Below are 72,089 nucleotides of genomic sequence, written 5' to 3'. Positions count from 1 at the left end.
TCATGTGATTGGAAGACACCTTGTAATTATGGTAATGTGTTTTTTTTTGGGTCTCAACATAATCTGGTTATAAATAAGCTTGTGGACCTCTTGCTTATCATTTTGGTATTGTTTGCCGGATCTGAACAAAAGAGGATTGTGTAGAGCAACTGGCATAAAACTGTCAAATTTTGACATTTAATAATGATTCAGTTGTCTTGATTCAAGATTGTTACTTTCCTGTAATGCACTTGGGAGATGTCATCAAAATGATCCTGTTCTTTATTGATATATTGAAAATATAATCATTTTATAAGAATCTAATTATATAATTTGATCCATGTAGCTTCATCTGATTGGATACTGCCTAGATTATTTTTCTTGCCTGCAATTGGACCCAAGAATCATTAGTTTCCCTGGTGTTCTATTGTGCTTGACTGATGTGTGAATATTTCTAGCAGGGTACTGTTAGGATATAGAATAAAGGGTAACTTGAGTAGTTAAGTGTTGCTAGAAGAGTTAGTTGGTTAGAGGAATATTTGAGAAGTTAGAGAATACAAGGTGAGAGATCACTATTCAGTTTTGTAAACATTGTCAATGATAGTAGAGTTCTTTCTGTTAAAAGTAAAAACCAATTAACCTTGTATTCTCTTATTTATACGAATATTCCCCTAACTTATTAACTTTTCTTAACAACTCTTTACCACTTTAACTACTCCAAGTACCCTTTATTCTATGTCATAACAAGATATTGAAACTTTGTGCACGAGTATTTTTTGTTTTGGTTTTTAAACTAGTTGGTTTTATCATTGACAAGTAAGCTTGTAACTGTATCACATTCAAGATTTTGTCCTGCTTGCAATTTTGCAAACTCTTGCTGATGTTAGATAGTAATTGTAGATATATGATATTGTTTTCTATAATAGCTAGTTTCTATTGTGAAGGGCTCCAAAGAATTTGGTGATCAAGAACGTGCTGGGCATGACATTCAAGGGCATCGCCTATCCAGGAAACACCAGGACGGCATTTCCTCTGATGATGAACAGCAAGATTCTTACAGAGGACGTTCTAAACTGGAGCGCTGGACAAGCCATAAGGAAAGAGATTTCAGTATCAACAAGTCATCTACTTCCTTGAAGTTCAAAGACATTGACAAGGATAACAATGGTGGGTCTTCTGAAGTTGGGAAACCTATGGATGAGTCTGCTAAAACAGTCGATGGTGATAACCAACAACTCTTGATGGCTGAAGCAAGGGATTCTGTAGACATGGAAAGCAGGGATGGTGATTCCAAGGAATCTGGGGATCGGAATCTGGACACAGTTGAGAGGCTGAAGAAACGGAGTGAGCGGTTCAAGCTCCCAATGCCAAGTGAAAAAGAAGCCCAGGTTATCAAGAAGCTAGAGAGTGAACCTCTGCCTTCTACCAAAACTGAAAATCCAGTGGAGTCAGAGGTCAAACAAGAGCGACCTGCCAGAAAAAGGAGATGGATCAGTAACTAAATGAAATCTGGTGCCCTAGTTTAATGACGAAAAATCTGATATTCTAGCCTTGGGAAAATTCCAATTTGCCAGATGCTTTAAAAATCTAGAACTAGAATCCTCCTTGCAAGCCAGCCATTTTATGTTGAAAATGGCATCTGTAGGGTTTGAGATATTTTGTGCTTTAATTATGTCATACTGTAACTACACTGCCTATAAATTTATTGTACAATGTATATACACGTAAAATGTAAAACATTAACTGGTTATTACAGGTGACACATATTTTGGGTGTCAAAATGTAGCTCTTACCTGGATGATATGGGTTATGAGCAGCAGCAACGCCACCAAGGCTAGAAACCATTGTCATGGTAATGGTTTTGCTGGTTGTGAGACTTTGAGCCTGATTGATACTGTCACCATCCTCAAGTTCTCTGTAAACAAGAAACATCTTGAAGGGCGATGATCCAAAGAAATGCGGCTTGTTCCCACTTGAGTGTTAATTTTGATGGAATTACAGATTCCATAGCTTAGTTTTCTTTGTTGTAGATTACAAGCAAGTACTGATTACTCATTTTCTATATCTTTTCTATTTTTGACTTATGCGGGAATCATGAAACTGAAGTTATGAGCCTTTGTTGTATCTAGATATCAAATGACATGTAGCGAGGTTAGGAATTACTAAAGTAATAAATGAAGTTTGAGGCATAATTTTTTTATTACCCTTCTTTTTTCTATCATCATTTTGTCTAGATATTACCGTTAACTAAGGTAAATTTTAAACTTAAATAGTGAAATGTACTGTATTTTAAACATCCGACAGGGATTTAGCTTTCTAAAAAAATATTGTCTTAAGTTGATTTCGGTTGAAGATTTTGAAAAAAAATACAAATAACTAGTTTTTAAAGTTAAAAAAAATTTTATGTTTTCAAAAAAATTACTTGGGTAATTAGGTTTGGGCACTACACATAGGAGTCACCCCATGGCGTTTAAGTGGTAAGTTGTATGAGTATGCGCCACCCCATGGTGCCAACATGTAAGTCCATTTAGGGTTGCCATGTGAGGTGGCGTCTATGTCCATTTTATTAATTAATTAATTTTTTATACAAAATTAAATATTTAATAAATAATTAAAAATACAGAAATATATATTAATGATAACACATGCATTATAATTTTTTTTAAAAATATAAATATTCTAATGATGATCGTCATCGTAACGGCCGTCAGTTTCACACCCAAGCGCTACCCATAACACATGCATTCTAATGATGCATTAACAGAGAAGAAGAAAATAACTATGGTAGAGAAAGTCCATAAATCCATCTTATTGAGCCTTGGTGATAAGGTTCTTCGACATGTTTTTAAAGAGACGACGGCGACAAGTTTGTTGTCTAAACTCGAAAGCTTGTACATGACTAAATCGTTGGTCAATCGCCTCTACCTGAAGCAAGTTCTGTATTCATTCAAGATGAGTGAAGAGAAAGTCTTGGCTGAGCAGTTGGATATGTTCAACAAGATGATTCTTGATCTTGAAAATATCGATGTCAAGATCGATGATGAAGATCAAGCCCTGTTGTTGTTATGTGCTTTCCCAAATCATATGCTCACTTTAAAGAAACTCTATTTTATAGAAGATAGTATCCGACCTTTGAAGAAGTTCAATCAACCTTGCATTATAAGGATTTGAACAAACGAAAGGAGCACAAGCCATCTTCGACTAGTGAAGGACTGTTTGTTAACGAGAAATTCACAAAGAGAGATGACAAGTTTGACAAGAAGAAGGGTAAAAGTCAACAAAAGTTTAATAGTGGTGATGCATCTGGTATTCGATGTTATCAATGTTAGAAGAAGGGTCATACGAGAAAAGTGTGTCCTGAACGCGTGAAAGATCATGAAGGTAAGGATAATCGCAACAGAGCCATTGTTCAAGATAATTTTGACTCATATGATGTTCTTGTGGTTTCCAACAGTGACTCGAGTAAGGAGTGGATTATGGATTCATGTTGCACTTGGCACATGAATCCAAACAAAGACTTGTTTGAGGAACTGTGTTATCAAAATGGTAGATCTGTATTGCTGAGAAACAACAAAGCATGCAAGATTGCAGGTGTTGGATCTGTGAGATTCAAGCTCCACGATGAGTCAATAATGTTGTTGACTAAAGTCAGGTATGTTCCTGATTTGAAGAGAAAGTTGATTTCTCTTGGTGAATTCGACAAGAAAGGATATGTTTTCCAAGGAGAGAAAAATATCCTAAGAGTCACGAAGGGGTCGAAGGAAGTCTTTAGAGGCATGAAGAAAAAAAGGCTTGTATACCCTTGAGGCCGAAGTTGTAAGTGGTTCTGCACATGTTGCATCCATGAAACGTTTGTCGAAGACAAAAATTTGGCACATGAGAATGGGCCGTGTAAATGAAAGGCGTCTAGTGGAATTGGGGAAACAAAATCTGCTTGGTGGAGACAAAGTCGAAAAGCTAAAGTTTTGTGAGCCCTGTGTACTTGAAAAAATTGAAGAGTGAAGTTAAGTAAAGGCAAACACAGAACACATAGATCCCTTGATTACACCTATACTGATCTTTGGGGGCTTGCAAGGTGTTGTTGAAAGTATTTTTGGGTAAATATTTTCGGTAATATATCGTATCCACAGGGATTGGTTAATATCACTGCCGTTCTATAGTTGTTTATTTTGAGTTAGGAAAATTGAGTTTGGTTTGTTTTATACTTCTAATATCAAAAGCAAATAATAAAATAAAAGCAATTAAAGGACTTTGTGTTAACAATTAAAGAAAGATGTTGAGCCTTTAGGGTTCATCAACCTAATCTTATACAATTATTAATTAATTCACAATAGAACAATCCTTTGAATCATTATCTTCACTTATCCTCAAATAAGATTCCATGTCTGCAAATCAAATTAGATAACTTTTACCGGTATGAGATTCGATCTCTCCAAATATCAATAACGATAATAGTAATTAAGAACGATAATTATGAAAACCCAATTACAACTCCATCTCTGCAAATTGCAATTGAATCAATATAGTAACCTAGGGCAAAAGTTAAATCCTTTCTTTCGATCAAAGATTCAACGATAATTTAAGAATAAAAACAAGGTTCCTTATTGATAATGAATTCAAATAATTGTTCACAGGAATTAATCAATGGTATTGTATATTCATAGGTTAACTACTACCTTAAACTCAACACGAGGGGTTTAGCTCTCCATAGACATGAAGAACACACAAAGATTAATGGAAGAATTCATCTTCATCCAAGGAATGTCTTCGCTTGATAGAGAATTGATCTTCAATTGATGATTGTGGTTGCACCTTCAGATTGCTCTCCTAATTTCTCTTTTCACCAAGTTCTCTAACCCACCCTTTTTCTCTTGGAAGCTAGGGCTTTTAAACAGAATTTTTGGGCTTTTAACGCCGAGGCCGCGGCGCGGCATCGGACTGGCGCGGCGCGCTCATAAACAGAAACTTTGGCGCGGCGCAAGGAAGAACTCTCGCGGCGCGACCTTTGCAGAAACCAACTTTTTCCTTTGCCTTTGAGACTTCAAGCTCTCTATCCTCCTCATGTTCTTCTTAAGTTCCAATTCAGCTCAAAACCTGCAACAATAACACCCACAAGTGATTCGATTTGCTTTATACATGAACTAAACTTATTCAGTTCACTTCTTCATAAAAACCTATGGATTCATCACATTTTGCATTGGTTTGGAGACTATATCACTTCTATTAACACATGAATTTACCATTAATTTACTCCTAACAAACTCTCCCCAACTTAGAGCTTTGTTTGTCCCTAAACAAAATTACTTACCTCCAGCAAAGTTTACCGACAATCATGCAACAAGTTTTTCAAAAAGTTTTTTTTTCCAAGTGGTTCAACACAGTAACTAAGTCAAATACTCCTCCTCTACCTGCAAACTCAGAACATCCACATGAAACAAACGTTGAAAGCAAATTACCTCCAGAAGTTCAAAACACTACACAATTGTAATTGAATCAGCACTAATCACTCTCATCAAAAAGTATGATGAATAAAAAGGGTTAAACACTCATCCAAACAATTAAATCAACAAAGATCCATATCATACGTTCACCAAATTGCTCGCATCAAGTCTTGTGGAATCTGAGAATCAGAAGGTCTTTCTAGGGTTGTAATGCGGTTTAGATTCAAAGAAAAGAAGATAATCAAGGGTTGTTCCTACTCTAGGGAAGCATCCAAATCATAACTCATTCCTTCTTCTCTATACTTTAATTCTCACCCATTCATCTCTTTTCATTCGTAGCTCAGTATTTCTTTTTCTTTGCTGCTTCCTTTTTTTTTCAACAACTGTTTAGATTCAAACGTTGTTACTTCTCTCTTTTTTTTTTCAAGCTACGACCTTTTTTATCTTTCACCGATTACCATAAGTACTTACTCTTCTTTTGAATGTGACTCTCCCCAACTTGGAGATCAACCTGTATTCAGATTATATGAATGCTCCCCTACTTTCTAAAAAGGTCAAAGAGAAAACACATCACCAAATTTTATGGTTGATGGTCCTGAACAAAACTTTTTATTGAGATCAATACTCACCAGGTATTTTCCTTGGTGCATAATATGATACTTACCTTGACCTCAGGCTCAAAGAATGGTTAGCAAAAGATCACACTCTCACAGAAGAAATTAAGTTTTACGTTAGAATAGGCTAAAAGAACTCTCAGATTCAAACAAGTGCCTAAATCACTTTCACAGATTTCCACAGACGATGCAACAACCGGTTTAGCATGATACAAACAAGTCAAAACAATTGATGGTCTCCTGCATATAGTAAACAATGGAAAGCTTTCCTCACAATGGTTAAGGCTAAGCTGATCCAATAAACAATGTACCATAAAGAACTTCTGACAGGTATTTACTAACAACCTAAATTTCATGCACACATTAGGAGTTTGAGTTCAAAAATTCATACCTGCTTTGTCACTTTATTGAAAAAGAAAGTGAAAACTTAATTTTTTTAAAAAAATTTCACTCACTACCACTTTCATGCATGTTGCTTCCTTGTTGATACTTCGCTTGAGATTCTTACTTTGTTATGGGACTACCTACTCTAACTGGGAGTACATAATTAAATAAAAACAGAAAATTTGAACAATTCAAAAAAAATAAATAGCTCTACCCCCAAACTTGAACTAAACATTGACCTCAATGTTTCGTAACAAATCCGAGAGGGTGACTTACAGAGAGTAACGCAATATCAATTGCTGCCTCCTAGCTTTCACCAGACGGGTTCCCTGATTATTTCCTGAAATAAAAACTAAACAAAATAAAACATTAGAAGTATGGGTTACCTCCCACGAAGTGCTTCGTTTAACGTCGCATGGCTCGACGGTTCATGGTTGAATCATCAACCAATGTCTCTTTTCCTTGGTACTTTTCTTACCAATGTGAAGCCCCAAAAGTATTTCATGTTTGCTTGTTTGGTTTCTTCATCCTTAATTCTTACCACTTCAACTCGCGATCTCTCTTCCTTCATTCGTTTTGTCCTCTCTTCAAGATAGATAACCTCCTTATCTGTTAATTTCTTCTTCTGTGAGAACCTATCCTTGCCAAATGTTGGCTTTAACTTTAAACCTTCTAAAAATGGGATGGTGGTTTGCAAACGGCTAAACATTTCCATTGGTCGAAAGCAATGAATCTCCTTCCCTTCTTTATTAGGAACTTGTGGAGGAAGTAATTCCAATGAGAGTTTATGCTCATTTGCATTACTACTCTTCTTCAACTCTAAGTCCATCATATTCTCTTTTGAAAAAGTTTCAGCTTTTGAAGTTTCTAACTCATTCACAACTTCTTTAATTATATCCTCCTTTTTTGTTCCTTCGACTAACACATCATCTACTCTTTTAGGAGGTCTTGGATAAGGTAGCTTCATTGAGAGCTCATACTCAACTTCTATATTTTTCTTGATGTTTCCATACTCTATGTTATCCTTTTCAACAACATCTTCTTTGTCATCAACTTCCTCCTCCAATCTCTTCTTTCCATCATCCTCACCAATCACTTTTACACTCCTTATAGAAGTAGCATTGCAAGTTTCTACATAAGTCGTAGGGTTTTGAAAAGTTGAGACTTGACTTACGTTTTGCTCGGTTAAGAATTTGGTAAGTTGAACATCTCGAATTTCTCGGTTCTGTTGAATGGTTAAAGAGAGTTGCATGAATTGATTCATGGTTTCCTCTAACTCAGAGGGTCCACTTTGATAACCTTGATTATAGTGTGAAAGCCCTTGTTGTTGATTTGTCATTGACATTTGTATAAACTGATTCATGGTCTCTTCCAACTTAGATTGTCCTCCTTGTTGTTGTGGTGACGGTTGAGTGTAAGGTTGAAAGGCTTGTTGTTGATAATTATGGTTAGCCATATGATACTCCATCGTATCTTCCGGTGTGCCCCATCCGCTATCTTGAGTATAGTGTGAAAACCCTTGTTGTTGGTATTCATGGTTAGCCATATGATACTCCATCGCATCTTCAGGTGTGCACCATCCGATATCATGAAACTCATTAACTTGAGGTGTGAACTGTGACACACTTTGAAGGAGATACTCCATTTGTTGAAAAAGGATCTCGTTATGAGCATGAATCCCGGCATTTATGTTTGGGTCAAACATTCTGAGAAAAAAACATCTACAAGACTAGCAAACAAGTGAAATAACAAGATAAAAAAAATTTATATACAAAAAATCAAAATTAAAATAAGAAAATAAAAATTAAAACTCAAAATAAGAACTATTGCAATGAGTGCAATATTGACACCAATCCCCGGCAACGGCGCCAATTTGTTGAAAGTATTTTTGGGTAAATATTTTCGGTAATATATCGTATCCACAGGGATTGGTTAATATCACTGCCGTTCTATAGTTGTTTATTTTGAGTTAGGAAAATTGAGTTTGGTTTGTTTTATACTTCTAATATCAAAAGCAAATAATAAAATAAAAGCAATTAAAGGACTTTGTGTTAACAATTAAAGAAAGATGTTGAGCCTTTAGGGTTCATCAACCTAATCTTATACAATTATTAATTAATTCACAATAGAACAATCCTTTGAATCATTATCTTCACTTATCCTCAAATAAGATTCCATGTCTGCAAATCAAATTAGATAACTTTTACCGGTATGAGATTCGATCTCTCCAAATATCAATAACGATAATAGTAATTAAGAACGATAATTATGAAAACCCAATTACAACTCCATCTCTGCAAATTGCAATTGAATCAATATAGTAACCTAGGGCAAAAGTTAAATCCTTTCTTTCGATCAAAGATTCAACGATAATTTAAGAATAAAAACAAGGTTCCTTATTGATAATGAATTCAAATAATTGTTCACAGGAATTAATCAATGGTATTGTATATTCATAGGTTAACTACTACCTTAAACTCAACGCGAGGGGTTTAGCTCTCCATAGACATGAAGAACACACAAAGATTAATGGAAGAATTCATCTTCATCCAAGGAATGTCTTCGCTTGATAGAGAATTGATCTTCAATTGATGATTGTGGCTGCACCTTCAGATTGCTCTCCTAATTTCGCTTTTCACCAAGTTCTCTAACCCACCCTTTTTCTCTTGGAAGCTAGGGCTTTTAAACAGAATTTTTGGGCTTTTAACGCCGAGGCCGCGGCGCGACATCGGACTGGCGCGACGCGCTCATAAACAGAAACTTTGGCGCGGCGCAAGGAAGAACTCTCGCGGCGCGACCTTTGCAGAAACCAACTTTTTCCTTTGCCTTTGAGACTTCAAGCTCTCTATCCTCCTCATGTTCTTCTTAAGTTCCAATTCAGCTCAAAACCTGCAACAATAACACCCACAAGTGATTCGATTTGCTTTATACATGAACTAAACTTATTCAGTTCACTTCTTCATAAAAACCTATGGATTCATCACATTTTGCATTGGTTTGGAGACTATATCACTTCTATTAACACATGAATTTACCATTAATTTACTCCTAACAGGTGTCCATCCCATTCAGGAGCAAGGTATTTTCTATCCATTGTTGATTATTATTCTAGAAAGTTATGTGGATTCATTCAGAAGACTAAGGATGAAACTTTTGAGAATTTCAAAAGTTGGAAGATTCTGGTGGAAAATCATACTGGCAGAAAGGTCAAGAGTTTCAGAACTGACAATGGCCTTGAATTTTGCAATGAGGCGTTCAACAATTTTTGTGCAGCCTCTACTATTGCAAGTCACAAAACTACTGCAAGTAGTCCCCAACCAAATGGTTTGGTTGAAATGTTTAATTGAACCATTTTGGAAAGAGTTAGTTGCATGTTGACTTATGCTGGGTTAAAGAAGGGGTTTTGGACGGAGGCTATTTCGAGAGCAACATATTTGATAAACAAATGTCCTTTGTAACACCCTTCTAAACCCCGCGGAAATTAACATTAAAATCAGAGTAAAACATGAAGAAGGGTATTACAACACTAACAAAATAAACAGTATTCATGTCATGCCATAAAGGAATGATAAACCAAAAATTATTCAGGTAGCATGTTAACACAGCGAAATATTCTTAACAACTGAATAATCAAACATCTGGAGTCGAAGACTCATAATTCAACCATAAACCAAAAACAGAAGTTTATCAGCCAATTCTAAAATAACGTTCCCGGTGTTACACGACCAGAGCATGACACAGACCCAACTGACTCTAACGAACTACTTGACGAGCTAATCCTCACCAAGTACACAAGCTACTCCTCAATCTGAAAAATAACAACAGTAAGGGTGAGTTTCATTCGCATTAACAAATGTTATAGATATATAAACAATACAACTTCATCCATACATTATTCACCCAAATCAATTATATTCAGATAGCATAGCAACATTTATCAAATACAGTCATTCATACCAAAATACACACAAATTATAACATTGGACGACTTCCATTCATGTTACAATTACACACAACAGCCTAATGCAATGCAACTAAACGCATGTGGTACCAATCATGGGATAACCCATCTCACCGATCCACCACCATAAAGATTCGGCTACTTCTCTCACCAATTCCACACAATGGGAATTAGCTACCGCTGTCCCACCACCATAAGGGATACAACCCACAACATGATTATGAAATGCATGCATCACATACCGCATGCTAATCATCAACACCAAACAACTGAATAATCATAATCATCAACCAATGCAATAACAATATAAACCACCACAACCAGTTAAATCAAGTGTTTAAATTAAATTCGAGTCACAACTCAAACACTATTTTATTGCATATATCACTGAATTAGTCTCACTATGTTCGAAACGGCACGTCAAACAGACTAACAGTTAAAAAGTTATACATCGTTAAACTTTAACAAAAATCCCAAACAGCACAGCACGCGGCGCCAACATCCACACGCGGCGCAAAGCGAGGAAAAAGTTACGCCTTCGCGGCGCCAACACCTACACGCGGCGCGAAGCGAGGAAAAAGTTACGCCTTTGCGGCGCCAACACAGGTACGCGGCGCGACCTGTGCGTATCAAAACATCCTGACATTCAGCCCACCTGTTCGCGGCGCCACCCTGTGCACGCGGCGCGAACCGGTGATTTCAGAACCCCAACCTGCAGAAAACAACATTCTATCCTTCCCAATTGCTCTCAAATCATACCAGTACGAATTTTCAGAAAAATAAACCACACATACGACATAAATAGCACGTTTACACATACTTCTAATCATGTTTAACATCATTATTCATCACCAATCATCAGTCACAACCTAATTGAATCAAAGTTCTATAAACCCCAAAACCCCAAACCGACATATAATCCAATTCGAAATCCTAACATACAAATTCCATCGAATCATTCATACAACCCATAATAGAGGTTAATGAGAAGAATCCCCCCTTACCTCGATGTCGAATTCTTGGATGCTCTTTCTCTTCGCACTTGCTCTTCTCCCAATTTCACGTTCAATCTTCTCTTCTCCCTTTTGGTTCTCTTTTCACAAAATACTCCTCTTTTCTATTTTTATGAAAATATAACTTTATTTTAGAAAAAAGGCTTTGCAACTGATACACCCCCCAACTGCTACTAGTAACACTGGCCCATTAGCCTTATTTCATCCATATTCTCAAATAATTCAATTTAATTCTAATATTTAAAAAAAATTAATTAAATTAAATAATGAATTTTATGGGGTGTTACAACCCTCCCCCACTAGAAATGTTTTCGTCCTCGAAAACATACCTTAGGCAAAGAGTTCCGGGTAGGAGTCCTTCATCTGGCTCTCCAATTCCCATGTAACATTCCCACCGGCTGGTCCTCCCCAAGCTACTCTGACCAACGCTATCTCCTTGCCACGCAATTGTTTCACCTTCCGATCCTCAATCCTCATAGGCAAAGCTTCAACTGTTAGATTATCCTTTACCTGTACATCATCCACTTGGATCACATGAGATGGATCAGCAATGTATTTCCTCAACTGCGACACATGGAATACATCATGCAGATTCGCAAGTGTCGGTGGCAATGCAATGCGATACGCCACTTCTCCCACTCTTTCTGAAATCTGAAATGGACCAATAAAACGCGGAGTCAACTTCCTTGACTTTAGAGCTCGTCCGATACCAGTCATAAGAGTAATTCTCATAAACACATGATCTCCTTCTTGAAACTCAAGTGTTCTCCGTCTCTTGTCATGATAGCTCTTCTGACGACTCTGAGAAGCCTTCATCTTCTCTTGAATCATCTTAATCTTTTCAGTCGTTTCTCGAACAATCTCTGGTCCAATCACCGCACTTTCGCCAGATTCGTACCAACATAAAGGCGTCCTACACCTCCGACCATACAAAGCTTCAAACGGAGCCATACCAATGCTCGAATGAAAACTATTATTGTAGGTAAATTCAATCAAAGGCAGATAACTATCCCAAGCACCTCCTTTTTCTAACACACAAGCACGTAACAAGTCTTCTAATGACTGAATTGTCCTTTCAGTTTGTCCATCCGTCTGTGGATGATAAGCAGAACTCAGTCTCAGCTTAGTACCCAAAGCCTTCTGTAACCCTTCCCAAAATTTGGATGTAAACCTTGGGTCTCTATCTGACACGATACTCGAAGGAATACCATGTAGACTAACTATCTTCTCAATATACAATTGAGCCAACTTCTCCATTGGATAATCCATTCTCATTGGTATAAAGTGAGCAGACTTAGTCAACCTATCCACAATAACTCAAATAGCTTCACAATTCTTCACCGTCCTCGGCAAACCTGAAACAAAATCCATAGATATACTATCCCACTTCCATTCCGGAATAAATAACGGTTGCATAGCTCCATATGGTTTCTGATGTTCAACCTTTGACTTCTGACAAGTCAAACAAGAATACACAAACTCGGCAATTTCTTTCTTCATTCCAGGCCACCAAAACAGCTTTTTCAAGTCATGATACATCTTGGTAGCACCAGGATGAATACTCAATCCACTACAGTGTCCTTCTTCGAGAATACTCTTCCTCAATTCGGAAACATTAGGAACACAAACACGATTACCAAACCTTATAACACCATTCTCGTCGATTCTGAATTCACCTCCCTTGCCTTGGTTAATCAGAGTCAACTTGTCCACCAATTCTACATCAGCTTTCTGACCTTCTCGAATTTCTTCCAGAATACCACTAGTCAGCTTCAGCATTCCCAACTTAACACTGACAGGAGTGTCTTCGCATACTAAACTCAAATCTCGGGATTGTTCAATTAAATCCAATTCTCTTACCATCAGCATAGACATATGCAAGGACTTCCTACTCAAAGCATCGGCAACCACGTTTGCTTTACCCGGATGGTAATTCAGCCCAAAATCATAATCCTTAAGGAACTCTAACCACCTTCTTTGCCTCATATTCAGCTCTTTTTGATCAAAGAGATACTTCAGACTCTTGTGATCACTAAACACTTCAAACCTCGAACCATACAAATAATGTCTCCACAACTTTAACACAAATACCACTGCTGCCAATTCCAAGTCATGAGTCGGATAGTTTCTCTCATGCACTTTGAGTTGTCTCGACGCATAAGCGACTACCTATTGATTCTACATTAGTACACCTCCTAATCCCAACAACGAAGCATCACAATATACCACAAAAGATTCCGCCGGATTCGGCAAAATCAAGATCGGCGCACTAGTCAACCTCTTCTTCAACTCTTGGAATCCTTCTTCACATTTCGAATCCCAGATGAATGCTTGACCCTTCCTAGTCAACTTAGTTAACGACAACGCTAACTTTGAAAAACCTTCAATGAACTTTCTATAGTAACCCGCAAGACCAAGGAAACTACGGATTTCGGAAACTGACTTCGGAGCTTCCCATTGAGACACTGCTTCTACTTTCGCTGGGTCAACAGCAATACCATCTTTAGAAATTACATGCCCAAGAAAGCTTACTTCACTTAGCCAGAACTCACACTTTGACAGTTTCGCATAAAGTTTCTTTTCCTTCAGTAGTTCTAATACCACTCTTAGATGCTCTGCATGTTCTTCTTCACTCTTAGAATATATTAGAATATCATCGATAAATACCACCACAAACTGATTCAGGTAAGGATGAAAGATCCTATTCATATATTCCATGAAAACTCCCGGTGCATTAGTTACTCCAAATGACATCACTGTATATTCGTAATGGCCATACCTTGTTCTAAATGCCGTTTTCTGAATATCGTCCGTCTTCATCGAATCTGATGATATCCCGACCGCAAGTCAATTTTGCTGAACACACTCGCACCAACCAATTGATCCATCAAATCATCAATCCTCGGTAATGGATACCGATTTTTGATAGTAACTTTATTCAGCTGTCTATAGTCCACACACAATCTCATAGAACCTTCTTTCTTCTTTACCAACAACACCGGCGCACCCCACGGCGACACACTAGGACGAATGAATTCTTTTTCCAGTAACTCTTCCAGTTGACTCTTCAACTCAGTCAATTCCGATGCCGACATACGATAAGGTGCCATTGACACAGGACTAGTTCCAGGAACTAACTCAATAGCAAATTCTACCTCCCTCTCTGGCGGTAACTCTCTTACATCTTCTGGAAAAACTTCTGGGAATTCACATACTACCGGTAAGTCTCTACTCACCACTTTCTTCTTCACTTCCATGGATGCAATCAACATAAACACGGCAGCCCCGTCCTTCATTGCTTCATCCACTTGTCTAGCAGTCATTGCTAGATCCTCGACACTGACATCTTCAGGAAAAATAACTGTCTTCGTGAAACAGTTGATATGAACCCGATTAAATTGCAACCAATTCATACCCAGGATAACATCCATTCCGAATTCTCTACCAAAAATATCAATTGGACAGTTCAAACAAGCAAACGAAGTAGTCACTGAACCCGACGCAGGAGTGTCAATGATCATACTCCCATTAATCTCAGATATTTCCAAATTCAGTCGTTTAGCACAATCCAATGAAATAAACGAGTGAGTTGCTCCAGTATCTATTATTGCAATTAAAGGAGTTCCATGGATAAAACACGTACCTTTAATCAATCGATCCTCTGGAGTAGTCTCTGAACCTGATAAAGCGAAAACTTTACCCCCAGCTTGATTCTTCTTTGGCTTAGGACACTGTGGACTAATGTGACCTTCTTCACCACAGTTATAACAAGTCACCGTCCTTCCCTTGCAGTCAACAACAATGTGGCCTGCTTTACCACACCTGTAGCACTTCTTCTCTTCGCTTTTGCACTCGTGAACACGATGTCCAGGTTCCCCACACTTAAAGCACTTAACAGGAGCACTAGAGTCTCCCCCACTAGGTTTCTTCCAACTTCCAGCTTTATAATTACCCCTACCATATGGTTTACCATGGTCCATAGGCTTCTTCCCTTTCTTGTCAACTAACTCGCGAGAGTGAGATGACTTCAGCTTGAGGTTATCCTCTTCATAGATCCTACTACAGTCCACCAAATCTGTAAACCGACGAATCCTCTGGTACCTGATTCCCTGCTTAATTTCATCACGGAGACCATTCTCGAACTTAACACATTTCGAAAATTCGCTTGCTTCATCATTGTTATAGTGGACATAGTACTTAGCCAGCTCAACAAACTTTGAAGCATACTCCGGCACCGTCATGTTACCTTGTGTCAGCTCCAAAAACTCAAATTCTTTCCTGCCCCGAACATCCTCAGGAAAGTACCTCCTCAGGAATTCTCGCCTGAATACAGCCCAAGTGATCGCTACACCTGCAGATTCAAGTTCATCTCTACTAGCCATCCACCAATCATCAGCTTCTTCAGACAGCATGTGAGTCCCATACCTCACCTTCAGATTTTCAGCACAATCGATCACTCTGAAGATCCTTTCGATTTCCTTCATCCACCTCTGAGCTCCTTCGGGATCGTGCGTGCCCTTGAACAACGGAGGATTGTTCCTCTGAAAACTATTCAGCTGCCTGTCAGCACCAATACCAGCTCCATTGGCATTCCCTCCTAATACACCAGCAATCATGCCCAGAGCCTCAGCAATCGCGTCGTCATTTCTTCCTCCTCTTTCGGCCATTGTTCTGCTAAATATCAGGCAATATTCATTAGAACAAGAAGTATCGATAGTGTCAACTTTACACTAATCGTATACGAAGGATTAACCGACTCTAAGACTCTGACTCAAACGACCGACTATGCTCTGATACCACTATTGTAACACCCTTCTAAACCCCGCGGAAATTAACATTAAAATCAGAGTAAAACAAGAAGAAGGGTATTACAACACTAACAAAATAAACAATATTCATGTCATGCCATAAAGGAATGATAAACCAAAAATTATTCAGGTAGCATGTTAACACAGCGGAATATTCTTAACAACAGAATAATCAAACATCTGGAGTCGAAGACTCATAATTCAACCATAAACCAAAAACAGAAGTTTATCAGCCAATTCTAAAATAACGTTCCCGGTGTTACACGACCAGAGCATGACACAGACCCAACTGACTCTAACGAACTACTTGACGAGCTAATCCTCACTAAGTACACAAGCTACTCCTCAATCTGAAAAATAACAACAGTAAGGGCGAGTTTCATTCGCATTAACAAATGTTATAGGTATATAAACAATACAACTTCATCCATACATTATTCACCCAAATCAATTATATTCAGATGGCATAGCAACATTTATCAAATACAGTCATTCATACCAAAATACACACAAATTATAACATTGGACGACTTCCATTCATGTTACAATTATACACAACAACCTAATGCAATGCAACTAAATGCATGTGGTACCAATCATGGGATAACCCATCTCACCGATCCACCACCATAAAGATTCGGCTACTTCTCTCACCAATTCCACACAATGGGAATTAGCTACCGCTGTCCCACCACCATAAGGGATACAGCCCACAACATGATTATGAAATGCATGCATCACATACCGCATGCTAATCATCAACACCAAACAACTGAATAATCATAATCATCAACCAATGCAATAACAATATAAACCACCACAACCAGTTAAATCAAGTGTTTAAATTAAATTCGAGTCACAACTCAAACACTATTTTATTGCATATATCACTGAATTAGTCTCACTATGTTCGAAACGGCACGTCAAACAGACTAACAGTTAAAAAGTTATACATCGTTAAACTTTAACAAAAATCCCAAACAGCACAGCACGCGGCGCCAACATCCACACGCGGCGCGAAGCGAGGAAAAAGTTACGCCTTCGCGGCGCCAACACCTATACGCGGCGCGAAGCGAGGAAAAAGTTACGCCTTCGCGGCGCCAACACAGGTACGCGGCGCGACCTGTGCGTATCAAAACATCCTGACATTCAGCCCACCTGTTCGCGGCGCCACCCTGTGCACGCGGCGCGAACCGGTGATTTCAGAACCCCAACCTGCAGAAAACAGCATTCTATCCTTCCCAATTGCTCTCAAATCATACCAGTACGAATTTTCAGAAAAATAAACCACACATACGACATAAATTGCACGTTTACACATACTTCTAATCATGTTTAACATCATTATTCATCACCAATCATCATTCACAACCTAATTGAATCAAAGTTCTATAAACCCCAAAACCCCAAACCGACATATAATCCAATTCGAAATCCTAACATACAAATTCCATCGAATCATTCATACAACCCATAATAGAGGTTAATGAGAAGAATCCCCCTTACCTCGATGTCGAATTCTTGGATGCTCTTTCTCTTCGCACTTGCTCTTCTCCCAATTTCAAGTTCAATCTTCTCTTCTCCCTTTTGGTTCTCTTTTCACAAAATACTCCTCTTTTCTATTTTTATGAAAATATAACTTTATTTTAGAAAAAAGGCTTTGCAACTGATACACCCCCCAACTGCTACTAGTAACACTGGCCCATTAGCCTTATTTCATCCATATTCTCAAATAATTCAATTTAATTCTAATATTTAAAAAAAATTAATTAAATTAAATAAAGAATTTTATGGGGTGTTACATCCTTCGACTATATTAGATATGAAGACACCTGTAGAAGTATGGTCAGAACATCCACCAGATCTCGACAAACTTATAGTATTTGCCTGCGTAACCTACGCTCTCATTAGGCAAGACAAGGTCGAATTTAGAACTCTAAGATGCATGTTCATGGGATACCCTGAAGGAGTCAAAGTTTATAGGTATATGGTGCCTAGAGGCAGGTCAGTGGAGGTGTATCGCCAGTCGAGATGTAGTTTTCAATGAAGCTAAAATGGATTTCCAGAAAACTGATGACGTTGGTCGAAGCGCATATATATATATGAAGAGCGGGAACAGGGATAGATTCCTGTTGATGTGGAACATGTCAATGCTAAATTATGTATCCCATGTGAACTTAAAGAAGCAACACAAGATGCTGAAGATACTAAGGAAGTTGAGGAAACAGTCAATGACTACCTGTTGGCAAGAGATAGGCCGAGAAGAGTCAACAGGCCACCTCAGAGACCTGGGTATGCATATCTCATAGCTTATGTCATAATATCTGCAAGTGAGGTTCTAGAAGAAGAACCTAGAAACTATAAGGAAGTCATGAAGAGTCGAAATAAGATTGAATGACTGAAAGTCATGAATGATGAGATAAAATCTCTTCATGATAATAGTACTTGGGAGCTGATCGAGAAACCTGAAAGGGCCAAGTTAGTCAGTTGTAAGTGGATTTTCAAGATTAAGGAAGAAATCAAAGGAGTGATGTCGAAAAGATACAAGGAAAGATTGGTCGTAAAGGGGTTCACTCATAAAGAAGATGTCGACTTCAATGATGTGTTATCACCTGTTGTAAAGCATAGATACATCATAATGTTGTTAGATATGGTGGCAAAGTTCGAGCTAGAACTTGAACAGATGGATGTGAAGACTGCCTTCTTGTATGAAAATCTAGCTGAAACAATCCTAATGAAGAAACCTGAAAGGTATGCAGAAAAAAGAAAGGAAGATTATGTGTGCAAACTAAATAGATCTTTATATAAACTGAAAAAATCTCCTCGACAGTGTAATAGGAGATTCAATAAGTTCATGGCACACATATATTTCATTAGAAGTCAGTTTGACGAATGTGTTTACTTCATATTTCAACCTGGAAATTAATTTGTTATTTTGTTGATTTATGTAGATGATATTCTCATAGAAAAAAACAATGTCGAGGATGTGATGAAGGTGAAGGCTGAACTCAATAAGGAGTTCGAGATGAAGAATATGGGAGCTGTATCCAAGAATCTTGGAATTGACATTCGAAGATATTGAAATCAGTCGAGATTATGCTTATCTCAAGAGACATACCTGAAAAAGATTCTCAAAAAATTTGGTATGTCAAATTCAAATCCTGTTGTGACACCAACAAATCCTCAGTTCAAGCTAAGTATAAATCAGTGTCTTAGTACTCAGGTCGAAAGAGCTTATATGAATAACATCTCATATACTAACATAGTATGTTCTTTGATGTATGATATGGTCTGTACTAGACCCAACATAGCATATGCAATAAGTCTTGTAAGAAGGTACATGGAGAATCCTGGAAAGGATCTGATCGTACTTGATCAGACGGATCGTCAAGGCCTGCTCGGAACTGGATCTTTGAGAAGTGAGGGGGGGTGTACCTGCAAGGTACTCCGATGCTAAAGTAAGAAGAAGAGCTATCAGAGTGCAAGTACGAGCTAAAGGTTAGAAGAGAATGAATACCTGACCCTCTAGTGAAAGAGGGTATTTATAGCCCCCAGCGCTGGGCCATGATCTCGCTATTGGGATGGATTTCTAGGCCCAACTAGGAGACTGCCATGTTTCCTAAGTGGAAATATCGGAGATGCGTGTGTGCTCTCCGTCCTGGTCAACCACTCCGAAGTCTAAGGGAGACGCGGTCTTTTAGAGACCACGTGGACTCCGCATTATTCGGGGGGTTGGATGCAAAGGAACCCTACGAGGAGAAGGGTCCTCGGCAGAGAAGGTGCTCGCGGGGAGCGCGCTTTGACATGCTCGGGTTCGAGTGAGGAGGCAGGTCCTCGTCAGGTGGGGTGCTCGCAGGGAGAACTCATGTCGAGCACCAAGTAGCTTACTCTAGTGCCGTTGGGTCCTCGAGTAGCCGGGCACTGTTTGCTCCTTATGGGCTCAGGGATGATTTGGACCTCCAAGGTTAAGTGGGCCGAAAGTAGATTGGGCTGAATCTTGGCCCAATCCAGAACAGGAGCCCCCCAAGTCGGAGTTTCCGAGCAAGAAGCTTCGACTTTACTAATGCTCGACCCATGTTCAGTTGGTCCACGTTTATCGGTTGTGCTCGGATGGAGCCGTTCGTGGGGGAAGATGAGAAGCCGCGCGTGTTTAACACTTTCTGACGTGGCACGGAGTAATGATTTCCTAGGGGTAGATGGCGGCGCCTAGGGAGGACGTGTCAGACGACGCGATGTTTCGTATTTCGAGCATTTTCCCTATAAAAGGGCTTAAACCCTCCCATTTGGGGTTTTTCGCTCTCCGTTTGCACGCTCGGCTCCAGATTGATATTCTCCAGAATTTCATTGTTCAACGACGTTCATTGAAGAATCACGCCTCAGTTTGCTAGAATCATGTCAGCATCAGGTACGATCGTGATTTTACCTCGTGATTTCATGCGCTTTTTTGTTGATTTTAGGAGATTTGCGTAATGCGTCCCCGCTGCTTTTATCATCCAGGTCGGCGATTTCTTTTATTGAGATGATGAGGACCTCATCTCTCGATTTACTGAGTCTCTGAGTGGGGCTTTCAGGGAGGTTGAAGACCGGGGACCCACCGACGAGTTAAATTTCCAGGTTGCTTGCCCGTCTGTGGACAAGCGGATCTGTTCTCATTTTCATGGGGACAGTTTCGCCATGTATGATTATGTGTTCAGGGAGCTCGGATTTCGTCTACCCTTCTCCAGTTTCCAAATTTCTCTGTTGGCCAGTATCGCCTTGGCTCCATCCCAACTGCATCCGAATGCTTTTGCTTTCATGCGGGCTTTCGAGATCGTTTGTGATTACCTGGGCATTGGTGCTACAACTGCCTTGTGTGGCCGTTGTTTCTGCGTCCAAAGGCAGTCGGCTGACGGACGTTTCAGTTGGGTCTCTTTCAAGAACGCGGATCGAAAGCTCTTCAAAATGTATGTTGGTTCGGTCAAGGATTTCAAGGACCGTTACTACGTCGTTCATCTGCACAGCCAGGCATCGTACACTTCTCTGTCTAAATTGGTGACAGTGTGCGGTGAGGACGGTACCCCGGAGCGAGATGAGGCCGGGAAGGTGAGGAAGAAACTCTGCAGTATGTTCCTCTTCTTTTGGTGGAAGGGTCATTTCTATGCTCCTCCTAAGCACTATGCTTGTGAAGATGAAGAGCTGGACGAGCAGGACGCGGTGTCGTACGCGATTCTATACAAATATGTGGATAGCTTCACTATGAGTCAGTGGGTGATGAGGACTGGCGAGCCCATACTGGACGAGGAGGGCGTGGTTAAGGTCGAGACGCGGGCCATAAACACGAAAGCCCTTTTATCGTGCAAGACGCCCGAGGAAACTAAGGCACTGCTAGGTGGTATTTAGGTTGTTTCACTCTTGCTTTTTAATTGATGTTTCTTGCTAACCTGTCCGTTCTGTTTTTCAGATGCCATGCCGACGATGGATGACAAGCTCATGAAGATAACCCAAGATGCCCGGAGGCTCCGAGCAAAGAACAAATACCGGACAGGGGCTTCGGGCGATAACTCAGGATCGGCTGGTTCTCCCCAGGTGAATTTGGAGGGTGAGAGGACTCCGAAGAAGAAGCGCCAAGCCGAGACGGTTCGCGAAGAAACGTAAATTTTGGGTCCTGACCGTGGGTTCATGCTTCCTCCTTGCTTCAAAGACGGACAATACTTTGAGCAGCATCCTCTCTCGGTCTCCTCGGATGAGGCTCGGCGAATAGAGGGGATGGATACTCCTGTGCCCTCCTCAAACAGCTTACTAGTGATAGTGCCGCTGTTATGAGGGTCGTGGAGATGGCCCATGTGCTTGCCAGGGGGAGCACCGTTTCTGCTGATGCGCTGAAGAAGGCGGAGTCCGACAAAAAGGTCGCCGAGGACAAGGTGGCCAAGATGGAAGCCGCTCGGGAAAGAACGAAGAAGAAGGTCGAGGAGGCTTTGAAGCAAAAGGACGAAGAGCTGGAGGCGGAGAAGAAAAAGTTTGTCGATCTCGAGTTGTCTTGGGCGCCGACGGCGGAGGAGTCCGAAGATATGGGTGGATTGAAATCCAGGGCCGAGTTTGCCGAGAAGATTGATGGCCTCAAGCTCGGTCTTGCCGAGATAGCTGAAGTCGGGTTCAATCGGGCAGTTGAACAATTAAGGCTTCTAAACCCGGGGTTGAAGGCAGACAATATCGGGCTCTCGTCAAAGATCGTGGGTGGACAGATGGTGCCCGACTCTCCGGCCGAGGATGAATGATTCTGTTGGTTTTGCTACTTTGGGTCTGCGTTCCCGTGTTCACTCGGCCTACGTGCCATAATGTTTTTTCTTTCTGGTTATTGGGCTTTGCCCGGCTTGTTTGGGGGCCTGCGTGCCCGTCAATTTTTGTAATCTCCGAATACTACCGGCCATTTTGGTCGGGTTTTAAATATATTCCTGTTTTGCAATCTTTGCTCGTGTTTCGACTTTCTTTTGTGTGTTTAGAATGCCAAACGTTTCAGGAATATTTGTGATTGGATTATGCTCGACAATCCGCGCGATTGATATTATACTTAGAAATATTTGTTATGGGATCGTGTTCGACAACTGATGGTCGTTAATATGTGCGAGTGTTATCACACTTAGGAATATTTGTTAATGGACTGTGCTCGACCTCGGTTGATTTTCCGGGCGTGTGGGGTACAAACCGGGCGCGCAGAGCAGGTGTGCGCTATGAACGAGTACGAGACCGCGATCGGGGCCAAGTGCTCGTGGCGTGAATGGTCCCATCGCGAGCTGGGGTTCTGCCGTGCAGGTACTGCCACGGTGGATCTAGGTGTAGGGTTCCCCGTGTGATCGGTTCTTTGCCTTGGTAAGGAATTCCGACTGTCGTTGTCATGGAGCGTTCGCGTCCGTACCATGACGCGCGTCCGTTTACGATCACCTATCGTTTTTCAGCATTCCAAGGTCGAGCAAGTTTTTCCCCGAGGAGGTTCTCGAGGTAGTAGGCGCCATTCTCGGTTTTATCGTAAACTCGATATGGCCTTCCCAGTTTGGGGCAAGTTTGCCTTCGCGCGAGTCTTTCATGTTCCTGCGCAATACCAAAGCTCCGACTTCGAACTCGCGTTTGATGACTTTGGCGTTATGGCGCATTGCTATCTATTGCTTTAACTTTGCTTCGCGGAGGGAGGACCCTGTTCGGATCTCCTCGACCATATCGAGTTCTTCCCTCATAGCTTCGTCATTGAGCTCCTCCTCGAGAGGTGACTCGGTACATCGAGATTTTTCTCGAATTTCCACAGGGATAACATCCTCAATGCCGTAAGTTAATCTAAATGGAGTTTCTCCGGTGCTCGAGTGCCGTGTTATCCTGTATGCCCGGAGTACGCTGTGCAGCTCCTCGACCCAAACCCTTTTAGCTTCGCTAAGCCTTCTTTTTAATCATCAGAGGATGACTCGGTTCGCGGCTTCGTCTTGTCCGTTGGTCTAGGGGTGCTCTACCAAAGTGAAGTGTTGCTTAGTGCCGAGCTTAGAGACAAACTATTGGAACTTTTTGTCGGTGAATTGGGTGCCGTTGTCAGTTATTATTGCCTGAGGTACTCAGAACTGGGCGAGCACGTTTCGTTTGTAGAAGCGGAGCACGTTTTAAGCGGTAATTTTGGCGAGCGCTTCGGCTTCTATCCATTTAGTGAAGTACTCTACGGAGACTACCAGATATTTGTTTTGGTACGACCCTACCGGGAATGGTCCGAGGAGATCCATTCCCCAAGTGGAGAATGGCCAGGGTGATGATAGGGATTTAAGCTCGTGAGGGGGAGCTAGGTGCATGTCGACATGACATTGGCATTTATCGCATTTCTGGACATGTTCTTTAGCGTCTTGTTGCATGATCGGCCAATAGTATCCGGCTCTGCGAGCTTTTCTTGCCAATGAGCGACCACCGAGGTGTTGGCCGTTGATCCCCTCGTGAAGTTCCTGCAGTATTTCGAGTGCTTGGGAGGCGTCGACGCATTTGAGCAGGGGAATGGAAAACCCTCATCGGTATAGTTTGCCCTCAATGATGATGTATAAACAGGCCCGTCTTTTGATCGTGGAGGCCTTCTTTGCGTCCGTTGGTAGTTCGTCCTTGGTGAGGAAATTGTATACCGGGGTCATCCAGCATTAATCGTCGCCGATGGCGAGCACTTGCATTAGGGAGGTACTCTTGTCCACACTTGGTTTCGAGAGGATTTCCTGGATTACTTACTTGTTCCCTCCTTTCTTCCTTGTGCTCACGAGTTTGGAGAGGACGTCAGCTCGAGAATTATGCTCCCGGGGTATGTGCTCGACGAGGGTATCGTTTTTGGCCTGGTAGTCGCCGTTAACTTGAGATGCGACAAGTTGGGAATCAGTATAAATCTTTACTTTCCGAGCGCCTACGTCCTCGGCAAGTCGCAGACCGGCGAGGAAATCCTTGTATTTGGCCTGGTTGTTTGAAGTGGTAAATGATAACACTAAGGACACCTCAATGATGAGTCCCTCATCATTTTCTAAGATGATGCCGACCCCGCTTCCCGAGCTTCCGGAAGCGCCATCTACGTAGATGGCCCATTTATTCTCGGCTGAGGGAGGAGAGGAGGTGATCGATGTCATTTCGGCCACAAAATCGGCCAGTGCTTGAGCTTTCAGCGCTTTCTTGCTTTCGTACTGGATGTCGAATTTGGATAGCTCTAGCGACCATTATAGCATTCTCCCGGCCATGTCCGGTCGGCCGAGGAGTTGTTTGATTGGTTGGCCGGTTCGGACGACGATTGTATGGGCGAGGAAATAGTATCTTAACCTTCGAGCGGCGATTATTAGTGCCAAAGAGACTTTTTCAATTTGCTGATACCGCACTTCGGGTCCTTGCAGAGCTTTGCTGGTGAAGTATACGGGCTTCTGCCCGTCTTCAGCTTCTCGGATTAATGTCGCGCTAACTGCCTCGTTTGAGACAACCAAGTAGAGATATAGCATCTCGTCGTTTCCTGGTCGGGACAGGACGGGCGGTTCTGAGAGAACTTGCTTGAGGTGAGATAGTGCTTGTTCGCACTCCTCGGACCATTCGAAGGTCGCTTCCTTGCGCAGAAGTTTGAAAAATGGGAGAGCGTGTTGGGCGGATTTCGCGACAAACCGAGACAGCGCTGTGAGCATCCCGTTTAAGACTTGGATTGATTTCTTATTGTTAGGTGTCGGGAGTTCTGAGAACGCTCGACATTTGTCTGGGTTGGCTTTTATTCCTCTTTCGGTCAGGTAGAAACCGAGGAACTTTTCTGCCCGGACGCCGAAGGTACATTTTTCTGGGTTGAAACGCATCTTGCAGGTCCTGGCCTGTTTGAATACTCGTTCAAGATGCGTGGTGTGGTCGGTGTCTTCTCGGGATTTGATGATCATGTTGTCCATGTACACTTCGAGGGTGTCTCCGATCTCTCCTCGGAATACCTTGTTCATCATCCGCTGGTAAGTGGCTCCGGCGTTCTTGAGTCCGAAGGGCATTACGTTGTAGTAATGGTTCCCTGACTGGGTCATGAACTCCGTGCATTGCTTGTCGCACCTCGCCATGGGGATTTGATAGTAACCTGGGTAAGCATCCATAAAAGATAATAATTTATAACCGGCCGATTTGTCGACCAGTCTGTCAATGTTAGGCAAAGGGTAAGCATCTTTGGGATAAACCCTATTAACATCGGTATAATCAACGCACATTCTCCATTTTCTATTATATTTTTTAACTAGTACAAAGTTTGAGAGCCAAGTTGAATACTTGGCCTCAGAAATAAAATTTGCCTATAGGAGGTCTTTTACAGCTTTCTCGGCAGCCTCCGCTTTCTCGGGAGACTGCCTACGCCTACGTTGAACTACTGCCTTCGTGGCTGGATCAATGGAGAGGTGGTGGCAGGCGACCTCGGGGTCGAGTCCGGGCATTTCATGCGCTCTGTCATACCCCAAAATTTGCCCAAAATATTTTGACTCATATGATCTTCAATTGCTCAAGATAATACAAGAATTAGGCTCACTTGCCCGTCTCCTAAGCAATAAGTCTTCAACTAGGGTTTTCTCTCACTTAAGGAGAAATCAACCTCTGATACCTCAAGTGGACTCCATGGCCTCTCATATGATTCAAAGGATCCTCACCTCAAGCTTCAATCTCTGATTCCTAAGATTGCTCAATCAACAGCTCAGAAAGTTAACAGTCGACTAGTTTGACCTAAAAGTCAAATTAACTTTGATTGGCCATAAGTCTCTCATGCTTTATCAGAAATTCCCCAACCAAAACCCAGTCTCAAGGAAATTCAATTCTCTACAACTTTGATGTTGGGCCCAAGGTCGAGAAACGCTTCCGCATAAGAGATATAAGCCAAAACATTATAGGTCCTCCAAAAGGTCAACGAAAAGTCATCTTTTTCAAAAAGCTCATAGCTTGAACATAGAAGGTTTAATTGAGCTAAGACCAAAAATAGCATTTAGAGGACACATCGAGCTTTCCAAAATGTCTTATAACACCTTCACGGGATCAAAATTGAAGAAGTTATGAATGGTGCAAGGTGGATGATTTTTAGGAGATGCACAAAGGATAGATTGAGCAATTTTGAGTTTTTACACTAATGGGCCTAAGTTTGAATTTCTAAACATGATCATGAGTGCACTAGAAGCCCATAATCCCATGCTTTCACAATTATTATTTTTATTATTTTTATTATATTATTATTTTTATATTGGGTTTTTGTTTATAAAAATTCAATTTAAAAATAAATAATTGGTGGAAATAATCAAAGATTTAATTAGGATTATGCTTCTATTAAAGATTGAGAAATTTATTCAAAGTCAATCAAGTGGAAACCATGGGAGTGAGATTGAGTCAATAATGGAAACCTTCACATGAGATTTTCTATCAAATATCTTTCCACCAAATCAAATATTTTGATTGATTCTCTTCAAGTTTATTAACCCTAAAACCTTGCTATATATATATAGAGATCACGCTCAGAAAAAGGGGGAGAATTGGCTGCAAGAGGAACCTATCCCTAAGCTAAAAAACCGTGGATTGGAAGGAGAAGGTAGACCAAGGCACAATTCGATTCAGACCGAGCCAAGCGTTCAGATCAATTTTCCAGTGTTTTCTGAGCGCGACCCAACACCTAACATCGATCAGAACACGATAAATTGCAGTCCCGTATTCACGATTTGCCCTCGAAATTTTCAATGTCCAATTCACTTATATATGCATCATGAATCATGTTTGATTGTGTGTTTACGTTTACAATCTTGTTTGCAAGCTACCGGTGCTGTTTGATTTAAGTTTCGTTGCAGAATTAAGAATCTACAATGGCTAGGTTTTGGAGCTTCTGATTAGGGGTTTTGAATATAAGCAAAATTGGGGGAAATGAAGGCCCATATCGTGTTTAGAACACAGTTTCTGACTTAATCATGATTTCGTTTTGAATTTATTCAATGTATATTGCGAGTTTGGTTTTTTTTCAGGGATTGGATATGGATGAGTTTCGTAGCCAAATCGTGTTTGATTCGTAGCAGAATCCATGGTCTGAAGGAAGAAGAAGGAGGCCATGGTGCACTTGTTTTTTTTGAATTTTCTGGGCAATTAATTATTATATATAATATTTGTGGGTTGTGTAGTTTACAGCGAACGAAAAGTGATCCTGTGGCAAAGGTGAAACGCGTAAGCCTTGTATGCATAAGGGATGGGGTTCGATCCTCACTCCCATCATTTTTATTTTTCAGATTTCTTTGCTTACAGATACAACGTATGCAATACGTGAGTCCCCATCACGCACCTTCATGATATCCACCATCAGATTGCCTCAGATTCAGATCCAACGCACCATAACGCGCAGCTCTACCATGCTCCATCAGCCACCAACCACACCAGATTATACGCTAAGTATTCCAATTTTTTTTATTTAATTACACAAATGCTTCTATTTCTTTTGTTTTTTCTTCTTTCTTTTTCTATTATAGTTTTTATTTATTTTATTTTTATTATACTAATAACTTATTTATTTTCATAAAATCATCATCATTTATTTTAATAATTTTTATTTAAATAATTAAATGATTAAATTGACTTAATTGATAATAATAATTCTTGTTTGATTTAAATAATTAAATGATTAATTTAATTTAGTTATTTAATTGTTTAATTAGTTTAATATTTTTGTTGATTGATTAAAATACTTATTAGGATTAGACAACTTAATCGATTTTTTTGCCGATTTAATTAATTAGGTTGAAAACCAATAATTAATTAATTTGGTTTTTATTTATTTTATTAACCATAGTTAACTTGTGCCCGAATCAGGGTTTACGAGGTTATCATTAGATCAGTCATACACTGAAAATTTTCCTTTTTTCTTTGTGCAATTTTTCAGGGTTACCATCAGGGTTCTTCCGACTATGCGCCACGCCAATCAAAAGCTAAGTTCTAATCCCTCTTTTTTATTTAAATATTAATTTTGCCTTATAAATTAAATTAGGGTTTATTTTTAATGTCAATGAACTCCTCCTACACTTACCCTATTTTATTTCCTTGCCTTTATTAATTTTCAGGGTTAACCAACCGGTCAAAGCTCGAACGTTCGGTAACCCTAAAATCCATTCTGTTTTAATTTCTTCTTTTTAATTATTACTTATGTCAAACCTATTTACTCTGTTTGGATTTACTTTATTGCTTTTTCTCCCCTTCCCCATGGCTTATTATGTAACTGCTCCTGGTTGTATTGTGTGGCCTTGAAGGCACTTAACACTGTCATATATTATTATTGTGTGGTTAGTAATTTAGGGCGTGAAAACTCGAATTAAACTTAGAATAACTAATTATAAGATAATTACTTGAATCGAATCACATGATTGTGCACCCACACACCTTTTATGGTAACCTCTCTTGTTGCCTGTTGCCTTGTTGCCTTTTGTTTTCAGTGCAGAATAGTCAAGTCCCTCGAATACGAGGACGCCTCAGCAATGTTGCCCTCAGTTCATTCAAATCATAAGTCCCAATGATGCTGCCTTCGATTCGCTTATATGATCTCGTCCCTCGAAGTTGCCTACGAAATGCTGATGTGTCCTCTGGTTGCCTAATAATGATGACTATTCTGATCCTTCCCTTAGACTACCTGTCCCCCTATGGCAGGGACAATCTTATTGCGAACGATAATTGTAACGACCCTTCAACCTCCAAATAAAAGGACTTCCTACCCTCTTATGGTATGGATAGCCTGAAAGGCTAAAAGAACTCTTTTACAATGTCAAGGTAATTTGCCCCTAATTGCTTTGCTCTGGCTTAAATCTTTTTCTTACACTTTTTCATAAACCTTCAAAAAGGCTACGCTCATTTACGAGCTAAAGTCCTTATTTTCTTCTTCTACATTTCTAAACTTTTGGTTTCAAAAGAGCAAAGCAATTAAGAGCCCATGGAAAACCATGGATGCAAAGGGTGCCTTACACCTTCCCTTTGTATAAATTACCCCCAAACTCAAAATCTTTTTAAAGGTCTTTTCCTGTTCTTTTAGCCTTTCTTATTGGATAAAATAAAAGTCGGTGGCGACTCTTGCTTAACCGCGACATTTTCTTTAAAGTCAGTTCACCATATTACACACTCCATGCGAACAGGTCTGCGTTGGCTCAAAGGCATGCTACGAGTTGCTTCCTCGCCAGATCCGGGATGTCTTTGCCAATCTTCACCGCCTTGTTGGGGTTGTCGCCTAGCGGGACGAGCTCGAAGTCGCCGTCCGGAATTGGTCGCACGGGGTGGGCTGTCCTCGGTTGCGGTTCTTCGCCGTTCTTCAGTTCTTCTTTTGTAAAACAGGCGTCGAGGTCGATTGAGCTGACATTGGTCGGTAGCTGCAGGTCTTCCCGAGCTGGCTTGTCTTCGGCCCGTGGCTTCTTGTTGGTGCTAGAAGGAGGGGCGATCGGCTGTAGTCCCTTCATCGACGCGTCAAATATCCTTCTGGCCGCTTCGATGTCGGCGTTGATGGTGGCTACTCGTCCCCTTTTTGTGTAGAACTTCATCTTGAGGTGCACGGTTGAGGGAACGGCCGTGAGTTCGGCTAGAGTGGGCCGTCCGATGATGCAGTTGTAGAGGGTTTTGCAGTCGATGACCAGAAATCATGTCTTGACCTGTATGGAAGCCTCTCCTTCCCTGAAGGTGACGATCAGCTCGACGTAACCCCAAGGTTTGGTGGTGGTTCCGTTGAAGCCCTGGAGGTCGGAGCCCACGTATGGAGTGAGGTGGGAGTCGTCCAGCTTGAGGGTTTTGAAGATATGGGAGTACATGATATCGACTGAACTTCCCTCATCGATTAGGATCCGACGGACGTCAAAGTTAGCCATCCTTGCTCGGACGAGCAGGGGGATCGTGGCATTTGGGGCTCCGCCCGGGAGTTCTTCGAGGTAGAAGGTTATCAGATCTGATTTTCCCTTGAACTTCTGGAGGGTTGGACCGAGGTCTGAGTTGGCACTGATGAGCTCGTCAAACTTCCTCTTTACCGAGCTGATCGTGAGAGAGCCCGGATCTCCGCCGTTAGAAATGACCATGGCGGTCGGGAATCCTTCCCATGGGCTCAGGGAGGAGGTCACTCCGACCGAGGGTATGAAGTCTTCTGGTCGGGTGACGGATAGGGAAACCTGCAGCGGTCCGTTATCTGGTGAATTATCCCCGTCAGAAGTCCCTTGCCCTTCTCGCCGGGAAGTCTCTCCTTTCTTCGTATACTTGGAGAGACGACATTCTTTGATCAGAGTCTCGATGGCGTCTTTCAGGTGTATACACTCGTCGGTTAGGTGCCCATGACTCTTGTGGTATTTGCAGTATTTGGACTTGTCGGTCCCTGGTCTGGTGGGATTCAGCTTCGGGGGCTGAACGTTAGAGTTTTTGAACTCTGTGTTTTTACACTCGGTCAGAATGTGCTCGCGTGAAGTGATCAACGGGGTATAGTCGTTGAACCGACCAACTGGTCCTCTCTGTTCCTTTATGTCACGGGACCTGTCGTCTTTTCTCTTTTCGTTGCCTCGGAGAGAAAGAGAATAGTCTTAGCTTGAGCTAGGGGTAGCGTCGTTGCCTCTCGAGCCTTTCTTCACGGCTGCTTCGCCTTCCTCATAGGTGATGTAGGCTTAAGCTTTGAGCAGGAGGGCGTCCATGGTGCGTACCTTCTCAATTTTGATAGCTTTCTTGAAGTCGCTCCCGGGGAGGAGTCCTCGTTCCAGGAGATATCTCTTCACGTGATCAGTTGTTTGCACCTGAACGACCTCTTTATTGAACCTGTCGAGGTATTCTCAGAGAGGTTCGTTGGCCCCTTGAATTACGGCCTCGAGGGTCGCTTCAGACTTCGGCTGCCGGTGAGAGGCTGTGAAGTGGTTCGAGAAGAATTTCTTGAGTTCTGACCAAGAGTGAATGGAGTTGGGAGGAAGGTTCCTGTACCAGGTCATCGCTCCTTTCCTGAGTGTGGTCAGAAAGATCCGACATTTGATAGATCCTCGGACCACGTGGTAGTCCATGACGGCTTCAATGCTACGGATGTGGTCGTCAGGATCCGTGGTCCCGTTGTAGAGGTCCTGAGTTTGGGGTTTCTCCATTCCCCAGGATAGACGGGCTCTTTGGATGTCCTCCGATAAAGGGCTGCGAAAGTCCTCCTCGTCACTTGGACCAGGGGAGGTTGAGTGTCTTCCGCGGTTGCTGTGCTTTTGTCGAGGCTTTCCTTGTGTTTTTCCATAAGCCTTGCGGTTGTCTTCGGGAGGGGAATGTCCGCGGCCCTTCACAACAGCTTTGGCGGGGCCCCGATGCCCTTGCTCGGGGGAGAGGTTTCCAGTTTCCGCTTCCTCGAGTCTCTGGTTTCTTGGGTCTTTTCGTCGAGGGTAGCGGGAATAGGATCCTCGGCGGCGACACCTCTTTGGTGGAGAGCGTGAAGATGAGGGCGAACGTCGGTGGTGCCTCCTTGGTGGGGAGCGTGAGGATGAGGAAGAGCGCGGTAGCGCCTCCGCGGAGGAGATCGTGATCGTCGCTTCCTTTCCAGCCTATCAATTCGTTCACTCTATTGTTGAATGAGGCAGTTGATCTTTTTGAGGGCCGCGAGCAGGATACAGCCGTGGGGTCAGCATCCTCGGGGATGTCGACTTGCTCATGGTTGTCCTCGTACTGGGTCTCTTGCCTCTGGGAGGTATGAGTGAAGGAGGAAGCGGGATGCCCGTCCTTGGAGTCAGCTTCGTTGTTCTGGATTTGAGCTTGCTCGTTCCTGTTATTTTGGACTTGAAGTTGCTCGTTCCTGGTGGGCTGAGAGACTTCGTGCCTTGGTCTCCTTGGCCCGTCAGCAGTGAGTTGTTGTCCCTCCCTTCGGTGTCGATTCTGCTCGTCAGCTGTGGCACCATGAATGAGGGGATCAAGGTGGAAGGGGTCGAGAGCTTGGTTGGTATTGTTGTTGTTGCCGGCCATGATGATCGCATGATGAATTTGCTTTGATCTTTGTATGTTAAAGACGGGGAAGCTTGTTTCCTACAGACGGCGCCACTGATCGTACCTGATCAGAAGGATCGTCAAGGCCTGCTCGGAACTGGATCTTTGAGAACTGAAGGGGGGTGTACCTGCAAGGTACTCCGATGCTAAAGTAAGAAGACGAGCTATCAGAGTGCAAGTACGAGCTAAAGGTTAGAAGAGAATGAATATCTGACCCTCTAGTGAAAGAGGGAATTTATAACCCCCAGCGCTGGGCCATGATCTCGCTACTGGGCTGGATTTCCAGGCCCAACTAGGAGACTGCCAGGTTTCCTAGGCGAAAATATCGGAGATGCGTGTGTGCTCTCCGTCTTGGTCAACCACTCTAAAGTCTAAGGGAGACGCGGTCTTTTAGAGACCACGTGGACTCCGCATTATTCGGGGGGTTGGATGCGAAGGAACCCTACGAGGAGAAGGGTCCTCGGCAGAGAAGGTGCTCGCGTGGAGCGCGCTTTGGCATGCTCGGGTTCGAGTGAGGAGGCAAGTCCTCGTCAGGTGGCGTGCTCGCGGGGAGCACTCATGCCGAGCACCAAGTAGCTTACTCTAGTGCCGTTGGGTCCTCGAGTAGCCGGGCACTGTTTGCTCCTTATGGGCTCGGGGATGGTTTGGATCTCCAAGGTTAAGTGGACCGAAAGTAGATTAGGCCGAATCTTGGCCCAGTCCAGAACAGGATTATTGGAAAGCATTGAAGTGGATTCTATGGTACATAAACAGGTCTCTGAACATATTTCTATTTTACGGTGGAGCTTGTGGTGAAGATAGTAAAGTAGTAATCGAAGGGTACGTCGACTCTGATTATGCAGGTTGTATGGATTCCAGGAAATATTGTAATGTTTTAAAATGCATCAAACATGGTAGAAAGATTACAAAGCTGCAACAACCTGAGAAGCAATGATTTCACGATGTGATGCAATTATATGGGATGCAACATTTATGCAAGAGTAATTATAATGTTATTAACCATTGTATGTTGTTAGCTTTTATGGAAACATGACAGTCAGAGACAACATATTTTCATCTTCTGATTTGTGAGATGTTCATCACACTAAATGATGTGTCATCCCTATTTCATATTGAGATCAGGGAAGATTATTAAAAAACTCCAGAATCATCATAACTGGTGCATCAGACATGATGGTGACCTATTTGGGAGTAGGTCTAGAAGATAGACAAAAGGAGATGGATGACACTAGAGGGTGTCGTGCTAGATTTGCATTTCTGGATGAACTTTAAAGAAACTTCCTAACTGTGGCACTGGAGGCCGATGGTGATAATGCACATATTTTGCATCATAGAGCATGTGCATTGAGGTGATATCTCATGTATTTGGTTGACATGTCCATATTTGTGGACAAAAGTGCTTATTATGTTGATGCAGTTTACCTTAGATATTTTACTGACTTTGAGCACATTCATGAGTACAATTATGGGGTAACTTGTTTGGTTTACCGACACTCGAAGTTAGGAGAAACTTGTCTTTGGAAGACTAGACAAATGACAACGAGCAACACACTTACGATAATATATTTTCACCTTTACTATTAAGAATATTTCATAACACTTATGCTACACTGTTATTTATATTTCATCTGAACCATTTTTCAGGCATGGATCCTCTCTAACTTTCCATGCATCTCCGACAGGTCATATGAGGATAACTACTCTGAGGACTTGCCACATACTTGCGATACACCCCGCTCAGAGGGAATAATGTGATTGAGTAATTCCGAGTGTTTATTGATTGCACTACATTGGATGATATACACTACACATTGTACGACATTCACAGTCAGACGCGTCCCTTGTATGACATAGCCTTATACTCCGGATGGTTGACTTGTGAGTCACGCATGATGCATTCACATCTGTCTGAGCAATTTATGTGTCAGTTTGGGTTTCAATTTGGTATTCCAAAAGATCCCTCCCTGTCTGTTCCTTCCACTATGATCCGCAGAGATGTTGATGATTTCTATAATCATCTGGTGTCAGAGGAAGCACAAATTGTGTCAGCTCCCCGACCATGAAGTAGTATAATTAAGACTACCTAGGGAAGCTCATCAAGAGATATTAATGGAGGAGTAAACTATGGTAGATCACGTCGTTGATGTGTTACCTGCACATTACCATATTATGACTATTGCGCGAGTCAATATAAAGAGAGGAGTGTTTTCAAAAGACAGTCCTGTAAGGGCCACTATAAAGGCTATTCTATTTGGGACACTGACCACTATAAAGGCTATTCTATTTGAGACACTGACTGATTTCAGTACAAGAAGCATAGAAGAAACTAGGGGTCAGATATACCCATTGTATTATGATGTTTGATTATAGATTTGAACTAATCTATGAATTTTTATTTGAATTGCATTAGTGTATAGTTTAATTGCTAACAAATTTATCTATAAAATAAGAAAATACAAGTACCTGGCAAAGACCAAGATGCCCTTTGGTTAAAAAATGCCACCTATTATTTTGAGGGTCAAAATGAGTCCAAATAATACTTTTTGGGACTAAATTCTGACTTTGGTTATCATCTAACTCTTAGTTTCTTATGCAGCTCTCTCTATTGGTCAACTAATGTACTATTTGTCCTATTGTTTGTGATCTAACCGAACAGGAGGAGGATAGTTGCTCCTCTAAACACAGACTGTACCCTTTTTCATGTTTTCCTTACTCCCAATGTTGCTTTCTAATCACAATCCCAGATGCAATGTTGGAGACTTTCTCACTCTTCCTCTTCTGTCTTCACTCTTCCCTCTCTTCGTCTTCTCCCTATTCGTCTTCTCTCTCTTCCCTCTCTTCCTCTTCTTTCTTCACTCTTCCCTCTCTTCGTCTTCTCCCTATTCGTCTTCCTCCTTCATCTTCTTCTTCCTTCAGCGTCTCCTTCTTCATTGTTATTATTGAGTTTCAGACATGTTCGATTTTGATTTTGATTTGGTGTTTGTTGTTTCAGGTTTGGTGGTGTTGACTCACGCGAAAGAGGGAAGCTTCGCCGACGGTGCGGTTATCTGAACATAAGGTGAGCATCTTCTTCTTCAGATCTGGGTTTTTTGTTGTTACTAAGTGGTGATGAAGAGGGTTTTGATGTTCTCAGTTTACTGAGTGTTGAAGGATATGAAGATGATGTTATGGTTCCAGAACTTTGGTGAGATTTTTCTGATTTTTGTTCTTTGTGTTTTTGGATCTACGGATCTGTTGTCTTTTTTTCTTCTTCTACAAAAATTTCTAAAGGATTTTAAGTATTTGGAAAATGACGGTAACATTTAGGGTTTCATTATGATCTCTGTGGCTATGGTTGTGTGTTTGTGTGAATAGTTATTGTTTTTGCAACAATTTGAGAAGGGTTTCTGGAAAATGAAGAATGAAAATCTTAGGGTTTCATTGTTTGTTTCTCTGTGGCTGATTTCGGGTGAACAGTGGTCTCTGAGGTATGGACAACCCAAAGGTTAGTGCATAGATTAGACCTTTTATAATGTGGGTTTTTATGTTATCATTGACAAACCTAACCAATATTCCAATATGTGCTGAATGGTTTTTGGATTTTGTCATGTTGAGATGGTGAAAGAGAGCTGCTATTTTATTTATTTTTGCAATATTGACAACCTGTTCAGTTTCAGTTTTCCGATTTAAGGCATGTCAGAGCTTGCCCTCCATATGTTTGATGAAAAGCAGGAATGACACAGTGGTTGTCGTTGCTGCGTTTCATGGTCTGAGGTTTGAAAGACCCGGTCAGGTTTGAGAGCAGTAGAGCACGGGATGATATCGATAGCTACTCTTCGTAATGGTTCAGCAACTGTCAATGTTGTGGCCAAAATGCAGGTAAGTTGTTAGTTAAAAGCGTCTAGCCTTTTATTATCGTGGTAAGTGTGTGCATTTTAATTCTGTCAAGTCTACTTAGATTCATAAACTAAACCATTAGCACATTCAATTGGTGTATTTGAAGTAATCAGGTACCGGCAGCGGATATGTGGTGATAGCGTTGATGCAGTTTTGCGGTTGTCGCCGTAAGTGTGTGCATTTTAATGTTGTCAATTGTGTTTTGTTTATCACATTAATTAATTGATTTTTTGTTGTTCATGCATAGCCAAGATCGTTAAGCTATGAAGGGTTTTGGATCATGCAACAAGTGGAGTTATTATGCATCATCTTTGAAGTCCAACGAAAGTATGTTGCTTCAGTAAAATGTAAAAAATGGTATCATCATTGGCGTTTGGCGGCTGGTTCGACACCTTATGTATCTGTCTCTGGGAGGGTAATTCACAAACCAAATTTATGTTGTATTTAGCTATTATTTGTGTTGTATTTATTGTTGTTGTAAATGGTGTTGGTGAAAAGGATCATGCACATGAGATTGAGGAAGAATTGGGCGATTCAATTGAAGGTGCCGAGAGAAAAAAGAGTGGTAGAACATTGAAAAATATGTTTTTTTCACTACCTTATGCTTTTATAGTGTTTGTCTTGGGAGTGATTTTGGGTTTCATAAGAAGGCCTAATGATTTTGGGTTACATAAGAACTCTGTGATAGGAGTTTGTAACCTATCTTCTGATTTATTTCCCACCAAGGATTTTTCAGTGACAGTTGTGTTGATGAATCTTCTGGGTGGTTGGTTTAGCGTTATGCCATGCTGTCTTGGTGCTGGTGGATTAGCGGGATAGTATAAATTTGGTGGGAGGAGTGGAGGGTGTGTGGCGATTCTGGGTGCCGTGAATTTCGTTTTGGGTTTTATGTTGGGAAGTTCGTTGTCGCATTTCTTCAAACAATTTCCGGTGGGGATTTTAGGAGTGTTGTTGTTGTTTGCTGGGACTGAATTGGCTATGGGTTATAGGGATATGAGTAAGAAAGAGGATTGTTTTGTTATGCTTATTTGTAGTGTTTCTGAGAGAATTGAATTTAATAGCTGATTTGATGACAATGGTTCTTTTTACATGCCTTTGATATTCTATAATACAGTAGTTGAAAATAAATTTGTAATTCACATTTTATTTTATTTTGATAAAGGATTACATTTTCAAATCTCTTTTTTATTGTTGTGCAGGAAGCTCTTTTACTATTGTTGAGATTGGCTTATCCTGACAGGGAGCTTCCTTCACTTAAATCAGATCTTTGGAAGGAAATGGGATGGCAAGGTTCAGATCCATCAACAGATTTTAGGTGTGTGATCAAAACCTATATATTTTTGCTTTAACGAGATGGGGTAGGGGCATGAATATGAATAGGGTTTTAGTCAGCTATAGATAGATACTCAAAATACTATAAGACTATTAAGTAAGGATTCATTGACTTAATATGATTTCAAAAAGTTACATCCTTGGTAAACTTTGCTCTCTGATTTGACTATCAAAGTATTCCTGCATATTTTCTTGAATGGTTATTTACTTCTTGATTGATTTTTTTTTGTGTTTGAATGAATATTATTATGCAATGTGCATCTTAATAGAGTGATTCTTGTGTTTGATTCTTTTTTTTTAGTAGAAAATGGCATAGATTTTGGAACCTTCGACGCAATGGCAGATGATAATCACGAAAACCTCTCAGTGTGCAACTCAGATCATATCAAAGATGTGGAGTTCTTTAGTTAAGAAACAAAACAAGAAAGTTACGCGTTCGGCTAAATTTAGAGTTATGGCAATCAACTCTGAAAATGGCACCATCAATAGGGTGGAGGATTTGCTTAATTGGGACATCACTCCATTCAGTGACAACATAATTGCTGAGTACATATGGTACTTCATTCTACTTTGTCTCTGTTAGTATTTTGCTGTGTCTGATTCTTACAAGTATTGACGTGTTCAGTGTTCATGGTTTGTTAGTGTTTCATGGCTTATGTATGACGATACATGGTGTTTAAATCTGTGATACTCTTTTCTGAAACAGGATTGGTGGAACAGGAATCGATGTGCGCAGCAAATCAAGGGTATGTTAATGAATATTCATACTATGATATTGTTTGATATATCTCATGCTATTCATTGTAATCTTATATGTATGTTTTTTATTCTCAGACCATATCAAAACCTGTTTCACATCCCTCTAAGTTTCCTAAGTCGAACTTTGATTTCTCTATTCTGCTTGGAGAATATATAATATTGATTTGTTTTTTTTCTTCTATTTTGCAGAGCACACCTTCGTTCACTATTATCCTACTGCGATAGCAATCTCCGCTCTTTTGGCTGCTTCCAAAATTGCATATCGCAGACTGTATAGAGAGTGGAGCAGAAAAAACTGAGAAAATAAATCTAACAAAACTCAAAGTTTTCAGTGTATCCTTCTCTAACACAATTCAAGGAAACATTTGAAACTACATGGCAACCCAGGAATAATAAGAGGTAAAAGAAAAATACCCCACGTAATAGCAGACGAAAGGGATGCCGGCGTCGGATTTTGAACCGTGGTGGTGGTGCGATTCTAAAATTGTTTGTTCGAAAACAGTTCCGACCAACCAGTGCAAGCGAGTTGAACTTGTGACCTTAAAGGTTGTTGGCACGATTATTTAGCGGCTGAAGTGAGGAAATCCGGTGCTTATGTGAGGCAGATATTCACGATTTTCGTGTAACAAGGTGGCTGTTTGTGTTGGTTCAGCGGCGATAGTATGAATGAGGAGTATTATTGTTGCGGCTTTGAATGGTTGAAAGGTGGGTATTGTATGAATGGTTGCTGTTAATGTGATGAGGTTTGTGGAAGATTGCTGAGGAGACTGTTGTTATAATGTTACTGATGAGCGGGTTTGATAGAACTTTCTATTTCAGGCTCATTTACATACATATGTTTTCAAATGTTATACATGAGTTTGGTTGACAAGGTAGCTACAGATCCTACTCTTTCCTCGCTTCAATTCCCGTTCTTCATTATAATTGCTTTTAATGACATTTTTCAAATGATTGCAATAGCAGACATGGTTAGCCACTGCCTATTATAGATGGAGAGAGGTTATTGTAGTATACAGTGATGATGACCATGGGAGAAACGAAATTGGTACGTTAGCGGATAAGCTTGACGTTGCAAGATATCGTTTAAAGCACCGATGACTCCTGATACAAAGAGGGAGGAGATTACTATCATGTTGTCGAGTTTTTAATTTCTCGGTAAAGTTGTTTCCTTTTAAAAATGTTATATGTCAAATATGGAACCTACTGATGCCAAAAACTATTCATCTGGTATTCAAGCTGGTAGTTCTGTTAAACACAAGAAATTTGGTAAAACTATGACTGATTATGATTTTTCTTCTCGCGGCAGGGTCATTGTCATGTCTTCAAGCTTATTTTACCCATGTGCTTGTGTTTTCTAAATGATATGAATATTTATATAAATAAAAATATATATATATATATATATATATATATATATATATATATATATATATATATATATATATATATATATATATATATATATATATATATATATATATATATATATATATATATATATATATATATATATATGTTGGTTTTTAGTTGAAACGAATTCAGGTTTTACTCTATTATTTAATTTCTTTTCTTTTATTTCCATTTTATTTTATTCATGAAGATCAAGTAGAAAGTCATGAGATACAACTTATTTCTTACAGTTGCTTGTACCAATGAAAGGAGAATGAGAGTGAAGAGAGGAGAAAAACTCAATGAAAGGTGGATATGGTTCTGTTATATAGAGAGATGGAGGAGAAGTTTGAGAATGAGATTGAGGTTAGTTATCTCTCTTTTTTTTCAGTTTGTTATTTCTGTTACCTCTGTTTCTCCATTCTGATTTTCTGTTAAGTAGTGTAACTGATGGTTATGATTCTGTTTTTGCTGTTATGACAGTTAGGTGTAGGTTGGTTATTTTGTTAGTAGTTTGTTATAGTTAGTTAAGGGTTGTAACTAATTGGTTAGAATGTTGGAAGTTTGTTATGATAGGTAGTTATGGGGTTTGTTAGGAGTGTGTTTGGATAGTATCTTTTTGTAACTGAAGGTTGATGTTAGAAATTCTCCGAGTTTTTTTCTTCTGTGCTGCTGGTTCGATTAATGTGCAGGGCTGCAACTTTGTTGTTGGATTTTTTGTATCAGTATATTTATGATGTGGATTGGTATTGAGAGTGTGGATGAACTGAATATGTTATGTGCAGTAGGTTTTCTTTTGTAATTTAGGGCAGGGTATTGTATTGTGGAATTGTTTATGGTTTGAATTTGGTTTTTGGGTTTGTATGAATAGATCATATGGCTATTATTTATTTGGGTCTGAATTTGGTTTTTGATGTGTATGATGTATGGCTACTGTATGTTGAATGATGTATTAATGCAGGATTTGTGCTTGGCTTGGTTTATTATTCCCTTTTTTACAAAGAATGTAGGTGACTGTTTGGATTGTTTTTTGGACTGAACTGTCAACTGCAGGTTATGCGAGAATTGGTCCCTGTATTAGCTCTTTTCTGTACAGGTTCATGGCTGTTTGCAGATTAGACATGGCATAGGTTTAATGCGGCTGACTTGTGGAGGCTTATTAGTATTGATAAAATCGAACCCGAGACATATTTTAGTTTATTTTTCTTGCTTTAAGCTGAATGTATAGCATGAATATTCTGAATTTTCTATGCTCAATGACAAACAGTAGGAACCTGGAATGAATTATGATATGCTTACGGTGAGTTGCAGGTACCTTATTTTTTGGCCCCATTTCAAGTCATTTTTTAACTTTGTTGTTTTTGAAACATTAGTTTGAATAATGCTTATTTAAAAAATCACTGCTTGTCAATATTTGAAGACATTAATAGAATTTATTTATCACTCATGTCATGAATATTCTTTAGTCATGAATAAATATTAAATAGAAAGGGTTAAATAGAACAAAACTAAATTTGTTATAAGGCAATAGAAGGAAGCAAATTTAAATTTATAATGATGGAAAGTAAACCAACAATCATATCATATAGTTAATAAGTGTATATATTTATTCTTTTACTAAGGTTAAGGTTTTTCAGAGTTAATTCTCATAGCACAAGAAAGCATATAGTGTTTGTTTGACTACTACAATTTTTAAGATAACCTACTTATTATTATTTTACGATGATGATAATATTTTGTTTTTTAAATAATTCTAATTTTGGATATTTATTTCTAATCTATTAAACTTTATAAACATTATTACAATTCTATCAACCTTAAAATTTTTTTATTTTTATTTTTCACAATAATTGGTTAATAGTTCTTAAGAAAAATAGTTATTTTTAAAACATATACAATTATCTACTCGGTCCATCCCAAACCCGTACCGTGCAAATTTATATAATAGTTATTTTTCACTTTTTGATTTAATTTTTATAACATACATTCAATTACCTATTACTCTTATTCATGTTTAGTAAATGAAATCTAAACAATATTTGATACATTATACTCTTATTAATATTATACCATATTCTATAAGTTAAAAATATTTTTGAATTATTTTTTATCAATTCAATATTTTTATTTCAATATTAAAACTTTATATTTCAATTTAATATAAAAAAATTTATCTGATAAATTCGATCCAACCCACACCCAGAACCCGTGCGGACGCACGGGTTTCCCACTAGTTTTGGTAGTAAACTTAGTATAAATATGGTCTAAAATATGAGTAATGTTAAGTATATATAACAAAGTCATGCACTTGACATTAATTTCCAATTAAGCGCAATATAACAAAGTCATGCAGTTAACATTAATTTACAATTAAGCGCAATAGAAAATCAAACGGAAAAACACGTTAGAATATATATTTCTACTGGTATATAAAAATTTGGTACATACTATACCAAAACTTACTTAAGTTATAAGTATTATGTAGAAGTAAATTGGCAGAAATAGTCATCCAATGATCTACCTGGGTTCATATAACCATACAAAACTGTGGAGAGGCAATGAACACTATATGAAGAAAAAAACTGTACACTGAAAGATGAAATGCTTAGACTCTCAGGACATTCAGAACCAATGCTAACAGCCTCTATCCTTTTTGCCTCATTTCATTATCTTTTCCACCAATTTCTTGTGTTCACAAAACAAATAACTGTGAATGGTTTTGCCTGAAATATTTGCTACCTACAAGCCAAAGGAAAATTATCACAAAGAAGTAAGAGTTAATAATAAATATGATAGACACAAGTCACAACACAGTAATCAGTTGGTGCAAATTCTAACCCTACGTGTCTTGATTTCTAGTCTGCTAAACGGTAACTAAAAGCAATATCAATTATCACCGAAGAAGGTAACTAAATAACAGCCAAAGATTGTTGAATCCATGAATTGAACTAAAAAAACAAGTATCTTGAAAGCTCAGGTGCCAAACATCATCAAGTTCATACAAGTGTAAGTAAACAGTTATACAATGATAAACAAGTTTAGGAACTTAATCTCTTTATATCTCAAAATTTTAATCTCTTGATGGTTTCAAATTATCTAAAATCAACTCAAATAAGCAATTTTATAAACATAAATTTATTCCTTGTAAAATCTAAAATTTGAGAAACAATAGACTAATATTATAATACCAGCACCTTCCATCTCTTCTCATAGATGTGACATGAAACCTGACCATCGTGCAAAACAGTGGCAGTATTCTCTGGTCTTTTTGTTCAGGAAGTTTGCGACCAGGACCACCTATTCATTCCCAAATTTGTCATCTGCTGTAGCTGTAGAATTAGACGGTTAGACGGTTCTCTTCAGCTTACTTCTGCAGCATTTGCAATCCTAATTCTCAAAAGCTTTCTAGGAAGCAGATTTAATCAACTCCTGAGCTGTTTTGTGTCATCTTCGCTGCTTTTCTGTTAACTCCTCCAGCTGCTGTATGACAGCTCAACTAGGCAATGCAAAATGAGGAGTCTCCAAAAGTTACATAGCACACAGGGATAGCCATTTTAGATTTTCAAGTGTTATACACGATAATAATGTATTTAAATTCTAGTAGACGTTATTACATAACTTGGTGATTCTTGTAAGGCTTCTTTTCAATTTGTAATCGGAAAGAGGAACTTTGATTGCATACCTTCTCCTCTTTTTGGTTTTAAAGAAAAAAAAACTCCTTTGTTCTGCTAGTCCGTGTTGATAGTGGCAGAGCTTCGTTACTAGCAAGAAAGGCATGAACCTTGTTTGTGGGCTCCAATCCAACTATATCCTGGAATTTTCTTCAAGCCATGAGCATTCATATGTGATCTTGTCCTTCTGGCCTCATTCCACTTACCACATTGAGCATAAATATCTGATAAAACTACATAATGAGCGGCATTTCTCGGTTCAAGTTTAACAAGGTGATCCAGGGCAACCTCTCCTAATGTAATATTGGAATGAATTTTACACCCTCCCAGGAGGGCGCCCCAAACTTGAGCATCAGGTTCTGTTGGAATTTTATTAATTAAACTAAGAGCTTCATCAAATAAACCAGCACCGCACAAAAGATCAACCATGCAGGCATAGTGTTCCATATTGGATTCAACATGGTGCTTTTCACACATTGAGGCAAAAATGTTCTTTCCTTCTTGAATTAAACCAGCGTGTCTACAAGCAGATAATACACTGATGTACGAAATAGAATCAACATGAACATTAGTCTCTTGCATTAGTGAAAAAAGAGCGACGGCAAGTTCACCTTGGCCGTGCATTGCATATCCTGAAAGCATTGCATTCCATGAGATAGTGTCTTTGTTTTCCATTTCATGAAAACATTTCTCAGAATAACTAAGTTGACCGCATTTAGCATACATATCTACGAGACTGTTTCCAAGAAGGGTACTAGATAGAAATCCCATTCGGATTATGCAGGCATGAAAAGCCATTGCCTCTTTTAATACTGTCAAATACGAAACAGCCGGAAGGATGATCGCAAATGTGACTAAGTTCGGCAATATGTTTTCTAATTTCATCCGTTGAAAAGTGGAAATCGCTTCATTGGCATATCCATTATGCAGATACCCTGAAATCATTACATTCCAAGATACCTCGTCCTTTACATGCTTGGTTAAGAGAAACAGGCATTTAGCTGAGAAAAGGCTCCCGCATTTGGCATACATGTCCATTAGAGCAACTTTTACATGAGTGTCAGATTCCAAACCACGCTTTTTAATATTTCCATGAAAGTATGTTCCTAGATCTAGGGCATCCATTATGGAACAAGCTGAAACCATACCCACCAAGGTTCCACTATCTGGTTGAATACCACTTGATTGTAATCTATGGAAAATTTCCAATGCAAGATATGGATCGCCATATTTCACAAACCCATTTATCAAAGCATTCCACACCACAACATCTTTATTTTGCACTCTGTTGAAAAGCCTCATAGCATGCATAAATAATTCAAATCTAGTGTACATTGAGACAAGAGTTGTTACTGTTGAGATATCAGACTCCATATCTGCTTTAATAGCATAGCAGTGCAAAGTCTTCCCTAATCTAAGATTTGAAATTTCTACACAAGTGGAAACGAGAATCGTCAAAATCACTTTATCAAGTTTCAAGCCTTTATGCTGCATCTCTTGAAATATAGACAATGCCTCTCCAGGATAACCAGCTTGAACAAGAGCCGATAAAAAAGAAGACCAAGCAACCAAATCTCTTCCTTCAAGACTCGGAAACAATTCTTTTGCCTTCTTCAACTCGCCACATTTTGCATACATGCTCACTACAGGAGTAGCAACAACAATATCTGACATTATCCCTATCTGCAAAGCACAATTATGAATTTCCTTCCCTTTCTCTAAGTCTCTCATTTCTGCCGCAGCCAAAAGAGCATTTACAATTGCTACCTTATTCATCTTAACATTTCTATGCTTAATTTTATCAAACAATTCAAGAACCTCAAAGTAACAACCATGGCGTACATATCCAGCCATCATTGTTGCCAACGAGACATCATCTATAACCCGCATCCGGTCAAAAACATGACGAGCCAGACGTATCTCACCACATTTAGAGTACATATCGATCAATGAGTTTGAAACCACCTCACAAACGCCTTTCCTAACCACATAACCATGAATAGACTCACAAGAGCCAATATCCTCTAACCTAGAAACAGCCGGAGCCAGGTTCAAGATACTCACAGTATCAGGCTCCAAACCCTCCATCTGCATCTTCCAAAACATTTCCAACGCCTCACTAGGATTCAAGCTCTGCGACAAACCCGAAATCATCACATTCCAAGAAGCAGCATCTTTCTTAAGCATTTTATCAAACACCTTCCTTGCACTATCCAAACGACCCATTTTACAAAACATGTTAACAAGACTAGTCCCAATAAATACATCACATTCTAACCCTTTAGCAGCTACATCACGGTAAACAGAAACACCCTCATGAAAATCTAGAGCAGCAGTACAAGCCTTCAAAACAAAGGTAAAGGTGTATTTGTCAGGTTGAAGTCCAATTTGTAACATTGTGTGATACAAGTGTATGGCTTTGTGGAAGTGATGGAGTGTAGAATAGAGTCTAATCAATGTATTACAAAGAATGAGAGATGGGTGGTATGTTGATTGAGGTGAATTGGATTGGTGGAAGAGACCTGAAACAAGGAAATGGGCGTAGAGTTGGTGGAGAGGGTTCAAGTGTTTGCATGAACGGACAAGTTTAAGGTAGTTGTTGTTGCGGTGATGTTGTGGAATTGCAAGGGAATGAGTGTGAAGTGAATTAGAGTGTTTCAAAGTAAATGTAATAATGGTTCTCAATCTCATTTTGTAACACAATCACAATCAGAAGATGCATGCGTGAGTGAAGAAATGAATGTTTGGTCTCCGAATTTTTGTAAATATCATCTCAAACACGGGGAATTTCTTAATTCATGAAGTGGAAAAGAACTCATGCAAAATCAAAAAAATGCATATCTCTAACCAATAAGCAAAAATAATTTCACCCTACAATCATACTTAAAGTTTTTTTTCTTTCTAGATATATCTTCCGAACATAGTGATAAATAAATTGTCAAGTGAGCAATCTAAAAAATTATATGGAGATATATCTCCAAACATTTAAAGTAGAAATTTAGAAATCTCTCACCTTTATATGTTAGTTTTCGGAGATATATTTATGAAAAAATTAAATATGTTATTGTTAAAACAAGCCACCTTTATGATCAGATTTCATTTCCATTTTTTCTCCATAAACTCTCTCCAAAAACCCATAATTCTCAAACAAATTTTTCACTTCAAAATTTCATACTTGTGTTCCATCAAATCAAAAGGAGCAAAAGAAGTTGGAATTTAAAGTAAACGGTATCTCTTCATTCTGAAGAAGGTTACGCTACCTCCGGAATTGTATCTCTGAATTCTCAATGAACTCGTCCGGAGATGCATTTCCGAAAACTGTCCGTGCTGAATCATAACCCGGTGATGCGTTCCACAGTATTCTCAATCTTGCAAAGCTCGTAACTCGGTCAATTTTTATTGTATCGGGCTTATATTTTAACACAAGGTCACAAATGTTATTATCTACGACTTTGTTTTGAAGGCCGAATTAGAACGGTACTCCGAAGACCTTTGTTTTTTGTTTATTTTGCAAAACGAAGTGGCTGAACCGGAAAGGGAAATTTGAATTTAATAGTCGAATTTAATTGGTCATTTCTTATCCGATTGAGCTCATCTTTTTACACGACGTCACTGACTCAAAGATCTACAACTATGCTTTGAAGTATGAGTCTGAATTCTGCCCCGATCAATACTAGTTTTTGCACGAAGACGTGTTAGTGATTGGCACAGACACCTAACACAGTGCTATTCGTTTTTATGTCGATTGCTGAATATTCAAAAATTCATATCTCCTTCCTTTTTATCAATGTCAGCTACGTTTTTGCTTCTCGGCCCGGTCCCAAATTTTGCACAGAGCCCCCTTCGAATTTGACTCGAACGTGTCGAGGTTTGACCGAATAAAATTCTGCACTATTTGTTTGGACTATTTTGAGGCTCATTAGTCTAACCCACTCACTTTGGCTCATACTATATATTCACATTTGTCTCATAATTCTCTCATAATTCACCAATCACCAAAAAAACCTCTAAAAACATTCTCTCACTCTCTCAAAGATCAAAATCCTCTTTCTCCTAATTCTCTAAATTGTTCTTCAATCTTCATCAAGTTCATCACAACTTCAACAATTTCCAACAACTTCTTCATCAAGATTCAAGATCCAAGAACAAAACTCAAGATCTTCATCTCTCTTAAGTCTCTCTCTCTGACTTCTCTGATTTGCGATTTTTGACTTCTTTCTTTCAGATTTATTTTCTGATCAAGCTTCCTCTTTATTCAACATCTCTTATTTGATTATGTGAATTGTTGATAATTGTGATGTGAATTCTTGAAAATATTAGTGTAGATCATGTGTTTGTGATAATGCTTGTTTGAATTTTAGTTTGATTTGAAACATTGAGGTATCACATAATTGTTTCACTCTAGGTGTTTGTGTTAATTCTTCAAATATGTTAGTGATGAAAATGCCTTGAAATAACTGTGGTGTTGTTATAGGATTAACATAAAAATCCAAAAATATGAACAAACTTTTTCTTTGCTACTTGATTCAAACTAGTTGGAGTTGCTAGTTGTTTAGACTCAATTGTTGGTTGGTTCATTGTTGACCATAAATGAGCTTGAATGTTAAATGATATGCATGTTTGTTGTGAATTTTCCAAATTTCATGCATGACGTAATTGTGTCGGTTAACTAACTTGGTGCTATTTTCACTTTTTTTTTCATGATCTTTCAAGTTTCAACTTAATGAGCAATTTCTAAGTTTGTAGATACTTGTTGACTTGTGCTAATACTACTTGTTTGCTTGAGTTGTGGCATGTTCCAAATAGCTCAAGACACCTCATAAACTCTTTCAAATGCCAAAGCATGAGATAATTGGAAAATGCCACAAATACTCATTTTTCCGATTTTGTAACATAAAACCAATTTTGTGCTAACTTTTATCCATGTGGAGTTTTTGCGAATGTGATTAACGAATCTTGAGTAGGTCGATGCTTACGAAGCTATTTATGATCTTTATTTTTGGTTTCGACCGATTTTTTTCTCCACTTTTGCTACTGCCCCATTTTGAAAGTCCCGTTTCCGGGCCGATTTAATAAAAACCGGTTGCATTTTTTAGTTCCTTGGCACGTTTATAGGTGACTATGCAAGTTTTGTTTAATTCCGAGCAACTAATTTTTTACGCTTATTTTTCGGTTTTCGCGTTCGCTTGACTTGAGTTTTGTACTTTGGCTTTCAATTGACTTGTGTACATATTTGATTAGTGATTTGTATGCTAACATACTTTAGTATGCTAGTTTCAATTCCATTTCATGCTACTTTGTGAATATGACATAACCACTTTTTGCCATTTCGTACTTTTTTGCCTTTTTTCATTTCATAATGCAAATGGGAAACTCCGGTTGCACTCCTTTTGTTTTTAACAACGTGTGCTAGTTTGTATAAGGGACATGGAGTGGGATTTCTGATTGACGCGCTTTGCTTCGTGTTCCGCTTTATTTGCGTAACACGACATCATTCTCCTTATTCTATTCGTTTGTCTCCCCGTTGAGACACGATACACATATACCTTCGCATTGTTTGTTGCTTGTCTGTTGTTAGGGGTGTTCAAAACCAAACCAACCCAATAGAAAACCGCAAACCAAACCAAACCAAACCAAACCAAACCAAAACCGCAAAAAACCGCATTTGGTTCAGATTAGTTTGGGTCATCTTTTAACAAAACCGCACGGTTCGGTTTGCGGTTTTTATTTTGTAAGCCGAACCAAACCGAATCAAACCGCATTATGTTACAACCTAACTTTTACTTAACTCAATTTAAACCCAAACTTAAACCTATTATACCTTAGTCTTATGATTACAAACCATTTTCTCATCCTTGCACATATAATTTCAGTCCCGATCTTCTCAAATCTCTAATAACATTATCGCACCTTCTTTGCCATATACATCTTCCCTCTTCTTCTATAATCTCTACTCTCTTATATTCTTTCTTTTTCACCTTCTCATTTTTATGTAAATGTTCCGTATTTCAGTTTCGTTTTTATCGCACATCTTCTTCTCTAATCTCTCAACTTTTTTTCACCTTCACTAATCTCTCGTCTCTTCTACTTTTTTGTTTCATTATAATAATGTTTATATTTTCTTATGCTATTATTTTATGTTTAATATTCCACTTTTGTCTAATTTATTTTTTACATATTAAATAGAAAATTGTTGTCAAAATATGATAAGTTTTGTTGTTATTTGATAGTGTATGAATGTCTAAATACAAAATTATGTTGTCATCTATATGTGTATGTATGGCTCAATGAAATATTTGTAAAAACCCGAACCAACCGAACCGAACCAAACCGCATTAGTTTGGTTTGGTTTAGATTTTTTTAAAAGCCAACCGAACCAAACCAAACCGCACGATTTTTCTCTTGCGATTCGGATGATATTTTTCGTCAAAACCGCCTAAACCGCACCGCGAACACCCCTATCTGTTGTGACTCTTTGCAGGTGTATTACACGGATGTGCCTATACACATTTTGTCTCCGATGTGAAATTTATTTTCGCGTCATCATCATTGCGCTTTATTGATACTATGTCATTTACCAGATCTCTTACACGTTTGTCTCTTGTTGCCAGCTCACACACGGACATCTGGGTTTCTATCTTTTAGTTGCTGTTATTTACGGATTACTATCCGTTTGGTATTGTTTCCTATTCCCTTTTACCTATTTCCGCATTTTACCGTTTTTGTGCATCATTCATAACATGAGAAGTAAGGTAGGCATTCAATTGGCCAAGTGAAAGAGGCTTGTTAGAACAAGATTTGTTCTGATCAATTATCTTAGTTTTGATGATAACAATAATATGAATTTTGCTTAAGATAATATGGTACTCTAATCCAATGCAATTTCCTTTTCAGGAAATATATATAAAGAGTACGCATAATTCAGCGCTCAGAAGCTTTGTCTCAAAAGGTTCAGCATGCAACATCAGAACATGGTCTGGCAAGACATCAGAAGATGGTAGAAGCAGAATCAGAACATGGGTCTATGGAAGCATCAGAAGAACAAGAGAACATAAGCACTGAAGTTCTGATGGTATCACGCTCAGAAGCACTTCAAGGTCAGAAGATCAGAAGATGCTTTGCACCAAGCTGTTTGACTCTGATGATATTCAAACGTTGTATTCATAAACATCAGATCAGAAGGAAGTACAAGTGGCAAGCTACGCTGACTGACAAAAGGAACGTTAAAAGCTATTAAAGGCTACGTCAGTAGACACAGCGTGAACAAGGCTCGAGGTAGTTGACAAAAGCGTATAACATTAAATGCGATGCTGTACGGAACACGCAAAGCATTAAATGCACTCAACGATCATCTTCTCCAACGCCTATAAATATGAAGTTCTGATGAGAAGCAAGGTTAACGATCCTGAACAAAAACAACGCCTATTAACTTGCTGAAACTCTGTTCTACTCAAAGCTCAGAATCTTCATCTTCATCAAAGCTCACTACATTGCTGTTGTAATTTATTAGTGAGATTAAGCTTAAACGTTAAGAGAAATATCACAGTTTGTGATTATAGCTTTTAAGAAGCAATTGTAATACTCTTATAATTGATTACATTAAGTTGTAAGGAACTAGAGTGATCGTGTGGATCAGAATACTCTAGGAAGTCTTAGAGGTTATCTAAGCAGGTTGTAACTAGAGTGATCGTGTGGATCAGTATACTCTAGAAAAGTCTTAGAGGGTATCTAAGCAGTTGTTCCTGGAGTGATCAGTGTGTGATCAGAAGACTCTGGAAGACTTAGTTGCTGACTAAGTGGAGAACCATTGTAATCCGTGCGATTAGTGGATTAAATCCTCAGTTGAGGTAAATCATCTCTGCGGGGGTGGACTGGAGTAGTTTAGTTAACAACCAACCAGGATAAAAATATCTGTGCAATTTATTTTTATCTGTCAAGTTTTTAAAGCTACACTTATTCAAACCCCCCCTTTCTAAGTGTTTTTCTATCCTTCAAGGCTCTGTTTGTGATTGTTTATTTTTTGAGCTTGCATAGCGGGATGATGGTTGTAGGTCCTTTTATGCCAGCCATTCTTAAGTCCTCATCAGAAGGCAAGTGGAGAGGGCTAGTAGCCAACCCCCACTGGTTTCTCGTATGTTTCGTTCTTAAGCTCGCTTTTTGCAAGTAGATTCTATGAACATGTGCCCAAGATCTAATTGGAGTCTAAGACTTGAATAAGGCAAGTGGAAGGGTCTTGCAATCGGACCCCCACGTTTTGTATAGCTCGCGTTGCCCGATGTTGAAGCTTGGTGTACGCATGCACCATTCTTTTCCCCTCGATCTTTTCTTGCCCCGGTAACATGATATCGAGGTTAAGAAACTTTTATTTCCCACAGTGTGACGGCTTGGTTGCCGAGAGGGATTCACTCCTCTTTCTTATGGCCTGATCTCCCTATTGTTGTTTGGTCAGGTGCTTGGTTGCTTATCTATGGTGGGGCCTCCCTTTCTTACAACTTGGTTTGCGCCTCGTAGGTGTGTGTTTTACGAGCGGCGCTCGTTTGTATGATATTATTGTTTGTTTATGCTTCTTCCCTAGTAGGTTGTTAGACTTAGCATTTCACCTTTTCATGATAACTTAGGTAGATACTTCCCTTTGCTTTAGGTGTTTCTTTCATGCATCTTTAAAACACAAACCAAACTCTTTCTTTTTCTTTTGCCTTCGAGGCACTTAAGAGCACGTAATTTCCTTCCTACCTCCCGCGCATAAGTCTCCAAAGGTCGAGGTGCCATAGGATGCGAATGTAATTGTAAAACTAAAAAACACAAAACAAACAAAAACATTTGAGCCGAGCTACGCTAACTCTGATTCCTCAAAAAGGATACATAGGCAGCGGGGTAGGGCCCGTACGAGTACAACACTTTATTTTCCCTACATTCTGCATGCATTTTAGCTCTTAGCTTCAAACGTAGACTCTATACACCCATATATTAGAAAACAAGCATGGATCCCATCGAGTACGATGGACATGAGGGGTGATAATCCCTTCCCCTCACGTAACTAACTCCCTTACCTGTTTCTCTGGTTTGCTTCGAGCGTTCTTATCCTCCCCTCAGGTTTATTCTGTGTTTCCTTTCCTCTATTGGGATAAATATACACGTATGACGACTCTATTTCTTGCACCACTTTTGCATTTGTACCTGGATGAAATTCTCGGGAGCGACAATTATCGCTTGACAAATAATAAATGGAGATTTAATGTGAAATTTGGTTTACAACTACTATAAATATAAGGCATTTTTCATTTTGTTTCATATCAAATCACATTACTCCAAAATGAACATCAATTGACATGTTGGAAATGTTCACTTTAACGATGTTACACCCTCAAGAGAATTTAAGATCGTTGAGTACACCCCTCTTGAAGATCTGCAATACACACTACACGAGCTTCTACTATCTGGCGACGATTGCAAAATTGTGAAGATCGAGTCCCGCTCAACAGTCGTTGATAAAGAAGGGAAGCTTGAGTTCAACAACTTTGAGCTAAAGACGACCGCTTATTTAAGGGCTATTTGGAGAATCTTTTTCCGTTTAGAATCAAAAGTTCTGATCGAGTTGGATGTGACTAATTCAAGATCGGTCGATGATGGCGGTTTTTATGAACAAATACATTGAACGTGTTGTCAATGTTGAGGGTGACAGTAACTACGGTTTTCAAGAGATCACAGACTTGTCCACCATCAACTTATCCAAGAGTTAAGGGGCCATAAAGAATCATATGCACGGTTATACGATAACTGGGAAAAAGTAAATTTTGATGCAATTTATGAATCTCATGTTCCTCGCATTATGGATTGACACCGAAGGATAAATGGGTGCACATACCTGAAATGGGTCATCTCATAGAAAATGCGTATGATAGGCTGTGTACTGATGTTACTAGATAGGCTGATAGGGTTTCTCGGAAATATTTTTTCCACTACGCATTGTCCCACCTCAAAATCCAAATGATCATATTATGTGTGTTGGATGGATTTCAAATCGCGGCACTTTGTCCAAGTTTATTTGAAATTAAAATGCCATATACCACTTACATCACCAGAGAGGACAACTCATTCAACAACAAAAGTCGAGACTTGATCAGACCATTTTGTGGAATGGATGCAAAAATTCACCAAATCGAGCGACATTGAAAGATAATCAAATAAACAAAAGTCAAATGAGGTACCGCCCATAGTTATAGATTTAGCCGGCGACACATCTTTCAATTTATTTTAGTTTTTCTTCATCAATGTATTGTATGTAATATCATATTAATATTAAAGATGTATAATATATACATTTTTGAATATTACAATATTTTTTGATGTTTGCCAAAAACTTTACATTTAATACATGTTAGGTTTCGGCCTAGAACAGAGTTTAAATTCTATTCTGAGAGATTTTATAAACACATCTCCAGATTAAGATAACAGGGAGGTATCGAAGATGCATTTATGGAACATCCCCTAGTACACGATAGAATTTCAAAAGTTCATATTTGTCTACCACTACTATAAGTATGGCCTCTTGTCTCATGTTTCATACTAAAACACATTACACCAAAATAAACATCAATTAGCATGTCACATATATCTACTTCAACGATGCAAAAACCTCCATTGAATTTAAGTCTACTAAGTACAACGCTCTAGCAGATCTGAAATACATATTGTGGGATCTCCTACCTTTCAGAAACAATCGAAAAAATTGTGAAGCTCGAATACCGATCCATCGAATAACAATAAAGAGAAGATTGAGTTCATCAACGTTAAGTTAAAGACGAGTACAATAATCCATAGGGTGTGTAACACCCGTATATTTTAATTTTTAAATTAATTGGAAATTGAATTAATAATTAGAATTATTTTGGTTTTATGAAAATAATTGGAAAATGATGGATTATGGCAATGGGCCAAGTATGGTGTTAGTAAGAAGGGGGGTTATGTTAGTAAGCCCATTACTAATTATAATGTTATTTTTGATAAAATAATAAGGAATTATAGAAGGAAGTTCAGAACGTGAAAGAAGAGCTGAGAAGTTAGGAACTCAAGGAACGTGAAAGAGGAACAGAAGAGTAAGAGACCTATCAAGAACTTTTGGCTAAGGTAAGGGGGGATTCTTTCGGTTAGCATCTATTATCGTGTTATAAACGATAGGGCTGATTAGATGTATTGTTTAGGTCAATTGGATCATAGGTTAGATTGGGGTTTGGGGATGGTTTGATGAAAATTATGATTTGGTAAATTTTGCATGACTTGATGATGTTATGATGATAATAGATGAAAATTGTATGCTAAATGTTTGTTATAATATGTGTTGTGTGGCTGTATGTAAAATCTTGTCGATTGGAATCGGTTTGGTCAGGGTTTTGTGGAATTGGGGTAAAACTCGTATGTTGTTTTCTGCGATTGGGGATTTTGTGAAATCGCCAGTTCGTGTCGCGTCCAAGGGTTGGCGCCGCGAACTGCTTGGCAGAAAGGTCAAAAAAGTTTATTTACTCAGTTCGCGCCGCGAACCTTGTTTGTGCTGCGGAGTGCTTGGCAGAATGTTCAAGGAAATTTGATTCGCTCAGTTCGTGCCGCGAACCTTGTTTGCGCCGCGTGCTGTTAGTTATAGCTGTTTGGAAAATTTTTAAAGATGCATAATTTTCAAACCGTAAACCCGTTTTTAGTGTCGTTTCGAGTGTGACACACCTTATGAAATAATCTATCTGTTTAGATGATGAAATGAGGTGTAACTTAATTATTTTAATTTATGATTTAATTGCTTGTTGAAGGATGTATTGTACATATATGTGATTAGATGTGTTAATACATGCTATGTTTGAAGTGATAATAATGTGATGATCTGTGCGTTGTAAAAAGATGATTGGATGGTATTCGAATGATGTTAACATATGTAAACATGCTTGATGATGATGGTGATGATGATGATGATTTGAGTATTGGATGAGATTACTCATAGACTTGACGAGGATATAAGTATGTTTCATATATGTTTGCATTCATTCATAAACATATGTTTACAGGCTGAATCTGAATGAGGTGTGGATTCAGTAAAAGGCATAATTCCCATTATGCGGAATTTATGCTGGCAGGGCCGTATCTGGATGATGATAGACCGGTCGGTGGGTTATTCCCATTGACGAGGGTTGGTACCACATGCATAGTGTCAATTCATACATATGCATGATTAATGTGTCTTGAATGATGAGTATGATTGTATGTTTGAACGATGTATTCTGTTGACGTTTGTGTAAATGACGGATGTTTCCTGATAACCTGAATATGATGAAATTGGGTGAATAATATAACTATGAGGTGTTATTGTTTATGATGCTATAATATTTGTTAATCGTGAATGAAACTCACCCTTACATGTTGTCATTTTCAGATTGAGGATAGCGGCTTTCGACTTGGTGAGGATTAGCTCATGAGTCAGTGTGTTAGTTTAGCGTCAGGTGTCATGCTCTGATATTGTAACGCTGGGGAAAGTGAGTTTTAAGTTTTTGAGTTATGATTCTGTTGGTTGTTTTGAATTTTTTGTGGGATATAGCTTCAAGGATGTTGAGCTTATCTATATAATTTAATTTCCGCTGTGCGAATATGAGATATTATGAATTATGACGAATTTTCCTCAGTGAATGCATGACAATGACATACTACGTTCGTTTCAATTTGAATTGTGGCACCCTTGTTTCGTGTTACTCTGATATAATTATTTAAATTGCCGCGGGGTTTAGAAAGGTGTTACAATAGTGGTATCAGAGCATAGTCGGTCGCTGTGACCAGAGTCTTGTGTCAATTTTTCCCGTGTATGCGACTAATACGAGTTGACTTGTCGATACTTTTGTTCTGACTAAATTGTTTGCGATTTATGCAGAGCAATGGCTGGAAGAGGTGGAAGAAACGACGGTGCAATTGTTGAGGCCTTGGGCATGATTGCTGGAGTGCTGGGAGGAAATGCAGGAGGAGCAGCGATTGGTGTTGACAGGCAATTGGGGAATTTTCAGAGGAATAATCATCCATTGTTCAAGGGTACGCATGATCCGGAAGGTGCTCAAAAATGGCTGAAGGAGATCGAAAGGATTTTCTGAGTCATTGACTGTGCTTAAGACCTGAAAGTGAGGTATGGTTCTCACATGTTGTCGGAAGAAGCTGATGACTGGTGGGTTACTACGAGAGCTGAGCTGGACGCTGATGGTATAACAATCACTTGGGCTAAATTCAAGAGAGAGTTTATGAGGAAGTACTTCCCTGAAGATGTTCGAGGAAGGAAGGAGATTGAATTCCTAGAGCTGAAGCAAGACAATATGACAGTTCTAGAGTATGCTGCCAAGTTTGTAGAATTGGAAAACTACTACACTCCTTACAACAACGACGCAGCTGGTGAGTTCTCGAAATGCATCAAATTCGAGAATGGTCTCCGTGATGAGATTAAGCATGGTATCAGATATCAGAGGATTCGACGGTTTGATGATCTGGTCGACTGTAGCAGGATATTTGAAGAAGATAATATCAAGATGAAGTCATCTCACTCTCGCGAGTTAGTTGACAGAAAGGGTAAGAAGCATATGGATAGAGGTAAGCCATATGGTAGAGGTAAAGCGGTTGACTGGAAGAAACCTAGCAGGGGAGACTCCAGTGCTCTTGTCACGTGCTACAACTGTGGCGAGGTTGGACACCGTAAGAATGAATGCAAGCTTGAACATAAGAAATGCTTCAAGTGTGACAGAGTGGGCCATATTGTCGCTGATTGTAAGAAGAAGGTTGTGACTTGCTACAATTGTGGTGAAGAGGGTCACATTAGCCCACAGTGTACTAAACCAAGGAAGAACCAAGCTGGAGGAAAAGTTTTTGCATTGACTGGGTCGGAAACCACTCCAGAGGATCGATTGATTAAAGGTACGTGTTTCATTCATGGCACACCTTTAGTTGCAATTATAGATACTGGGGCGACTCACTCTTTTATTTCTTTAGATTGTGCAAAGAGATTGAACTTAGAAATATCTGACATAAACGGAAGTATGGTTATTGATACTCATGCGTCGGGTTCAGTAACTACTTCGCCTGCTTGCTTGAATTGGACGGTCGATATTTTTGGTAGAGAATTCGGAATGGACTTAGTGTGTCTTCCGTTGAAACAACTCGATATAATCCTAGGAATGAACGGGTTGGAATTCAACCATGTTCATATCAACTATTTTTCGAAGACGGTGTTGTTTCCTGAAGTTATTAAGTGAATAAAGCAATTAAAGTCGGTGCACCGGTGTTTATGTTTGTTGCATTGATGGACTTGAAGGAGAAGGTAGTAAGTAATGAACTACCGGTAGTGTGTGACTTCCCAGGAGTTTTTCTGGTAGACGTGAATGAGTTACCGCCAAAGAGGGAGGTAGAGTTCGCTATTGATTTGATTCCGGGAACTAGTCCAGTGTCGATGGCACCGTATCGGATGTCACCATCTGAGTTGGTTGAACTGAAGAAACAATTGGAAGAATTGCTTGAAAAGAAATTCATTCGTCCAAGCGTTTCTCCGTGGGGTGCACCGGTATTGTTGGTAAAGAAGAAAGAGGGCTCTATGAGGCTGTGTGTAGATTACCGATAATTAAACAAGGTTACTATCGAGAATCATTATGCATTGCCGAAGATTGATGATTTGATGGATCAGCTGGTTGGAGCGTGTGTATTTAGTAAGATTGATCTGAGGTCTGGGTATCACCAAATTCGAGTAAAAAAGGACGATATTCAGAAGACAGCATTTAGAATAAGATATGGTCATTACGAGTATTCGATAATGCCGTTTGGAGTTACTAATGCACCTGGTATTTTTATGGAATACATGAACAGGATATTTCATCCCTATCTTGATAAGTTTGTGGTAGTATTTATAGACGATATTTTGATATATTCTTAGAACGAAGAAGAGCATGCGGAACATCTCAGAATTGTGTTAGAACTGCTGAAAGAGAGGAAACTTTTCGCCAAATTGTCAAAGTGTGAATTTTGGTTGGATGAAGTTAGTTTTCTTGGACATATGATTTCTAAGAATGGTATTGCAGTTGATCCTACAAAGATAGAAGCGGTATCTCAGTGGGAAGCTCTGAAATCAGTGTCTGAAATTCGTAGTTTCCTCGGTCTTGCAGGTTACTACAGAAAGTTTATAGAAGGATTCTCAAAGTTAGCATTGCCATTAACTACATTGACGAGGAAGGGTCAAGTGTTTATTTGGGATTCGAAATGTGAAGAAGGATTCCAAGAGTTGAAGAAGAGGTTGACAAGTGCTCCTATCTTGATTTTGCCAGATCCGACAGAATCGTTTGTGGTATATTGTGACGCATCACTGATGGGTTTAGATGGTTTATTGATGCAGAACCAACAAGTGGTCACTTATGCATCGAGATAACTCAAAGTGCATGAAAGGAATTATCCAACTCATGATTTAGAGTTAGCAGTTGTGGTCTTTGTTTTGAAGTTGTGGCGACATTATTTGTATGGTTCGAGATTCGAAGTGTTTAGTGATCATAAGAGTCTGAAGTACCTCTTTGATCAGAAGGAGCTTAATATAAGGCAGAGGAGGTGGCTAGAATTCCTTAAAGATTGTGATTTTGGTTTGAATTACCATCCTGGTAAGGCAAACGTGGTTGCTGACGCGTTGAGCAGAAAATCCTTACATATGTCTATGTTAATGGTGAAGGAATTGGATTTAATTGAACATTTTAGAGATTTGAGTTTGATATGTGAGGGCACTCCTAATAGTGTTAAACTAGGTATGCTAAAGTTGACTAGCAGTATTCTTGAAGAGATTAGAGGAAGTCAGAAAGCTGATGTTGAGTTAATTGATAAGTTGACTTTAATTAATCAAGGTAAAGGCGGTGAATTCAGAGTTGACGAGAATGGTATATTGAGGTTTGGTGATAGAGTTTGTGTTCCTGATGTTGATGAACTCCGAAAGTATTGTGGAAGAAGGACACCGTAGTGGATTGAACATTCATCCCGGTGCTACCAAGATGTACCATGATTTGAAAAAGTTATTTTGGTGGCCTGGAATGCAGAAAGAAATTGCAGAGTTTGTTTATTCTTGTTTGACATGCCAGAAGTCAAAAATTGAGCATCAGAAGCCATCTGGGTTTATGCAACCGTTGTTCATTCTTGAATGGAAGTGGGATAGTATATCAATGGACTTTGTGTCGGGTTTGCCGAGAACTCTTAAGAATTGCAAGGCTATTTGGGTTATTGTGGACAGGTTGACGAAGTCTGCACATTTCATACCGATAAGAATGGATTATCCGATGGAGAAGTTGGCTCAATTATACATTGAAAGGATAGTTAATCTGCAAGGTATTCCTTCGAGTATCGTGTCTGACAGAGATCCGAGATTTACGTCTAAGTTCTGGGAAGGTTTGCAGAGAGCATTGGGTACTAAATTGAGGTTGAGTTCTGCTTATCATCCGCAGACTGATGGACAGACCGAAAGGACGATTCAATCGTTAGAAGATTTGTTACGTGCTTGTGTGCTAGAAAAAGGAGGTGCTTGGGATAGTTATTTTCCTTTGATTGAGTTTACCTACAACAATAGCTATCATTCGAGTATTGGCATGTCTCCGTTTGAAGCTTTGTATGGTAGAAGATGTAGAACACCGTTGTGTTTGTATGAATCTGGTGAGAGTGCTGTGATCGGGCCAGAGATTGTACAACAAACTACGGAAAAGATTAAGATGATTTAGGAGAAGATGAAAGCTTATCAAAGTCGTCAGAAGAGTTATCACAAAAAGAGGAGGAAAACACTTGAGTTTCAAGAAGGAGATCATGTGTTTATGAGAGTTACTCGTATTGGTAGGGCGTTGAAGTCAAAGAAATTGACACCGTTGAAGCCAAATTTCTGAAAGAGTAGGATAAGTGGCCTATCGTATCGCTTTACCACCGATGCTTGCAAATTTGCATGATGTATTTCATATGTCTCAATTGAGGAAATACATCGTAGATCCGTCTCATGTGATCCAAGTAGATGATGTACAGGTAAAAGACAATTTGACAGTTGAGGCTGTACCTGTAAGGATCAGAGATCGGAAGCTGAAGTAGTTACGTGGCAAAGAGATAGCCTTGGTTAGAGTAGCTTGGGGAGGACCGGCTGAGGGAAATGTTACCTGGGAGTTAGAAAGCCAGATGAAAGACTCTTATCCGGAACTCTTCACTTGAGGTATGTTTTCGAGGACGAAAACTCTTTTAGTGGGAGAGAGTTGTAACACCCGTATATTTTAATTTTTAATTTAATTGGAAATTGAATTAATAATTAGAATTATTTTGGTTTTAAGAAAATAATTGGAAAATGATGGATTATGGCATTGGACCAAGTGTGGTGTTAGTAAGAAAGGGGTGTTATGTTAGTAAGCCCATTACTAATTATAATGTTATTTTTAATAAAATAATAAGGAATTAGAGAAGGAAGTTCAGAACGTGAAAGAAGAGCTGAGAAGTTAGGAACTCAAGGAACGTGAAAGAGGAACAGAAGAGGAAGAGACCTATCAAGAACTTTTGGCTAAGGTAAGGGGGGATTCTTCCGGTTAGCATCTCTCATCGTATTATAGACGATAGGGCTGATTAGATGTATTGTTTAGGTCAATTGGATCAAAGGTTAGATTGGGGTTTGGGGATGGTTTGATGAAAATTATGATTTGGTAAATTTTGCATGACTTGATGATGTTATGATGATAATAGATGCAAATTGTATGCTAAATGTGTGTTATAATATGTGTTGTGTGGCTGTATGTAAAATCTTGTCGATTGGAATCGGTTTGGTCAGGGTTTGGTGGAATTGGGGTAAAACTTGTATGTTGTTTTCTGCGATTGGGGATTTTTTGAATTCGTCAGTTCATGCCGCGTCCAAGGGTTGGCGCCGCGAACTGCTTGGCTGAAAGGTCAAAAAAAGTTTATTTACTCAGTTCGCGCCGCGAACCTTGTTTGCACCGCGAAGTGCTTGGCAGAATGTTCAAGGAAATTTGATTCGCTCAGTTCGTGCCGCGAACCTTGTTTGCGCCGCGTGCTGTTAGTGATAGCTGTTTGGAAATTTTTTAAAGATGCATAATTTTCAAACCGTAAACCCGTTTTTGGTGTCGTTTCGAGTGTGACGCACCTTATGAAATAATCTATCTGTTTAGATGATGAAATGAGGTGTAACTTAATTATTTTAAATTATGATTTAATTGCTTGTTGAAGGATGTATTGTACATATATGTGATGAGATGTGTTAATACATGCTATGTTTGAAGCGATAATCATGTGATGATCTGTGCGTTGTATAAAGATGATTTGATGGTATTTGAATGATGTTAACATATGTAAACATGCTTGATGATGATGGTGATGATGATTTGAGTATTGGATGATATTATTCATAGACTTGACGAGGATATAAGTATGTTTCATATATGTTTGCATTCATTCATAATCATATGTTTGCGGGCTGAATCCGAATAAGGTGTGGATTCAGTGAAGGGCATAATTCCCTTTGTGCGGAATTTGTGCTGGCAAGACTGTATCTGGATGACGATAGATCGGTCGGTGGGTTATTCCTATTGATGAGGATTGGTACCACATGCATAGTGTCAGTTCATACATATGCATGATTAGTGTGTCTTGAATGATGAGTATGATTGTATGTTTGAACGATGTATTCTGTTGACGTTTGTGTAAATGATGGATGTTTCCTGATAACATGAATATGATGAAATTGGGTGAATAATATAACTATGAGGTGTTATTGTTTATGATGCTATAATATTTGTTAATCGTGAATGAAACTCACCCTTACATGTTGTCATTTTCAGATTGAGGATAGCGGCTTTCGACTTGGTGAGGATTAGCTCATGAGTCAGTGTGTTAGTTTAGCGTCAGGTGTCCTGCTCTGATATTGTAATGCTGGGGAACGCGAGTTTTAAGTTTTTGAGTTATGATTCTGTTGGTTGTTTTGAATTGTTTGTGGGATATAGCTTCAAGGATGTTGAGCTTATCTATATGATTTAATTTCCGCTGTGCGATTATGAGATATTATGAATTATGATGAATTTTCCTTGGTGAATGCATGACAATGACATACTACGTTGTTTTCAATTTGAATTGTGGCACCCTTGTTTCATGTTACTCTGATATAATTATTTAAATTGCCTCGGAGTTTAAAAGGGTGTTATAGGGTGCATTAAGAAATCTGAAAAATAAATTGGTCAGGCCAAATGAAAACTTTTTTAATAGATGATGAGAATTAATGAAAACAAATTTCTATAGCTATAACCGAATGCTAATTACATAACATGAGCATCCAAGCTTTATTATTCCCTTTTGCTATTGAACCCTGATGGATTTATCAAATAAACAAAATTTACAAGCTTAAAACTATAGCTATGAATATATAGAATAAAAAGAAAAGGAGAAAACTTTGTAGGAAAAGAGTAAATGTGGTAGCTTGCAATAGGTTCCACGAATATCATCGTTTTAGAATCCTTTCTTTACTTTATTGGGTTGTTCCCATATTTCTTCACTTTCTGTTTCATCTTCCACACATTCATCCCTCACCATATAGTGTTGCTGATAGTATCTAAATGCCACAAATAACACGAAAACTGCAATTTAACATTAATTAGTTAGTACATACATGTATTCAACTATCGTATTAAGCGAATTGCAAACAAAATAATTTACCTGCCCAAATGCGAGCAACAACCGATGACAGATTCCATACAAGACCGAAGATGCCAAGAGCCACGGCTTTCTTGTGAGTGCAAGAATCCCATGCATCCCGAAATCGACGAATCCAAAAATTTCCTTCATCATGTCAACAAAATTAAAATGTTTTAGACTTCTGAAAATCTCTTAAGTTTTTCGAGGTTTTGTATAACTCAATAGAATTCAATAGTGACAAAATAAATATAAATTATATTTAACTACGGTTTGCAAAAATTGAATTATGTGCAGACATGCGGTATTCTGCCTTACACATCCTAAAAACCGATCCAGTGGAGGTGTGAAGAAAACCAATGAAAAAAAGGGGTAAAAACATAGGAAACTGATTTTTATTGACTTTTGGGATTGGGACCACACAATTCAACAATTATGTTTCCTTCACTATCAGGCCAAGAAAAAGGAGACCCAACCCAAGTTCTAGTAATGGGTTTGTCAGAAAAAGAAGAAAAAAAAAAAACCAAAGATGCTAATCCATGTGATGCATTAATTATGTTTCATAAAGACAAAAAGAAAATCTTAATTAAAAAAGGTATAATTGGAGCTTTATGTAAAACATAAGTAAAACTGTAGAATCATTTTCATAACAAATCTTAATGATATTTTTGAGAATCAGAGATTAACTATTAAAAACAATTCACAGATCTACATTATTATGATGCATTGGGTTTAGAGACACGTTAACATAAAATAAAATCATGAGTATAAGTAGTTGTCTGTTTTTAAACACTTACGAATAATTCATTCAGGTTTTGTGGGCCCATGAAAGCACTGTACCGTTTCAACTTTCAATCTATATACTGTGGATGTGTAGTAAAAACACTCATGCATTAAAAAATGGTAGAAAAAGCAACATTAAAATTACCATATGCAGTTAACTGTGCTGAATACGAAGAGCAGATCTTTGGTACTATAAAAACTCCAAAGAACCCTGAAATTTGTCAGTAAACAATCAACTCACAACAATTTCAGTAATAGAATAACCAAACAAAGTTATTCTATTTTGCATGTAGATCTTAAGTTTCATTTCTTAAAAACCTGAATTAAAAGTGTTCAACATAACAATATCGATATTATCGGTTAAATTAGAGTTCTAACTTACCAAATTTGGCCATCTTCCATATAGTTATGAAACTGCCACATCTAGCCAAAACAAACAGAAAAATTGCCAACTGCATTTGGTACACGCCAGTGACTACATAAGCATTATAATGTTTGTGAATATAATGTCGAAATGCTAAGAATAAAAAATTACCTTCATTGTGGTACCAGGATCTCCTGAGAAAAGTGCTTTGAGTTTTGATAAGAATTCATTCAAATAAGGTAGGACCAACTGCAGCATCCAAATTGCATCTTTTTCTCCTACTACATAATTTGAGTCTTGTACATCTATGACACCCCTGATACACCAAAACAGAATTCGGTATATTGGTACGGGGCGATATCAAATCTAAACTTGAACTAAGAATCATTGTCATAAAAGTTGATTACCTGCAAATTAGGGATCTATACAGGAAGATAACTGCAAGATAGACAAGACCTACATAGGACATTGCAGAAATAACACTGCAAAAAGCAAGGACAGAAAAACTTGAGTTCTGAAACGGTAAAAGATGTATTATTATTATTATTATTATTATTATTATTATTATATCACTAAACACGGACACCTGACCTGACACCAACACTGACACGTCGACACTGATAATAATTTTAGATATGTGATGTCGATGTTACAGAGTTATATCATATTCATAATCATAGTATTTAGTTTGTATTTCTAACCTCAAATTAAGATCCTTTGCATAAGAAGATGAGACTATAACAAATGTTCCAACCCCAAACACAAATGCTGATCTTGAAACATCTTTCCACATTATCAAATCCACTGAGTCATAAACCAGAATTGTTAGTGCTATTTATAATCCGAATAGAATGAAATTCTGTCAACACACACAATCTCAAAATTACTAAGATGAAAGTAAGTCTCACCTAGACTCTGCAACTTGCTTTGGGTTTGTGGAATGCTACTATGTTCTTTTTCCTTTGGAACCGGATCTTAAAGATCATTAACACAAAGCATTTAATTAAATCCTAAAAATAAAAATAAAAAAACAAAAGAATGAAACTGAAAAATTCTTACTCGAATTTCGGTAAATTGTTGAATTCCTTCTGATTGTAGAGGATTGCTTGACTACAAGAGGTGCAGCAATTGGTCTTGTAACTCTTGTTTCATTTTTGTGATGAAATCGCATGTTTGCATTCACAACCTTTTTTGTTTCTGGTTTTGGTTCTGATTCTTGTTCTGTTTCATTCACAACAACCTTATCCTTTTCGGTCTCGGGTTCTGGTTCAGGTTCTACTTCATTCACAACAACCTTATCCTTTTCTGGAATACTAATTTCCTTGACATCAAAAATCTCTGTTTCAATCTCAATCTCCTCGTCATTAATAACACGAACCGAATTTTCATGTGAAATCTCTTTCTCTTCACAATTCTCAACATTCTCTTGTTCTTTCTCAGTTTCAATCTTTTCAGACTCACCATCACCACCACTCAATTCATCATCAACCTCATTTTCTTGAACTTGATCCAATTCAGACTTCGACTTGCTCAATTGAATTGAATCAGTAGAAGTCAAATTCTTCTTGATCGGATTCGGATCTGATTTGATCTTCTTCAATTGCCCTGCTTCACCAACTTTCTGTGTATCAGATCTTAGCTTTCTTGATTGAATTGGGCTTCTCGGTTGTTCCTCAGAATTCTTGTGAACTGGAGTCCAAGTTTTTCTAGGCACAATTGAGGTTCTTTTAACTCTAGAACTAGAAGTAACAGCATTTTGTTCTTCTTGTTTGAAGACTTTGATTCCGCCTTTAACTTGATCATTCTTCATTCTGGTTTCCCACACTGAGCCTGGAGCAACCACTGCTTTTCTTTTATTAGTATTGAATTCCATCATAGATCTATTTATTATACAAGGGACAAATGGGACATAAGTGGATAAGAGGCTTGAAGATGAAGCAATGGCGGTTGGTGAGGGTGCAACATTGGGATCCCTTTCTAAAGCAATTATAGTAGAGTTGTTGTAGTTGCTACTCACTTTTCTTTTTCTTTCTTGTTTGTTGTATTATTTAACTTTTCTTTCTTCTTTTTCTCTCACTTACTTGGTGGGGTGCAATGATATGCGTCGGTCGTTAAGGATTTCAATAAACTATTGATTCTCCTGAAGCTTATCTCTACTCTCTCACACATGGCATATATAATAGTAACAATCAATACTTAAGCTACCATCACACAGATGATAAATATATAAAATCTCATTCATTGCGACCTATTTCTTCTATTTTTATTTCTTACATATGTCATGTGACACATGTATGCTTTTATTTATTTATTTTTATAACCATGCATGTTAAAGCATAGTATTTTCTCTATGTATGTGTATTATGAATTAGATAAATCAACCTTTGACATTTATTTATATATATTTTTATTCCTAATATTTTTACTCAAATTTTTCATAGAAAACTGATAGTGGTGTAATTGGAAGGGCGCGTAAGGGGTGTGGCGAAGACATATATATACTTTGTCTACCGTTTCTTTTAGGTCACCCCCTTCTTGGTTTAAGCGCGTATGTTTTGGATAGGACGCTCTTTCTTTGGATATATCGCATGAATCGTTCATGCTTTCGTCTATAACGCACAATCGTGTGGATAACACAAATTTGGTTCACAATGGCAAAAAAGGTGTCAAGAGAATTAATTGCGCTCTGAATTTCAGGGAATCAATTACGCATTTCTAGAGTGGTTGCTACTTTTCAAGAAGTCTTGGATCCATGCCTAGTGTTACTATAAATACCTCAATATCGCTATAGTGGGAGAGGACAACCTAACTCCAATATAAAATCCATGTATATGGAACTTCACACCCCCTACGTGAGCTAACTCTCAACCCCATAACAAACCCTAAAGCCCCCAACAACCCTTAATCACTAGGGATTGTCATGCATTTGTACTTTTAGTAAGTACAATTGGTTCCTTATTTTTCTTTCAGGAGAGCAAGTGCATGTTAAGGGTCATGTCACACTTAAAACAACATCCCACTCATGGACGAGCACCAAAACCATCGAAGTGAAGTATTTTGTGGTAGACACCATGTCCCCTTACAACATCATCTTAGAAATGCTCACTCTCAACTTGTTAGGGTGGTCTTATCCACCCTTCATTTAAGCCTCAAGTACCCACTACTTGATGGGTGTGTAGGTACGATTAAAAGGGATTAGGCGGTCGCCCATGAGTGTTACCAAAGCATTCTGGAAATGGTGTAATTGGAAGGGCACCTTTTATAACCATGCATGTTAAAGCATAGTATTTTGTCTGAGTATGTGTATTATATATGAATTAGATCAATCAACCTTTGAGACTTATCTATATAGATCTTTATTCACAATATTTATACCTAACTTTTCATTAAAACCTGTAGTGGTGTAATTGGAAGGGCACCTAAGGTGCGTGATGAAGACATACGCTTTGTCTATTGTTTCTTCTAGGTCACCCCTTTTTGGTTTAAATGCGTCTTTTTTGAATAAGATGTCATTTCTTTGAATATATCGCATGAATCCTTCATGTTTTCGTTTATAATGCACGCTCGTGTGGATAATGTATATTTGTTTTACTATGGAAAAAAAGGTGTCATCAGAATTAGTTATCCTCTGAATTTCAGGGAATTAACTACGCATTTCTAGAGTGGTTGCTACATTCCAAGAAGTCTTGGATCCATGCCTAGTGTTACTATAAATACCTCAATATCGCTATAGTGGGAGAGGACAACCTAACCCCAATATAAAATCCATGTATATGGAACTTCTCACCCCCACGTGAACTAGCTGTCAACACCATAACAAATCCTAAAGCCTCCAACAACCCTTAATCACTAGGAATTGTCACGCATTCATACTTTTAACAAGTGCAATTGGTTCCTTATTTTTCTTTCAGGAGAGCAAGTGCATGTTAAGGGTCATGTCACACTTAAAACAACATTCAACTCATGGACTAGCACCAAAACCATCGAAGTGAAGTATTTTGTGGTAGATACCATGTCCCCTTACAACATCATCTTAGAAATGTTCACTCTCAACTTGTTAGGGTAGTCTTATCCACCTTTCATTTAAGCCTCAAGTATCCACTACTTGATGGGTGCGTTGGTACGATTAAAGGGGGCCAGGCGGTTGCCCATGAGTGTTACCAATGCATTTTGGAAATGGTAAGGGAACCCGCAACCATTGACGCCATCCCTTATCTAGAGGTAGATGACGCTAATACAACAAGTCGAGGCCCTAGTTTGAGGGTAGAGAGTGAAAGACTTTACCCCAACATTAAATTTGAAATGTGTATAGATTGGCCATTTGCACCACAAATTCACCAAGTTAGGCACCTCTTTGTCCGAGTCTGAAGAAGCAAACTTGGTTTCCTTACTCAAGAAGAATATCAATATGCTTTCTTTGCTTCCTAAGTTTTTCTCTGCATAGATACTAGGGTGGTGTGTCTTTGCATTTCCATAGATCTCGCTGTCAATCTAGTATATCAAAGGAAGCACAAGGTTGGGGAGGAGAATAGTGCAAGTATTAGAGAAGAAGTATAAAAGATAACAAGCGTCGATTTCATAATAGATGTCAAATGCCCAACATAGCTGGATAATATGGTATTGGTAAGAAATAAATCAACTAAATGGCGTATATGTGTTGATTTCACTAACCTCAATGTTGCCTGCCCTAAAGATCGATATTCTCTTCCCAACATAGATCACCAGATTGATGGATCTTCAGGGTTCAAAACATTGATTTTTCTAGATACCTACTCCGAATATAAGAAAATTAATATGGATCTCATAAAGGCACATAAGACGACCTTCATGTTGTAGCAACCTGCCCTAAAAATTAAAGATTTAGAGTCGCCACCTATTCTGAAGGGCGAATAGGAAACCCTACGCAGTTAAGAGATCGGGGTAAGATTATTATAATCAGGTCGAGGGAAGGTGTTAGGCACCCTCAACCCTTTTCCTATGGCTTTGAATCTAAGGTAACATTTTTATGGCTAAAATATTAGGATTTAATAGCTAAAGAAGTGAATAGGGGAAAAAGTGAGATTTTGGGGAAGGGGACTCGCCTTGTTACCAAGTGCCTACGTATTTCCTTATGGAGAATCAGAGTCAACGTAGTTCGGGCACAGGGTTATACGCCTTAGAATTTGAATTTGATTTGATATGGTTTGGAGGCTTTTTGAATGGCCTATCGTAGTTTTTGAAATGCAAAGTTCGAAGGTATTTTGAATTACCTTATCGTAGATTTGAAAATCGCAGAGATGGAAATCTGTAGTGTCGTGGTTTAGTGTGTTTTGAAGGTTTTGGGCGTATAACCCTGATTTAATATGTCACCGTTAGTTGCGATGAACAATAGGTTTGATCATTATAGTTAACGGATTAATGGGGTATTGCTGGTTACTCTGACCGATAGATTCGATCGTCGCGGGCAGCAAATCAAGTGTATTTTAATCTTGTAATTATGAGTTCATCATTATCTCTCATAACCAATATATTTGGCTATTACATGATAACGAATTTCATTATTTGTGTTTTATTATTTTATCTCTCGTCATTGCGACTAATAGATTTAGTCGGGTCGAGGAGAGAATTAATTAAGGGTTAATGTTTTGCCAAATGGGTAGTGGGATTGGGCAAACCCTAATACTTATAACCTTTCTAGGTTTTTGTGATTTTTTATAATAATTAAAATTAATTAAATCAATTAAGTCGAATAATCGAATAATCGGGATGACCCTAAATAATTCTAAATCCTAATCCTAATTTTATATCCTAATCCTAATAAATCAAAATATAATAAATATTTAATCTAAACATTTGAATAATAAAATAAATAAAAAAGATATAGAAAACCTGGTAATAACTTTAGGTGCGTTAGATCTGGATGGTAGGAGATCCTATGGCATAGAGATGAGGGTGCGTAGTGAATATACTTGGGCGTGCACACCAGATCATGTGGGAACTGAAACTGGAAACGAAATAAAAATTAAAGGGTCCCTAGCCAGGGATCGAACTGGCGTGATGAGAGTTCGTAACCCTTTGTGTATACCACTCCAGCTACTCTTCTTTTTTGTTAGCGAATTCCCTGCTGGCCAATAAAAAACAATGATAAAAAATGTTAATTGGAATAACAAGTTAGTGCGTGGGCCCCTTCTCTTTTGAATAGCCATTCAGACGCAAGCGCAGACCCTTCCATCTTTGACCAGCCAATCGTGCTGCGTGATCACGCCACGCTGGAAGTCAAACGAGTCAGGAAAACAACGACCGCCAGAACAGTGTTCCCGGTTATCTTCTCCGATGGGATTCACGCTACGAACTTGCAAGACGATCAAAACCAAAGAAAGAAACACCCAGTCTACATAAATCGACCATGGCGAATTCATTGGTGACCTCCGTTTGATCTAACGTTCCTTGTAGACGCCGGTACAAATCTCCATGTGCTCTTAGTCCTAACTATGGCAAACCCTTGTTTTTGCGTCAAAACTCAGAAACGGTGGGTCCAGACGACGTTAAACATGATTATAAACATAAACACATGCATGGAACTGACTTAAACATCATGGATGAAGAATTTAAGATTGAAAAATTATAAGCAAAGCGGTTATACCTGGCTACCCTATTCCGGGATGCTTCAGGCTTGTGTGAGGATCTGAATCAATTGTTGGGGACCTCAGGATGATGAATACACGCTTGAGATTTCTGGAAAATGGCTGCAGCCCCTGTTTCTTATTTGCCCTAGTTTTGAGGAAAATTTATGAGTTTTAAGGGCTCCCTTTTGAGGTCATCCTTCGTCCCCTTTTATGGCTGCAACGTGCTTATTATATATGGAGAGTATTTTAGGGTTATTAAGCTTGATTGGCAAGAGAAAATAATGGAAGAGATTTGATTCTTTTTTTCATAAAATATTTCCAAATATGGCCAATTCTCCTCTTCATCTATTTCTCACGTGTGATATAGGTTCATGACCAATTTGGAATCAATTTGGATCTAAAAGAAATAATCATATGATTTTTGAACCTTAAATCATGATTTTATTTATTTATTTTTGTATTTAAATGAATAAATCCAAAATTAAATTATATTAAATCACAAAATGAATGGAAAATGGTTTATGGGCTCTCAAATGAGCTTAAGATCTCATGGGTAATCCAAGTTTATAGGCCCACTAGTCAAAAGTATGAAAATTGTCCATTAGGGTTTTATGTATATCTTGAAAGTTGACCAACTTGTGCGCATCGTATCTCCCTCTATTTTAATCATATGGATGCATTCTAGGACTTTTTAGAAAGCTCAAAGGGTCCTTTAAAACCTCCTTTTGGTTTCACATCAATTGGAGCTTCCATGCTCAAGTTATGAGCTTTGACCCAAAAGGTGTTTTTCGTTGACTTTCTGGAGGACCTATAATCTCTTGTACCATATCTCCAAAATGATGCATTTCTGGCCTTGGCTTGTGAGAGACAAAGTTGTAGAGAATCAAATTTCCTTCAGAATAGGCTTTGATTGGGGAATTTTTGATGCTCCATGTGGAAGTTATGGCCGGTCAAAGTTTGACTGTATTTTGGCTA

At 38.8% G+C, this 72,089-nt stretch overlaps 5 protein-coding genes across 7 annotated transcripts in view; 3 read left to right on the top strand and 2 right to left on the bottom strand.

Annotated features, from left to right (window-relative positions):
* Positions 1 to 2,179, top strand: part of LOC131594808 (FIP1[V]-like protein) — a 10,399-nt gene extending 8,220 nt beyond the window's left edge. Inside the window, exon 9 of one of the 2 annotated variants that reach the window (XM_058867011.1) lies at positions 924 to 2,179. In XM_058867011.1, the coding sequence (XP_058722994.1) occupies positions 924 to 1,481 (558 nt within the window). In that variant the 3' untranslated portion in view covers positions 1,482 to 2,179. Of the gene's footprint in view, positions 881 to 923 lie in introns of those variants that run through there. The other variant, XM_058867012.1, reaches the window with a different exon arrangement.
* Positions 2,180 to 22,013: 19,834 nt separating this feature from the next.
* LOC131597207 (uncharacterized) lies at positions 22,014 to 22,454 on the top strand. The gene has a single exon (XM_058869917.1). It carries the CDS (start codon positions 22,014 to 22,016, stop codon positions 22,452 to 22,454), a length of 441 nt encoding a protein of 146 aa, XP_058725900.1.
* A 15,713-nt stretch (positions 22,455 to 38,167) lies between these two features.
* On the top strand, positions 38,168 to 39,240 carry LOC131599169 (glutamine synthetase leaf isozyme, chloroplastic-like). The gene is made up of 3 exons (XM_058871614.1): positions 38,168 to 38,409; positions 38,561 to 38,600; positions 38,803 to 39,240. Exons 1-3 carry the CDS (start codon positions 38,198 to 38,200, stop codon positions 38,836 to 38,838), a joined length of 288 nt encoding a protein of 95 aa, XP_058727597.1. The 5' UTR covers positions 38,168 to 38,197; the 3' UTR covers positions 38,839 to 39,240.
* Positions 39,241 to 42,414: 3,174 nt separating this feature from the next.
* On the bottom strand, positions 42,415 to 46,582 carry LOC131594806 (pentatricopeptide repeat-containing protein At2g39620-like). Its single transcript, XM_058867010.1, has 2 exons — positions 43,197 to 46,582; positions 42,415 to 42,741 (listed from the first exon to the last, which is right to left on the bottom strand). The coding sequence occupies exon 1, from the start codon at positions 46,362 to 46,364 to the stop codon at positions 43,764 to 43,766; it is 2,601 nt and encodes an 866-aa protein (XP_058722993.1). The 5' UTR covers positions 46,365 to 46,582; the 3' UTR covers positions 42,415 to 42,741; positions 43,197 to 43,763.
* Positions 46,583 to 62,949: 16,367 nt separating this feature from the next.
* LOC131594805 (reticulon-like protein B21) lies at positions 62,950 to 66,655 on the bottom strand. 2 transcript variants are annotated; one of them, XM_058867009.1, is made up of 9 exons: positions 65,569 to 66,655; positions 65,418 to 65,483; positions 65,211 to 65,313; positions 64,917 to 64,991; positions 64,681 to 64,825; positions 64,528 to 64,568; positions 64,291 to 64,356; positions 63,387 to 63,509; positions 62,950 to 63,307 (listed from the first exon to the last, which is right to left on the bottom strand). In XM_058867009.1, the coding sequence occupies exons 1-9, from the start codon at positions 66,383 to 66,385 to the stop codon at positions 63,283 to 63,285; spliced, it is 1,461 nt and encodes a 486-aa protein (XP_058722992.1). In that variant the 5' UTR covers positions 66,386 to 66,655; the 3' UTR covers positions 62,950 to 63,282. The 2 variants fall into 2 exon arrangements, with proteins under 2 accessions (XP_058722992.1, XP_058722991.1); XM_058867008.1 differs by having other exon boundaries at positions 64,528 to 64,597; positions 65,569 to 66,653.
* Between the last annotated feature and the right edge of the window lie 5,434 nt (positions 66,656 to 72,089).

The sequence above is a fragment of the Vicia villosa genome, linkage group LG4, assembly GCF_029867415.1.
Source record: "Vicia villosa cultivar HV-30 ecotype Madison, WI linkage group LG4, Vvil1.0, whole genome shotgun sequence".
Classification (NCBI taxonomy): domain Eukaryota; kingdom Viridiplantae; phylum Streptophyta; class Magnoliopsida; order Fabales; family Fabaceae; genus Vicia; species Vicia villosa.
Note: the sequence above shows the minus strand (reverse complement) of the source record. Positions and strands in the feature narration are given on the sequence as shown.

Bases quoted from the DNA above. Each gene is read 5' to 3' on its own strand.
- LOC131597207 (XM_058869917.1), top strand. From the start codon at position 22,014: ATGGCCCATGTGCTTGCCAGGGGGAGCACCGTTTCTGCTGATGCGCTG.
- LOC131594805 (XM_058867008.1), bottom strand. From the start codon at position 66,385: ATGATGGAATTCAATACTAATAAAAGAAAAGCAGTGGTTGCTCCAGGC. The intron at 64,357-64,527 runs GTAAGTTAGAAC...GACAAATTTCAG, and splicing joins ATGGAAGATGGCCAAATTTG to GGTTCTTTGGAGTTTTTATA. The intron at 63,308-63,386 runs GTAAATTATTTT...GTTAAATTGCAG, and splicing joins TGTTGCTCGCATTTGGGCAG to TTTTCGTGTTATTTGTGGCA.
- LOC131599169 (XM_058871614.1), top strand. From the start codon at position 38,198: ATGATAATCACGAAAACCTCTCAGTGTGCAACTCAGATCATATCAAAG. The intron at 38,410-38,560 runs GTACTTCATTCT...TTTCTGAAACAG, and splicing joins ATAATTGCTGAGTACATATG to GATTGGTGGAACAGGAATCG. The intron at 38,601-38,802 runs GTATGTTAATGA...TCTATTTTGCAG, and splicing joins ATGTGCGCAGCAAATCAAGG to AGCACACCTTCGTTCACTAT.
- LOC131594806 (XM_058867010.1), bottom strand. From the start codon at position 46,364: ATGAGATTGAGAACCATTATTACATTTACTTTGAAACACTCTAATTCA.